We start from the raw sequence: 72,089 nt of genomic DNA on the forward strand, positions 1-72,089 counted from the left end.
CAAAAGTATATCACACCTGAAGCCATCTTGCTTGGATTAAAGTGGTAACTCTTAAAACATTTAATTTAAAAAGGAACAAAATGAGGGGGTTCATTTTTCCATAAAAAGTATGATTAGTGCTGCAGAAAGAAAAATTAGGGCACATTTTGAGTGACTTCTCAAATCCTCTTCTATTTCATTAAAAAATTCTGACATGCAGACTGAAACATGCACTTTCAATACCAGCAGCAGTTTTCCCTGGTGAGCAGTAGCTTTACTACAGTGATCTAATGAGCAAAAAGAGTGCTAACATTCTGAATTTATGGCAAATGTGTGACACATCTGAATGCCTTCTTGATGGAATCAAAGTAAAAAACTGAAAGTATTTCCTACTGAGGAGACTGCAGTAAATGAGGAAATTAGGAAACTTCATAACAAATAAGTCTCCCAAGATGGCCACCAGAGACAACAGAGCCCAAATGTAGCCCAAATATCACCCAAATGTAGCCCAAGTATAGCCCAATGACAGAATGTCCCAGAGTGTTCTTAAAAACAACTAGAGCGCTTACTGTCTTCATTATGACAAAAGTATGGCACACCTGAAGCCATCTTGATTGGAATAAACTGGTAACACTTAAAACATTTAATTTAAAAAGGAACACAATGAGGGGGTTCATTTTGCCATAGAAATTATGATTAATGCTGAAGAAAGAAAATGAGGGCACATTTTGAGTGACTTCTCAAATCCTCTTCTATTTCATTAAAAAATTCTGACATGCAGACTGAAACATGCACTTTTAATACCAGGAGCAGACTTCCATGGTGAACAGTAGTTTTACTACAGTGATCTAATGAGCAACTAGAGTGCTAACATTCAGAATTTATGGCAAATGTGTGACATATCTGAATACCTTCATGATGGAATCAAAGTAAAAAACTGAAAGCATTTCCTACTGAGGTGAATGCAGTACATGAGGAAATTAGGAAACTTCATAACAAATAAATCTCCCAAGATGGCCACCGGAGACAAAAGAGCCCAAATGTAGCCCAAAATCACCCAGATATAGCCCAAATATAGCCCAATGACAGAAGTGTGCAAAACACTTATTATTTTGTGTTTTTGCAGGGTTAGATAGTGCAGACTTGTCAGGTATTGGAGTGCTTTACATGAGCATTGGTTACATCACACAAGAACAAATTAATTTTGGTTGTAGACATGGGGAGACTAAGTGATTTGACCAGAATCACAGAATGTCGAGCTGAAGCAGAAACTCCAACCTGGTTCCCCAGTTGCAAAGTCTGCAGTTCTGGAAGTAACACCACATCCTCTCCCCTAAGTGCAACATTTAATCAAGTGGTCAACTGGATAAAAAAACATAAAGATAACAAATAATTTAAAAGTGCTTTGTCGCTATTTGAAAACTCAGAAAATATGTCCTTATTTTAGTCTTTTAGAGCACTAACCATAATTTTGATGCCAATAAGAACCTCTCATATATGTAATTTCTATAGGAAATGCTCTAGGTATTACAGTTTTGATTACATCAAGATGACGTCAGGCGTTCCACACTTTTGTAATAAATATAGAATGTTAGCAATCTAGTTGTTCATTAGGATACTGTTGAGAGGCAGAGGCCAGGGGCACGAACTCTGAAAATTGAAGGCAGGTAGGAGGGTGCAAAGGCAACAATTTAACCACACTGAGCAGACAGGAAGGGCCGTGGCAGCACAACAGACTATGGAGGGCAGTGGAAAGGGGGGCAGGGGCAACAAACCATCAATACAGGACTTGCAAGAGAGGCTGTGGCAATGTAATAGACCATTGTGGACAGAAGGAAGAGGCAATGGTAGTACAACCATACATGCCAACATACCCGTTTCAGCCAGGAAACGTCCAATGTTTTTAAGCTTAAATGGGCTTTATTTGATCTGTCTCCTGTCTACAATCTCCTCTTTTTCAATGTAACTCAAAGGGGGAATCAATACCCCAGTTTGTTTTCAAAATCTCCCTCTTACCAAGTTCAAAATGTTCGCAAGTATGGTACATTGGATCATGGTCGGCAGGAGGAATTGGGGGAGGGACATCGACTAGGATAACAGAGGACAGGAGGGACATGGAGAGGTGCACCAAACTGACCCTACAGGGCAGGCATCAGGGTTTGCAGCAGCACAATACACCACACAGGGCATGCGGGACGGGAGTGCAGCACAAAAATCCATAGAAAGCAATAGGGAGGGGACAGGACCATGCACATGGACAACAGAGAACAGAGGGGAAAGAGGCAATGGTAGCTAGCTGACCATAATGGACAGACAGGAGAGAAAGCTGCAGCATAACAGACCATAAAGGGCAGGAGGGACGGATCAGGGACATTGCAATGGAACAGACAAGCCAGGAGGGAGGGAATAGGGGTCTGCACATGGAAACAGAGGGCTGGGGGCAAGGGGGCAGGGCAGGAGCAGCAAGATGACCATGGAGGTCCGGCAGGATGGGCACTAGAAACAAGACACACCATGGAGAGCAACAGTGAGACTATGATGGCATACACACAGACCATGGAGGGAAGGTGGGAGGGGGTCAGGGGCAGCTAGCTGACCACACAGGGAAGGTGGGAGGGGCCATGGCAGCACATAAGACCATGCATGGCAAGCAGGAGTGTTAGTGGCAGCACAATGGCTATGATGGGCAAGAAGGAGGGTGCAGGGGCATGCACAAAGGACCATGGAGGATAGAAGGGAAGGTCAGGACCTGGGCACAGACAAGAGAGTTCAGGGGAAGGGGCCTCACAACAGACTGTGCAGGGTAGGCAGGAGGAGCAGTTACATCACAACAGACCAGGGAGGGCAGAAGGGTGTGGCAGTAAAATGGACCATGGAGGACAGGAGGAAGGGGAGAGGGGCATGGCATGTGGACAGGCAGGGTGGAGGTGGCAGGGACAGGTTACAGTCATCTGACAATGCTAGGCAGGTGGGAGGGGAGTGGCAGGTCAACAGAAAACTCAGAGTAGATAGGAGTGGCAGGTTAATGGAACATGGTGGGCAAAAAGGATTGTAGCAGGGGCATGCACAAAGACATCGGAAGGCAGGGGGAAGGAGAATAGGGGCAGCAAGCTAAGCACAGAGGCTAAGCAGGAGGTCAATGATGGGCCATAGAATTGGGCAATGGAGGGCAGAAGGAGTGGACTGGTACATCATGCTAAATTGAGGGCAGTGGCAGCACATCAGACCATGCATGGCAGGAGGGAGGAGGCTAGTCCATGGATTCAGACAACAGAGGATAGGGAGGAAGTGGATGGGGAAGCAAGGTAACTGTTCAGAGAAGGTGGGTATTAGGAACTTTATTGTTTTTAAAATGTGTGTCTGTGCAAACTACTTAAAATATGAACAAGTATGCAACATAATCTCACTTTTATTCAGGAAGAAGAGGACGTTTGTGACTGTGACTCCGGGCTCACTTGGCAGAAACACCCCCTGACCCTCCACCCCCCAACGCAAAATGTAATGCCCGTGAAAAGGGTAGGTGGACGCAGTGTTATATAGAACTTAGTCCTGAGAGCACGATTGAAAATGAAAACTTGATATAGTATATTCTTTAAACTATGCACCAAAAAGTGTGATATAAGATGAACCGGGGCGTGAAATATAATATGCAATACATTGTGCGCAATGACAGATTCATTGGAGAGCGCGAGATAGCACATGCACTAGCGCGTGCTATGCGATATACGCCTTGGAGTGTAATATGCACAGGGCAGTGTTGTGTAACCTAACTAGTCTCTAAAGTTGTAATATGAAATATGTGCTGGGGAGTGTAACGTTGCATATGCACTGTGACAAAGATATGGATCCCAGATTGTAATGGCATAGCGCTGTGCGTTATAACATAGGCATCGAGGAAGGCACGTTAGATGGGGCAATATAACCGGTACGAAGGCAAGTGTGGCATGACGTATTCACGGGGTGGTGGTACAGTGCACATGGGCTAGAGAATGTCATAGCGTATGCACTAGCTGGTGGAATACAACACAGAGGTGTGAGGCACTCGGCCGGCACTGGTGGGTGTAACACAGCATTGGGATCAGCCAGGAGCACGCTGTGACTCTCAAGTGAGGTTCGTCTCCTTTCCAGAGAGTAAAATAAAAAGTATTACACATCCGGCGGTGGATGTGTGTTTTATTAACCATGAGGGGGGGTTCTTGCATAGTTTGGTCAAATTTTTGTCGAATCCCCTTTGAATGGCTTTGTGTGCATGTATATTAAATGTGCCCGTCAATACCTACCCATATTTGTATAAATAAACAACAAGGGTGTCTACTTGGAGAGCACCCACCGGCGGGGGCGCCGGGATTAGGCACGGTAGGGCGTCAGACACGTCAGAGCTTCACTAGCGGTGTAAATACATTCCATGTGGATTAATTCTATGCATAGCCGCCTTTTAATGAATATCACGCAAATCGTCATGGTGATAGGTACATAAGGTTTGTCCAGCATGTCCTAGGTTTTTTTATAAATATATATTTTTTTAAAATAATAAAAAGCAAAGGCCGGCCCCGGGGGATGGGGTCCCCAGGGCCATAAGTGGCCTGAGGAGAGGGGCAACACAGCCCCCTCCTAAAGAATAAAAAAAAAAGCAAAAGGCCATGACCCAGGGGTTGGGGTCCCCGGGGCCGATTAAGGCCTTGGGAGGGCCAAATTTATTTAAAAAAAAAAAAAAATTAGGGTACAGGCCCAGGGGAATGGGGTCCCCAGGGCCAGTAAATTAGAAAAAGAAGGGGGGCCACACAGCCCTCCTTCTTCTAAAAAAGAAAATAAATAAAAGACCGTCATCGCGCCGGAGGCCACACCCCCTCCTTGCAGCACTCTGCAAACGCGCCCCCTGGCCAGTTGTAAGTTGGGGAATTAATTCCCCTTCAATACTGAGGGTCCCCGAGGACCAACTAGCCCAAAAGGTATCTCCAGTATGCGCCAGGGAGCTGCGTTGCAGACAGGTGTTCTGAGGCCACGTCCCTTTTTACACCTCTATGCAACGCAGCTCTGTGGCACTTACTGGAGGTACCTAGTGGGCTGGTTTGACCCTAGGGACCCTTAGGATTCAAGGGGACTTAATCTCTAAACTTAGAACGCGTTTACACAGTGGTGAAGGGAGGGGACGGGGCCTGAGGTGACGTGTGCAAACACGCCCTGTGGCACGTTTTAAGTTGGGGAAATAATTCCATTTCAATCCTGAGGGACCCTGGGGGCCAACTAGCCCACCAGATGCTTCCAGTAAGCGCCACTGCTCTGCATTGCAGAGAGGTGGTGCAGGCCGTGCCCCTTTTTACATCTCTCTGCAATGGCGCTTACTGGACGTACCTAGTGGGCTATTTTGCCCCTAGGGATCCTCAGGATTCAAGGGGACTTCATCTCCCAACTTTAAAAACGGCCACAGGGCATGTTTACATAGTGGGGAAGGGAGGGGACGGGGCCTGAGGTGAAGTGTGCAAACACGCCCTATGGCGCGTATTAAGTTGGGGAAATAATTCCCCTTCAATCCTGAGGGCCCGTGGGGGCTAACTAGCCCACCAGGTGCTTCCAGTAAGCGCCACTGAGCTGCGTTGCAGAGAGGTGGTCCAAGCCGTGCCACTTTTTACACCTCTCTGCAACGCAGCTCTGTGGCGCTTACTGGAGGTACCTAGTGGGCTAGTTGGACCCTAGGGACCCTCAGGATTCAAATGAACTTAATCTCCCAACCAAAAACGGCCACAGGGCGTGTTTACACAGTGATGAAGGGAGGGGACGGGGCCTGAGTTAACGTGTGCAAACAAGCCCTGTGGCGCGTTTTAAGTTGGGGAAATAATTTCCCTTCATTCCTGAGGGACCCTGGGGGCCAACTAGCCCACCAGGTGCTTCCAGTAAGCGCCACTGCGCTGCGTTGCAGAGAGGTGGTCTAGGTCGTGCCCCTTTTTACATCTCTCTGCAAAGCAGATCTGTGGCGCTTACTGGAGGTACCTAGTGGTCTAGTTGGACCCTCAGGATTCAAGGGGACTTAATCTCCCAACTTAAAACGGCCACAGGGCGTGTTTACACAGTGGGGAAGTGAGGGGACGGGGCCTGAGGTGACGTGTGCAAACACGCCCTGTGGTGCGTTTTAAGAGCTAGTTTTAATCCCCTATCCTATTATATACTAGGGGCTTACAGAGGAGGTCATGCTGATCACAGGGTGACCCCAACGCATAGTGTTCCCTAGTGTATGTAGGTGTTTTCACTGTATTCTGAGTGTCTTTTAACATAGCACTGGCTCTAGGACTGGTTAGTCAGACTCAGTTACCACCAGAATCCGTCTGAAAAAGTTGAGGGTACAGAATGATTTTGCAACAAGGCTTCTTTCTGCTCTTCTGTTTGTTCTTCCTGCAAGTTATCCTTCTTCCTGCACTTTTCTTCGTCTTTGAGGACTTCTGTTGCTTCTTTCTGCATTTCTTTTTTTTCTTTCTGTGCGTTTTTTCTTCTTTCTTCACATGTCCTATCTCTGTAGGCATAGATAGAAAATAGCATTTAAAAAACCTTTGAAATTCACTGAAAAAACCATAGGTTTCAGGCACGTTATAGTTAGGAATTAGCATTTAAAAAACCTTAGAAATTCACTGAAAAAACCATAGGTTTCAGGGGCGTTATAGTTAGCTGGACTTTTCACTCGTATAAAACCATTGAAATTCCCCCGTTATAGTTTGTTCAGCTAACTATAACTTGCGCGCCCGCAATGCACTGCTGATGACATCACATATTACATCACTCATGACATGGTCAGCGACATCACTCATGACATCACTGATGACATCTCAAATGACATCACTGATGACATCATCCTTGTGATAGAGTGGCAGACCTCCTCTCCCCCTAATATAACCTTTGATACACAAATTAAAAAATAGAAACTAAAATTTTCAAAACAATGGACATACCAATACCAGTTACAACAACCTATTCAGTAATTCTAAGATCCACATACACATCCATTCATTCACCAACAGTCCTATACAGTCACTCATACATGTACTCACTCATCATATGTACTCATGCACCTATACATCCTGTTACACAATGCCACTCATTCATAGAGTTACTCACACACATAGTCACTCATGCTAATAAAGAATCAAACATCCTTTTACTTGCATATACAGTTATACACACACCACCACACTTACTTCTACAGACACTTACACATACTTAGTTTTTAAACAATCACTCATAGAAACACATACTTATTCATACAGGAACTCTTTCAATCTCTAAATCTCACATATACTCACTTATATACACCAATAGTCACATATACTAGTTTAAAACATATGTAGTTACTCATAAATACACTATTGAGACAGTCATTCACTCACTAACACACCCATGCACACACTCATCCACCCATACAGTCCTGCACACATGCTGTCTTCAACACATACAAACAGTGAGTCACTCATTCATGCACCTATGCACTACGTAATACCCCCACCAAACCATACAGACACTCAGACACTCATACTGATACTCAAAAAACCAACAAATAACCTATATAGACACTCGTGTAGCTACTCACCAACCCATGCAGCCACTTATACACAAAGTGAGAGACTGATACAGATATTTACATATTTAAACATTACTCACTAAGCCATGTATTCACTAAGATACACTTAATCAGTCAGTTATACAATCAATTTTTAAAAAACAAATCATCCATTTAGGCACTTATATACCCATTTATTCTTCCATCGACCTTGAGATATATATATATATAAAACATATGTAATTTTCAGAAAAACACACATTCACTGGATGATGTCATCAGTGATGTCATTTGAGATGTCATGAGTGATGTCATGAGTGATGTCACTAACCATGTTATGAGTGATGTAATATGTGATGTCATCAGCAGTGCATTGAGGGCGCGCGAGTTATAGTTAGCTGAACTAACTATAACGGGGTAATTTCAATGGTTTTGTACGAGTGAAAAGTCCAGCTAACTATAACTCCCCTGAAACCTATGGTTTTTTCAGTGAAATTCTAAGGTTTTTTAAATGCTAATTCCTAACTATAACATGCCTGAAACCTATGGTTTTTTCAGTGAATATATATATATTTACACCCACCCACATATATATATACACACCCACACATATTATCTACTGGCGGTCGCCAGTAGATAGTTATAGTTACAACCTAGTTTCCATAGGAAATCTCAAAATTCTATTTTGAATAACTTTGGCGCCGGTTGACGAATCCTCGCGAAATTTTCAAAACTAATGGGGCGCTCCGTTCATCTCCTACCCTGAAAGTCTCGGGGTGATTCGTCAAGCGGGGGCCGAGAAAAAGGGGGGGTCCCAAAACGCATTGTCCCCATGCATTTTTCCTTAGGACCTTTAGTCGCAGCTACAGCCCGAACGGCTGAACAGAATTCCGTGAAATTTGGCAGAGAGGTAGCCATAAGGTCAAGGAAATGCCTTTTGCAGGTCTGGTGCAAATCTGTTCAGTATTTCCTGAGAAAATAGCATTTAAAAGCATATCAATATCTATACGCGTGCACCGTGCGTGCACTGTGCGCGCACCCTGCCGTGCGCGAGCGCAATTCTGATTGGTTGTTAGATGTCGGTAAACATTCGAATCAGTCGAAACCAGGAAGTGTCAGCCGCCATTTTGTCTCTCCCAGTCTGAGGGGGTGGAAAAAAAAGGTGGAGAACGTGAAAAGGGGGCAGAGTGGACAGTTCCTGACCCCCTAGCCTTGGTCAGGGGGTCACAGAGGGACCCCCAAGGGCGAAAAAAACAATTTTTGTTTCTTTTAAAAATCACAAGGTGCGCGCACGTTGCGATGACGGCGAACCGTGGGTGCTCGGTGTGCGAAGCGGACCGAGCACCCACAGTGCGCGCACGGTGAAAAACCTGAACAAAAAAATAATTAATAAATACATAACTTAGCATTTAAAAAAACGTACAATTTCACTGACAAAAACCATAGGTTTCACACACGTTATTGTTACGAATTAGCATTTAAAAAACCTTGCAAATTCACTTAAAAATCCATAAGTTTCACACATGTTATAGTTAGCTGGACATTTCACTCGTAAAAAACCAATGAAATTCCCCCGTTATAGTTAGTGCAGGCATCTATAACTCACGCGACCGCAATCCTCTGCTGATGACGTCAGATATTACATCACTGATGACATATGTGTCTTTATGAAAAATAAATATTTGTAATATATGTATAGATAAAGATTAATGGAAGAAGACATGGGTAAATAAGTGTCTAAATACAGTGATGTAATATCTGACGTCATCAGCAGCGGATTGCGGTCGCGTGAGTTATAGTTGCCTGCACTAACTATAACGGGGGAATTTCATTGTTTTTTTACGAGTGAAATGTCCAGCTAACTATAACATGTGTGAAACCTATGGTTTTTTAAGTGAATATATATATATATATACACCCACACACACATATGTATATATACACACCCACACATATATATATATATAAACACACCCACATACATTACCTACTGGCGGTCGCCAGTAGGTAGTTATAGTTAGGACCCTGTTTCCATAGGAAATCCGCAACATTCTATTTGGAATAACTTTGGCGCCGGTCGACGAATCCTCGCGAATTTCTCAAAATAGGTGGGGCGCTATGCTCCGCTCCTACCCTGAAAGTCTCGGGGGGATTCGTCAAGCGGGGGCTGAGATAAAAGGGGGGTCCCAAAACGCGTTTTTCCCATGCATTTTTCCATAGGACCTTTAGACAGGGCTACAGCCCGAACGGCTGAACAGAATTACTAGAAATTTGGCAGAGAGGTAGTCCTCAGGTCAAGGAAGTGCCTTTTGTAGGTTTGGTGTAAATCTGTTCAGTAGATTCTGAGAAAATAGCCTTTAAATCAATATATATATCTGAGCCAGCTTACGGTACGCTTACCGTAAGCTTACCGTACGCGTACGGTGGCGTGCGCGAGCGCGATTCTGATTGGCTGTTAGATTTTAGTAAACATTCGAATCGGCCGAAACCAGGAAGCGGCGGCCGCCATTTTGTGTATTTCACTCCGGTAAAAAAGAGTGATATCTTGAAAAGGGGGCAAGGGAGAGAGTTACAGACCCCCTAACATTTGTAAGGGGGTCAAAGAAGGACAGAAAAGTACAAAGGAAACATTTATTGATTTTAAAAAAAATCACGGGGTACGCGTACGGTAAGCTTACGGTAAGCGTACGGTAAAAAAAAAAACCAAAAAAAAAATGAAATTCAGATTTAAGTGTTTAGATATTAGGGGGCTCTAAAAAGAGCCGTTGTGTTTATTAAGTGATTTTTTTGTGGTACCTACAAGTAAGTACCGATGCAGAGTCTAAGGTTCAAGAGGAAGACTCTGTTCCCTTCATCATTGAAGTGCACACCATCTCCTCTATAAATGTCTTGCATGTCGTAACGCAAGTTGTTGTGGTAAATGGAACCCATACCATAGTCACGGAGGAAAGCAGAAACAGATTTGTTGACGTGCTTTCTTGCTTTGTCAATCTGCGGACAGAAATGATTGGACCAGTTCCATTTTTGCCTTTAGCATATGTTAGAAAACACAAAGGCAGTTTTAGGGAAAAGTGAAAACAGTTGTGCAAAGGTGTCCTTCATAAGCATTTCCAGACCTACCCCAGTCAAAGTGCCTAGGTCATTGCCACCACAGTGCACTATTATGAGGTCAGGGTGTTGGATTTGCATGAAGGATTTCACCAATGGCATCAATTGGTGCCACTTTAACCCTCTCTGACCAATCCATTTAATGTCTACATTTGGCAAAGCAAGGTCTCTCACCATACCTGTTTTCTCTGCAAACTTTTCACTCCAGAAGACATAGCTGTGCCCTACAATCCTCACTGTGAACATCTTCAAAGGAGAACTGGATGCACTCAGGAGGTGTCTTTCAGTAGAATGGCAATATGAAAAGAAAGACAGTTTGGAAATGGAGGCATACATATTTTTTTCAAAACAAAAAGAACTGATTGGCTGTTTCATACCATTCTAGAATAAAAACTAGGCTGTATGTGTAAATTAATAGAAGCATGTTTTGTATTGGTACAAAAAAATGTGTTACCAAAGAACAGTACTATGGATTTGCTGTTAGGTTTGAAAAGTCAAGCACTCTTGCTCTGTGGAATTGAAACATTGTGTTGCGAACTTCTGACCTAACTCCACACAGCAGTGTTCCATGAGCTGTTGCTATGGTAGCAGGCAGAAGTCAAGTTGGGGGAAGGGTACTAGGCAGAAGTCAAGTTGGGGGCAGGGTACTTTTGGAAAAGGGTTGGTTTTCAACCAATAGAAATGTGTGATTACATTTGAAAAAAAGGGGGAAGCACTGAGATTTGAAACTTACATGTATATGTGTGGAAAAATAGAGGGAAAGTTTGCCATTATCTGGTTCTGCTGAGAGGAGAGAGGTGTAGAGAACAGAGATCCTGGCTCTGATACTCTGCTGTTTGAGTGCCACATTTCTTTCACAACTAACTAATTTAAAAGGTGAGGTTAGAGTTTGAGAGGGGATGTATATGGTAAATTAAGAAATGAAAAATAGAAATGTAATTCTTTTTGTTGAAGTTGTGTTTATTATTTTCTGTTTTGGGAGAAATTTAAATGTGAGGAACATGTAAAATAATATGGACTATGTTTTCACGATAAATTAAGGTGTATTGGTATAAAAAATGAATAGTTTAAGGGTTTGAGGTTGGACTCAGTAATGCAAATACATTCAGCATCACTAAGGCTGGTTGCCCTTGGTGGAATGTAGGCAGTCACCCAGGTTACACATGTTGGGAAATATAGGCAGAGATTTATTGTGTACAACTCTGGTAATTTTATATTTGCATTAGTAGGAAAAAGGGGGAGCGATTTTTTGGTGCACAAGCAGACTCTTAGCACACACCCAGCTCCTTTCCATGTATAATCATGCACAGTATTTACAAGCGAGTGGGTTTTGAGGTTTCAGTCTGTAATGCAAATACATTCAGCATCACTAAGGCTGGTTGCCCTTGCTGGTATGTAGGCAGTCACCCAGGATACACATGGTGGTGGTCTGAAAAAGCAGTCTGGACATGGGCTTTTTAAAAAAATCTGAAAAGTGGATTCATAATGTGTCAGTCTGTAAAAGTGATTATCACTTGCCAAAAAAAAAGAGCAGTAAGTGTGCATTCAAATTGGCAAAGAAATTTCGTTTTGTGACTAATGTGAAAACATGACTCTGTGTGCAAATAGGAATTACAGGCAGAGATTTATTGCGTTTTGCTCTGGTGATTTCACAGTTGCATTAGTAGGAAAAAGGGGGAGCGATTTTTTGGTGCAGAAGCAGACTCTTAGCACACACCCAGTTCCTTTCCATGTATAATCATGCACAGTATTTACAAGCGAGTGGGTTTTGAGGTTTCAGTCTGTAATGCAAATACATTCAGCATCACTAAGGCTGGTTGCCCTTGCTGGAGTGTAGGCAGTCACCCAGGATACACATGGTGGTGGTCTGAAAAAGCAGTCTGGACATGGGCTTTTTAAAAAAATCTGAAAAGTGGATTCATAATGTGTCAGTCTGTAAAAGTGATTATCACTTGCCAAAAAAAAGAGCAGTAAGTGTGCATTCAAATTGGCAAAGAAATTTCGTTTTGTGACTAATGTGAAAACATGACTCTGTGTGCAAATAGGAATTACAGGCAGAGATTTATTGCGTTTTGCTCTGGTGATTTCACAGTTGCATTAGTAGGAAAAAGGGGGAGCGATTTTTTGGTGCAGAAGCAGACTCTTAGCACACACCCAGCTCCTTTCCATGTATAATCATGCACAGTATTTACAAGCGAGTGGGTGTTGAGGTTTCAGTCTGTAATGCAAAGACATTCAGCATCACTAAGGCTGGTTGCCCTTGCTGGAGTGTAGGCAGTCACCCAGGATACACATGGTGGTGGTCTGAAAAAGCAGTCTGGACATGGGCTTTTTTAAAAATCTGAAAAGTGGATTCATAATGTGTCAGTCTGTAAAAGTGATTATCACTTGCCAAAAAAAAAGAGCAGTAAGTGTGCATTCAAATTGGCAAAGAAATTTCGTTTTGTGACTAATGTGAAAACATGACTCTGTGTGCAAATAGGAATTACAGGCAGAGATTTATTGCGTTTTGCTCTGGTGATTTCACAGTTGCATTAGTAGGAAAAAGGGGGAGCGATTTTTTGGTGCAGAAGCAGACTCTTAGCACACACCCAGCTCCTTTCCATGTATAATCATGCACAGTATTTACAAGCGAGTGGGTTTTGAGGTTTCAGTCTGTAATGCAAAGACATTCAGCATCACTAAGGCTGGTTGCCCTTGCTGGAGTGTAGGCAGTCACCCAGGATACACATGGTGGTGGTCTGAAAAAGCAGTCTGGACATGGGCTTTTTTAAAAATCTGAAAAGTGGATTCATAATGTGTCAGTCTGTAAAAGTGATTATCACTTGCCAAAAAAAAAGAGCAGTAAGTGTGCATTCAAATTGGCAAAAAAATTTCGTTTTGTGACTAATGTGAAAACATGACTCTGTGTGCAAATAGGAATTACAGGCAGAGATTTATTGCGTTTTGCTCTGGTGATTTCACAGTTGCATTAGTAGGAAAAAGGGGAAGCGATTTTTTGGTGCAGAAGCAGACTCTTAGCACACACCCAGCTCCTTTCCATGTATAATCATGCACAGTATTTACAAGCGAGTGGGTTTTGAGGTTTCAGTCTGTAATGCAAAGACATTCAGCATCACTAAGGCTGTTTGCCCTTGCTGGAGTGTAGGCAGTCACCCAGGATACTCATGGTGGTGGTCTGAAAAAGCAGTCTGGACATGGGCTTTTTAAAAAATCTGAAAAGTGGATTCATAATGTGTCAGTCTGTAAAAGTGATTATCACTTGCCAAAAAAAAAGAGCAGTAAGTGTGCATTCAAATTGGCAAAGAAATTTCGTTTTGTGACTAATGTGAAAACATGACTCTGTGTGCAAATAGGAATTACAGGCAGAGATTTATTGCGTTTTGCTCTGGTGATTTCACAGTTGCATTAGTAGGAAAAAGGGGGAGCGATTTTTTGGTGCAGAAGCAGACTCTTAGCACACACCCAGCTCCTTTCCATGTATAATCATGCACAGTATTTACAAGCGAGTGGGTTTTGAGGTTTCAGTCTGTAATGCAAAGACATTCAGCATCACTAAGGCTGGTTGCCCTTGCTGGAGTGTAGGCAGTCACCCAGGATACACATGGTGGTGGTCTGAAAAAGCAGTCTGGACATGGGCTTTTTAAAAAAATCTGAAAAGTGGATTCATAATGTGTCAGTCTGTAAAAGTGATTATCACTTGCCAAAAAAAAAGAGCAGTAAGTGTGCATTCAAATTGGCAAAGAAATTTCGTTTTGTGACTAATGTGAAAACATGACTCTGTGTGCAAATAGGAATTACAGGCAGAGATTTATTGCGTTTTGCTCTGGTGATTTCACAGTTGCATTAGTAGGAAAAAGGGGGAGCGATTTTTTGGTGCAGAAGCAGACTCTTAGCACACACCCAGCTCCTTTCCATGTATAATCATGCACAGTATTTACAAGCGAGTGGGTTTTGAGGTTTCAGTCTGTAATGCAAAGACATTCAGCATCACTAAGGCTGGTTGCCCTTGCTGGAGTGTAGGCAGTCACCCAGGATACACATGGTGGTGGTCTGAAAAAGCAGTCTGGACATGTGCATTTAAAAAGATCTGAAAAGTGGATTCATAATGTGTCAGTCTGTAAAAGTGATTATCACTTGCCAAAAAAAAAAGAGCAGTAAGTGCGCATTCAAATTGGCAAAGAAATTTCGTTTTGTGACTAATGTGAAAACATGACTCTGTGTGCAAATAGGAATTACAGGCAGAGATTTATTGCGTTTTGCTCTGGTGATTTCACAGTTGCATTAGTAGGAAAAAGGGGGAGCGATTTTTTGGTGCAGAAGCAGACTCTTAGCACACACCCAGCTCCTTTCCATGTATAATCATGCACAGTATTTACAAGCGAGTGGGTTTTGAGGTTTCAGTCTGTAATGCAAAGACATTCAGCATCACTAAGGCTGGTTGCCCTTGCTGGAGTGTAGGCAGTCACCCAGGATACACATGGTGGTGGTCTGAAAAAGCAGTTTGGACATGTGCATTTAAAAAAATCTGACAAGTGGATTCATAATGTGTCAGTCTGTAAAAGTGATTATCACTTGCCAAAAAAAAAGAGCAGTAAGTGTGCATTCAAATCGGCAAAGAAATTTCGTTTTGTGACTAATGTGAAAACATGACTCTGTGTGCAAATAGGAATTACAGGCAGAGATTTATTGCGTTTTGCTCTGGTGATTTCACAGTTGCATTAGTAGGAAAAAGGAGGAGCGATTTTTTGGTGCAGAAGCAGACTCTTAGCACACACCCAGCTCCTTTCCATGTATAATCATGCACAGTATTTACAAGCGAGTGGGTTTTGAGGTTTCAGTCTGTAATGCAAAGACATTCAGCATCACTAAGGCTGGTTGCCCTTGCTGGAGTGTAGGCAGTCACCCAGGATACACATGGTGGTGGTCTGAAAAAGCAGTTTGGACATGTGCATTTAAAAAAATCTGACAAGTGGATTCATAATGTGTCAGTCTGTAAAAGTGATTATCACTTGCCAGAAAAAAAGAGCAGTAAGTGTGCATTCAAATTGGCAAAGAAATTTCGTTTTGTGACTATTGTGAAAAGAAATGTAGTAATATATTTAAATAAAATAAAGGAATTTTTTTTTAGTTTTTTTCAGGTATTGCTGAAGAGCAGTGAACAAAATTTAAGATGCCTACAAAATCCAGAGTTCAAAAAACTCACAAAAAAAACCTATATTTGAAGACAACTGGAGGACCAAAGTTAGTAGAAGATGCTCATGTTGGGAAAAAGAAAAAATCTTCTGGTAAGCAGAAAAAACAATTTCTAAAAAATATATTCAAAAAAAGGAAAAATGTACAAAATGTCTGTACTGGAAAGAATGATTTCAATCGAAAAGGACAGGAAAAAATTGAGAATTTAGTTAATGCAAATATACCTTCTGCAACTGAAAAGATTTACATAAATAGAAAAACAGCGTTTAAAGAGATACGTAGAAAAATGTTTCAGAGAAGAGTTATGTCCAATTTGATAAAGGATGTGAAGAAATATAAGCAAAAGAGTAAGTTTTATAAAAGAAAAAAAGAAATTGAAGGCATTGCAGCAAAGGCATTAGAATTAAAAAGGAAACTATTCATTTTAATTTTGAATAGGATGCGTACATTAGACAAAATGGTTAATGTACTGAAATCACATAGCAAAAGGAAAAGAGTAGTGAACAGAACAAACTTTTGTAAAGTGTTTTTAGGAAAGTGGATGCATAGTTCAAGTAGTGAACCTTTTTTTAATGAAGAGAGCTATTTTCAAAGTAATAGTTTGCTGCATGCAGTTGACACCAGAGGTCGTGCTTACGAAGTAAAAAATGGTTGCATAATGGAGAAGGAGATAATGGTTCCAAGAGATGAGGTACAAGTGATGGCGGATGAGGCTATGGGGAGACGTCCTAAAGCCCCAGTGTACACTTGGAATTGTAGTAGTATTTGTACTGTGCGTCAGGAATCTATTGACAAATTTCGTGAGTTTCTAAGAGAATTTAGTAAAAAAAGTATAAAACAGAAGATTAAGGTGCTTCAAAGTCTAGATCCGTGCAGAGTGAGAGAGAATACTGGTTTGCAGGGTCATTCTCTGGCTTGTCTATCTAGGAAAGTGTGTAATAGTGTTTTCCATCATTTTAGGATGTTGGCTGTTCATCATACTGAAATGAGAAAGTTTGTGAGACGGTTGTATTTTGCTAAAAGTCCAGCAATAAAGTTAGATGAATTGAATAGGGCTCTGTTCCGTGGAACGGTATCAGATGTAGAGAAGGTTGTTGATGAAATTCAGTTTTGTTACTTTGGTCCTGAACAAAACAGTGCAGAGAAGGACACAGTAAATGAGGAAGAAGTGGAAGAGAATGTAGAACCCTCTGTAAGTAAGACATTTAATGATCACATAACAAAATTTGCAATAATCTCTAATGAAAGACCAAATATTACTTGTATTTGTTGCCGCAGAACTCATTATAGAAAACAAACCAGGTATGTGGATCTCTACAGAAAGAGTGAAAATGAAGATAATTATAAGTGGAAGGATTTTGCCACATATATATTTCTTGAAAATTGTTTTGAATTGGGTGAAGTACAGCGTATTTGTAAATACTGTTACAACAAGTTAGAGGAAAATAGAATGCCGACCAGAGCAGTACATAATAATTTAGAATTGGATGCTATTCCTGCTGAACTTTCTGAATTAAATACATATGAGTCTATACTCATTCAATGTGTTCATCCGTTCCAGACCATAGTACGTATGGAGCCCAAAACTGGTAAATTACCTCCTTCTGATTTACTGAGAGGTTTAAAAGGTAGAGTGGTGTATTTGCCCTTGGATTTGAAAAAAAATATGGAAACTATTGATGCGGATACTTTGGAAACTGAACCATTAATTATTCTGGTTAATGGTGTACCTACAAAGAATAAGAAGATTTGGCAGGAGCTGGTAGATGTACGGAAAGTACAAAGAGCAAATTTGTATTTGAAAAGGAATAACAAATGGTATGAATCAATTTATATAGAAGAAGAAGAAGAAGAAGATTTACAAGAAGACACAGAAACACCAACTGGACAAATTGAAAAAGTGGACAAGTCAAAGGAAGAAGAAATTTATGAACATTTTAGCATACATCCTCTTCATTCAAAAGAAGTTATGGGAGACAATATTGATCTCTTTCAGATGAAGAAAGCAAAAGGAAGTCCCGTGAGTGTATGGGAGGAGAGCTTGGAAGCTCGATGTTTTCCCCAGCTGTTTCCTAAAGGAAAAGGAGGACGATACGATGAACGTCCGGAACAGATTCCAGCTTCTGAGTATCGGACTACAAGACTATATGCTGAAGATCCCAGATTTCGACAAAGTATTCCTTATTTGTTCCATCTTTTATTTGAAAGCGACTTGTCTGCACTGTCTTATGCAGTAAATCACATTTTAAAAAGTGGAGTACATTTACAAAATGTGTCTGCTAAGGATTTTATGGAGAAAGTGCAGCACCGAGATGATCATTTGGAAACACAACTGATCAATCTGATGGCTTGTCAGCGTGGGACAAATGAATATTGGTACCGACGCCATGGTGAATTAAAATGCATGTTACGGAATTTAGGAACACCAACATGGTTCGTTACCCTAAGCTGTGCGGAGTACGCTTGGGATGATTTACTGGATTTTCTACGAGAGGCAAATTCAAACATTAAAAACATCGAATACAAGACAGCAGGAGAACTATGCTCATTGGATCCGGTTAATGTTTGCAGATATTTCAATCATAGATTTGAGGCTATGATGTCCTTCATCTGCAATAAAAAAAATCCACCTCTTGGAGAAGTAGTAGATTTCTTTTGGAGAAAAGAGTACCAGGCAAGAGGTGCTCCTCATATTCATATGCTGTTGTGGATCAAGGATGCCCCAAAGTTTGGAACAGATACTGATGAAGCAGTGTTATCTTACATTGAAGAATATGCAACATGTGCTATACCAAAAAGCACAGAAGAGAAAAAGTTAAAGGAGCAAGTTTTACGTTTCCAAAGTCATCGGTGTGGAAAATACTGTCGACGGAAATACAAGAGCAAAGATAAATACTACACTAAATGTCGATTTGGATTTCCTAGACCTGTTCTTTCAAATGGAAGAGTAAACAGTTTTATGTCAGCTGTGAGACATACTATCACAAGAAAATCACCTAAGAATACCTACAACCTTAAAAGAAAAGAAGAATCAAAAAATATAAATGATTCCGACCCAGTCATTTTATCCATGTGGAACGCTAACATGGATATACAGTATGTAGCTGACAATTCCATTGCTGTTGCTCGATATGTAACATCTTACATTACAAAATCAGAAAAAACAGAATTGATGGAAATGTGGGAAGAGATTTCTCACGAGAAGACTGTCAGTAAGAAGCTGTACAGTTTCAGTTTGAAGATGTTATCGCATCGAGAAATTGGATCCTACGAATGTTCAGATAGGTTATCTTCTGCAAGTCTCTACTCGAAGTCAAGAAGAATAATTTGGGCAAGTTTAGGCCTTGCAGCAATGAGAAATCGGGTACTAAAATCTGTTGGAGAAATTGAATATTTGGCCGAGAATGACCCAGAAAGTACAGATATTTTGAAATCAAACATGTTGGACACATATTATCCCAAGAGAAATCAACATCTGGAGAACATGTGTCTCTATGAAGTGCTGCAGAACTACATTTATTCACGGAAAGCCGCAGAAGACATCAACAATGGAAAATATAAAGTCATTGGTGAGGAAGGATGTTTGGTGAAGCAAACAAAAGGAAGTTTGATAAATCACAGGAAGCTGAGTTGCGACACTACTGACAAGAAGGAATTTTACTACTTGGCTCTTTTACAGTTGTTTAAACCATGGCGTACAGAGGATGAACTACTGGGAGAATTTCAAAGCTATGAAGATTCTTTTAATGCTTGCAAAGACAGCATACAATGCAGTACATTCTCAAGTTATCTGCAAATGTTAAATGAAGAAATTGAACAGGAAACTACAATTGCAGCAGAAATAGCTAGAGACAGTTCTCAGGACAGCCAAAGTTCAGAAACACTCAGTCAAGATCCCCTAGGACAACCAATCGTTGAAAATGAAGCATCAATAGCCATGAATGAAGTGGAAACGCCTATGAATCAAGCTCAAGAAGAATTTATAGACTTACAAAATTTGGAAAGACAACTGAACGAAGAGCAGCAACAAATTTATGAAGAGATCAGAAACAAAATTGATCACGGATTTCTACATGAAAAAAAAGAGTGCTCATGCACATCATTTCATCCAATCAGGATGTATGTAAGCGGACAAGCTGGAACTGGAAAAAGTTTCCTAATTAAAGTCATCAGAAGCTACCTACAGCAAAAAACGGATTCTACTTTGTCTTGTGTGGTTACTGCTCCAACTGGGTTAGCAGCATATAACATAAAAGGAATCACTTTACATCGTTTGCTAATGTTACCAGTGGAGCATGAGAACAAAATACAATACAACAAGCTAACTGGAGAAGCATCCTTGGAAGTTTCAAGAGTCTTGAAGAAGATGCAAGTTCTCATTATTGATGATATGAGCATGGTTTCAAACTTAATGCTTGCCTTTGTGCATTTAAGAATGCAGCAAATTCTGAAGACAGACTATGACATGTTATTTGGTGGAAAACACGTCATAGTTTTTGGAGATCTTTTGCAACTTACTCCAGTTAAAGGACAACCAGTGTTTAATACTGTGACACATGAAGACACAAAGAAGTCATTGGGAAGCATCGGAAATACAAATATTTGGTCCTTCTTTGAGTACAAGGAACTTACTACTAACATGAGGCAAGCAAGCGATGAAGAATATGGAAGTATTCTGAAAGATATCAGAATTGGACTACTCACAGAAGTTGGCAAAAAAGCATTACAGAGTCGGCTGCTACATAATTTATTTCCAAAGGAAGAAATAGTTGCAGAGAAGATATACAAGAACATTGCAGAAAAGAAAAGTATCATCTGCTTAATGCCAACTCTACGTGAATGCTCAATATTCAATGAGGAGCTTTTGAAATTGGAAAAGGAAGAGATCAGGAAATTAGAAGCAGTGGACAAAATAGAGGATGGAAGAATTACTGTCACAGTAACAGGCACACTGAAAAATAAATTGGATTCACTAGAGAAGAACATTTCCAAAACAGCTGGATTAGAAAAAAATCTATATGTTTGCATGAACTGTAGCGTATTTTTAAGGAGAAATTTGGATGTTGAAAAAGGTTTAGTTAATGGAGCTATGGGAAGAGTTGTGGGTTTTATTAATTATCAGAAAAAAGATGGAATTGAATGTTTAAAAATAAAATTTGATCAGATAGAAGAAGTTAAAGACATTTGTCGTTGTTCAGTTCGTTTCATGCTTGTGAAAGACTTATATGTACGTAGGAAGCAGTTTCCGTTTTCGCTAGCATATGCTGTAACTATACACAAGTCTCAAGGATTGACTGTAGATTGTGCATTTGTGAACATTGGTTCAACTGTGTTCAAAGAAGGTATGGCATATGTTGCTTTGTCACGAGTGAAAACATTATCAGGTTTATTCATGATAGACTTTGATGACTCAAAAGTTAGTGCTGATACAAATTGTGTAAAGGAGTATAATAGATTAAGAAGAAGCTATGCTCCTCATTTAGGTCAGTATCCTGTGTTGGAGAAACGTGTAGTTTCTCGTAAAAGGAGAAATGAGAATATCTGTGATGAAGATGTACAGAGGAGGAAAAAAAAGAGGAGTGATGTAATTGCAAGCAAAAAGAGTAAGGAAAAAGAAGAACAGGTTGTAGGATGTCATTTTGAAAATAGCTCTGGTGTCAACTGCTACGCAAATGTAGTGCTGAATGTTGCATTTTATCTGGAAAGTTTGCAAGAGCAGATAATAGTAAATCAGGGAAAAAGATTCTGTTCAGAGCTGAGTCTCCTTTTTCAAAAGCTGAGTAATGATAAAACTCAAATAGAAAGTGCTACTGAAATTAGTTTTCTCAAAATGAACAGCAAGATGCACACGAATTTTTGATGTTTTTTCTTCAGGTACTGGAAGAAGAAGAAGTTGCAATTGATAATTTATTTGGTCTCTCTTATAAATGGGAACATAGTTGTGAAAACTGTTATAATATATGTGGCTCTAATGTTGATAATGAAAGGTTTATTTTTTTGACATTGCCAGAGACTAAAACAGTCACTTTTGCTAAATTAGTTAAAGATGCTAATCATAGCATGCAATGCAGTGAGTGTCAATCTGACATGTTTTCAACATTAATTTTAAAGGAATACGGACAGTATGTAATTTTAATGATGCAACGATGTAGAGCTGATGGTTCAAAATTGGATACTTTAATAAAGAAGTTTACAGGACAGCAATTATCAATTTCAGGAAAAACTTTTGTAACTGTTGCAATAATTTTCCATGAAGGACCTACTGTTACTTCTGGACATTACACAGTTTATCTTAAATGTGAAAAAGGCTGGACACTGTGTAATGATTCCCAATTGGTTTTTAAGCAACGTTTGCCTTTTGATTTAGCAAATTCCTATCTAATCTTCCTGAAACCTAAATTTTAGAGAGACTTGGCAAGATCTGGACAAAACAATTTTACCATTTGATTGGATTACCATTGGAATTTTCAAAAATAAAGATTTTATAAATTATCATTTGGCCTAATGGAAAGATAACCAATTGTAATGTGGACTTTTTAAATTTTTAATGAAACTTTGGAAAACCAAAAATTTAGAGAAAATCGGTGACATCTGCACAATTTAAATTTTGGAATGTTATTGGAGTGCCATTGGAAATTTATTCAAAAAAGATTTTTTAAATTACTATTTGGCCATGTGGAAAGGTAACCAATTCTATTGTGGACTTAATAAATTATTAATAAATCTTTCGGGAACCAATATGTTACAGAGAATCGGTGAGATCTGTACAAATAAAACTTTAGAATTTTATTGGATTACCATTGGAAATTTAATCAAAAAAGAATTTTAAAATTACTATTTGGCCTAAAGGAAATGGAACCAGATGTAATGTGGAGTTATTTGAGATATAATATTGTGATTATACTTCTGAAACAAACATATCAGACGGTATTTTAAAGAAATAAGTATTGGTATTAGATGATATTTTTTTAGAATATTATGCATTTCTATAATGTTAAGTTTAAGTAAAAAGAGATTCTGGGCTTTTTTAATACAATCTTTGAGATTGTTATTTTTTTTTGCCCGCTGTAAAATGATGAATGCAATTGCTTTCACAATTTATAGTGAAATGCAATATATTCTGAAAACAGCAAAAATAAGGCAAAAATATTTTTTGATAAATATGTAAATATGTGTACTGTATTATAAAATGTTTTAAAAATATTAATACTTTTTTCTTTTTTTTCAGATTGATATAGAACATTTTCGAAAACTAGAACCATTTTTAAAGCAATTTTTTTTAAAAACAAATGAATAAATATTTTTTTGAGTGGGTATGGTAAGTCAATAATAATAATTGTAGTCTCTCAAGGACCTTGTAATGTGATAATTGATTTTTAGTGTTTTAAAAAAAAAAAAATTACGCGCACCGTTTTTAAAAACATATATAAAAAAAAGATGAAAGATAAGGTTGGCTCTTAAAAGAGCCGTTGTGTTCATGCAGGGACAGAGGAAAGAAAGAGTGGGAATATTAGTCTCTGCGACAAGTGTGCTGATCTATTTTGTGGTTCACTAGGGAAACACTGGTCTCCCTATGACAAATTAGATCATGACAAGAGGCGCATCGAATATCAACCCTCAGAAATCGAGGGTTAATTTCCTGAGGGTCAGCAAAAGGAGATGCTCCCCCCACAGATGAAGGGCTCACCTGACCTGCAGAAGAAGGACTCAGCCCTGCAGATGATGGTCCAGGCTGAGCTGCTGTGGATGTGCTTGGTTGACTTAATGAAGGGTTACCTCCAAAAAGTCGAGCATGTGTCCTTTTGTGTACATCCTTGAGGTGCCTCATCATGGTATGATTCCCAAAGGAATACTTCCTGTCAGGATTACCTCTTGAAAGTACACGCTGACACAGCTTGCAAGTCACTAAGGGTGCATTTACCTTTAGCTGGCCTTCAGGAAAAGTAAAATAATACCATACATAAGAGGTCTTTTGTTTCCTCGCTCTCTGCCTCAAGGTAGTGCTGCTAGTGCTAGCCTCACTCTCAGAAGAGCTCTGCTGTTCTGCCATCGTATCACAAAGACAACCCAGCTCCTTCTCCTAAGGGATCACAAGCAGAAATGAGGGGAATGGGTGTGGTGTAGGAGAGTTCTAGAACTGAAAGTAGTTTCATCCAATCAAAAGTTGTGTTTCATGATCACATGACCTACCGTACGCTTACGGTACGCTTACGGTGCGCTTACGGCAAAAGTACGCATGCGCGTAAAAAAGACACGCGCTTGCGCGCATGCGCATAACAGTCACTACCCGACACTTCCGCGTAACGTGCGCGTGTAGCGTACACGCGTACGCGTCCCACGCGGAGTACGCGCGGCTACGCAAATTGCGTAACTATACGCAAACAGCGTAGAAAAATTACAGACGTTGCGTAAACCGTACGCTTACCGTAAGCTTACGGTACGCGTACTAAAAAAAAATTTAAAAAAAAGGAAAAAATGTATTGCTAATAAATTTTACATGTTTAATTTATAAAATATATACAAAAAAACAGATTATAGAATTTTAAAAATTTAACCATAGTCTTTAAAAAAGGATAGAAAATTAAAATAAAAATATGTAAAAAAAAAAAAAAAGAAAGAAAAAAAAATTAGCATTTAAAAAGCTTGCAAATTCACTGAAAAAACCATGGGTTAAACACACGTTATAGTTAGGAATTAGCATTTAAAAAACCTTGCAAATTCACTGAAAAAACCATGGGTTTCACACACGTTATAGTTAGGAATTAGCATTTAAAAAACCTTAGAAATTCAATGAAAAAACCAAAGGTTTCACACAGTTATAGTTAGCTGAACTAACTATAACGGGGGAATTTCATTGGTTTTTTACGAGTGAAATGTCCAGCTAACTATAACATGTGTGAAACCTTTGGTTTTTTCATTGAATATATATATATATACACATCCACACATATATATATATATATATACACACCCACACATATATAAATATATACAACCACACACACATATATATATATACACCCACACACATATATATATATATATACACACCCACATACATATATATATACACCCACAAAAAAAAAAAATATATATAAATATGTAAACATGAAGCATTCATCGACATCCAGTGCATAGCGTGTGGCCGAAATGAATGCACAAACTCCTCTTTGTCGGTAAATAAATTAATATTTTATTTACTCCCTTCTGTCTGCCATGACGCGTTTCGGCCGGTAAAACGGCCTTGATCACATGAGGCTGGCTTTACAAGAAGTGATTTTTAAAGTGATAGCGTGCATGTCACATGTTAAATATATATAGAAAACATACTTCACTGATACTGGTTGCTTTCCTGTAAAAAAGAAAGACCAAATCACATGTGCAGAGATCAAACTATAAAATAACATGATGTTTTGCAAGTCAATGTATAAATACAGTGTTAAACACATATCCTATAAATTGTTTTAGACATAATATCAAAGAATCAAAAGTGCCGTTAATCCAGTGCCTTGTTTAAAATAAAGCATGATAGAGGACCGGGTTGATGAGAAGATAGCTGCATAAATGCCATTTGTCTTGGAAAGACCGATCAACTATCAAATGCATAAATGTGTTGTTGATGTTAATAGCTGAATAAACGGCTGATTCATTCCCAAATATAAATATAGGATAGATAAAAGTTGCAGGTAAAAGCATTATTTGTTATTCCATATTGAACCATTTAGTAGACATTGTCACACAGGATTGGTCCCAAATGAGAGAAAGTGCGTATGTTTAAGAGTGCAAATTTGGCTGTAAATTGCTGAGTGCGAAAAATGTGCAAAATATTATTAGAATTATATATATATATAATCCAAATATCTCCTTCTGAAGTTCAAGCCCTACGAGGGGTGGCGCGAAACCGGTGGAGAGAACCGGCAAAAAATATACAATAGAAATGGAGTCCCAGTCGCGCACTCGGACCGAAGACACACCAGGAAGTCACAGGAGTATAACAACAAAAGGGGGTTTATTCACATCATAAACCCGCCGTGGCGCGTTTCACCCAGAAACGGGCTTGTTCACACAGCGATACTGCAAACAATAAAGCATTACATACTCTTCCGTGTTTTAGCCATAAACAGTGTAAAAGGACTAACACATCGTATTATAATTGAATATCCATTTTCTTGGGAGCCATTTTGTAGTGTGGTACTGTGTCTGATAATCACATAGTATTACTCATAGTTCATCACATGCAACTCCTGCCATTAGTCCATTCCATGTTGACACATCAAATCAATTCACATTAATTAACAGTCTGTATCATCGCATTATAATTGCCAAAATGTGTGTAACTTAGTAACCCCTTGTGGGATACTGCAACAAAACAGACTTACATTAACAAATGTGTTTGTTAATAAGAGATGTGAGCATAAATGGAATGTATCCAATCTTTCCCAAATAGTTATCGTATATTTTGTTTTTGCCCGCAAAGTATCCTGGTACGGGTAGTACATCATAATAATAACAACACTTTCGTATGTGTGATTAAGTTTCACTCAACCCAAATAGTGGGAAGGTTTTTTATGTGCCCAACCCGGAGATACCAATTAGAGTATATGTGAATGTGAATAGAATTCCTGGATAGTGGGATGTCTCACTAAGATGCCTGGTATGTAGTACCTGATAAGACACAGTATGGCTCCATAAAATGAAAGTTACTGTAACTTTAAAACTAGGGACATATCCTTCAAATTATGGAAGAGACCTCTTAACTAGCTTAATGTCTTGCTCACCCCCTGTGTATCATCCTAAATACTCCTTCAAATACAACAACCAAAGTGAAGAAAAAAATCATGAAATCAAAGTGAAAAAGTCTTATATGTATCTTGAAAAGTAGCTGGAAAATGTGCGAAGAAAAGGGTAGGGATCCCGTTGCCACTGGCTTGAGACATGATCCCTTCCTTTCCTCCTGTGAGAGAGAGATATAAAAAGTATAAGTTATTGAATGTAACTTAACAGTAAAAAGAAAGAAACCAGATGTTATAGATGGTATTCTAAAAACAGCATTCTAAAATCATGTAGTTAAGAAATAGAATATAGCAATTAATGTGATTGCAGGTGGATTGCCATTTCCTCATCCAGATTATGTCCATTGGGGAATCTAGTACACATACCAATAATATGCCCAGATTCTCGTTGCCTAAGTCTCAAAATCCGGTTTCCTCCTCTTTTGTTAGGTAAAACCTGTTCTATAACATAGTAGGGGAGTTTGGTACAATCTCAAAAAATTGTATCTCTCAAAATGTCGGGCAATGGGATATTGTTTGTCTAAATTCGTGATTGCCCTCATGTGTTACATAATGCGTTTTTTTGCCATATGTGTTGTGCTGCACACGTATCTTAACTTGCATAGGCATTCTAGCACATAGATGACGAATGTGCTATTACATGTTAAAAACTGCTTTATGCTGACCATGGTGTTGGTACTGGTATTCCAAAATTCTTTGACCATCCGGCTATTGCCACAGGCCTTACAATGGCCGCATGGGAAGAAACCCTGCAGGTCAATGCCCCTGTTACTCACATTTGCTGTCACATCACTGTGTATAAGGAGGTCTCTTAGATTGCATCCTCTCCTGTAGGTTATGCTCGGTCTATCTGGCAAACTCTCTCCTATTACAGGATCAATGTTCAATATATTCCAATTTTGTATGATGGCCTTCCGTATTTGATTGGAATTACGATTCTATGTGAGAATCATGCGTGTTTCATTTAATTCTTCGTCATTAACATTGGGCATCTTTAAAGTATCTCCCAACATCTTGCCTCTGTCAGTGTTAGTTACTTTCTCGATTGCTCATTTAAGGACCCAGGATGGGTACCCTCTTTCTTTGAGTTCTTTTGATCATCACTTTCTCTTCATTCTGAAAATCATTTGTGGTACTGCATTTCCTTTTGGCTCTGAGCAGCTCCCCGTATGGTATACTCCATTTCAAGTTATCCGGGTGGCTGCTCAGAACATGAAGCAAAGTATTGCCTGCTGTACTTTTACGGTACAGAATGGTCCGAATTTTGTTGTCCACAATTTGTACCCTTGTATCCAAGTATTCTACCTTCCTTCTGCTGATTGTGCTAGTTAATGTGAGGTTTCTCTCATTTTTGTTTAAGGCGTCGATGAAATTACGTAGATTGCCTTCTTCTCCCTGCCAAATGACAAAAATGTCATCAATATACCTAAGCCACAACTTGACCTTGGTAAAGGCATTGTGAAAGTGAATATTGATTCTGTTGTCCTCTTCCCACGCTCCCATGAAAAGATTGGCAAAACTGGGCACTAAGCATGTACCCATTGCAGTCCCGTGTGTTTGTTTGTACATGTCATCATTGAATATAAAAAAATTATTGCAAAGGCAAAATCTGATCATGTCCAAAATCATGTTTGTGTGTCCCAGAAATCTGATATTCCTACGTTTTAAAAAACGTGCACATGCCTGTATTCCCTGTTCATGGTCTATCACCGTGTATAGCGAATTGACGTCTAGGGTCAATAGTATATAATCAACCCTCCACTCAAAACTGTCAATTTTGCTATGGAAGTCCTTGGTATCTCTTACATATGAAGGTAAGGTGGAAACAAAATCTCTCAAGAAATGATCAATGTAGCGGGAGATATTTTCTAGAACGCCACCTCTCGAAGCGATTATGGGTCTTCCCGGTGGGTTCTCTCTGTTCTTGTGTATTTTGGGAAGAAGGTACACAACAGGAAGAATTGGGTAATCTTTATTAAGGAAACAAAACTCTTCCCATTCTATCAGCCCTTTGTCTTTCCATTCATTCAATTTCTCCCAAATGTTTGTAATGCTATTATTGTATTCTATTCGAGTTGAATGTATATATGTGGTGTTGTCATTTAGTTGGCGTATGGCCTCAGCTATATACATTTCTTTCGTTAAAATAACAATATTTCCCCCTTTATCAGCAGGTCTCACCACTATATTTTCATCTGCTGCTAATTCATTCATAGCTATTCTTTGGGCATTTGTCTGGTTATGCTAAAATTTCTCATTTTTTTAACCAATTTTTTTGTCTAAACTTTAGCCAATTTTTTTGTCTAAACTTTAGAAAATCATTGCCAACAAGTTCTTGAAGAGTGTCAATGTTGTCATGGTTAATTTTTGGCAGGATAGTAGACTTAGGTTTAAATTTACTACATGCTGCTTTGTCATGCCTTATCTCCATTTCATCAAGAATGAGAAGGGAGTCTAAGCTCAATAATGTCCCATCTGGATTATTCTGAAGTTCATGGAGAGTGACCATGGCATCAATATCACCAATAGTTAGATCTTCTTTCTAGGTAGAACGTTCCAAATGTTGATATTCTCTACTTTTTACTGGTTTAAATTTATGACATTTCTTCAGTTTTAATTTTGTACAGAACTTAAAGACATCAATCTTACTGTCCACGTGGTTCATTGGAACTGCTGGACAGAAAGAGTGTCCCAGGCATAAAGTTTGTTTATCTTTATTGCTCAAATTTTTAGTTGTCAAATTGACAATTGTTTGGTTTACCATTTCATCTTCCATCAATAGTTCTTCTTGAAGCGTGTCAGTCTTTTTCCCATATACTCCGCAGCGTTCTCTTTCTTGTTTCCTTTGTCTATTCCTCTTCCGCCTCTTCCTCTGGTACCCCTTCCTCTTCCTCTCCCTCTTTCTGCTGCTGCTGCTGTAAAATCTTTATTTCGGCATAATAGCCATAAAACAGAACATATATAAAATAAACCCTAAAACTAGTTATAATATTAAAAACAGTTAAAAATGTGGAAAAGAAACTGTACATCCAGTTTAACGATTTATGCAGTTTTCAGTAGTACTCGTCGCTTAAACCACATAGCAGCCAGGAATTTTGAAACAGCGAATACAGTAGATCTCGTCACATCTGATTTGAGTATTCGGAATGCATACATGCAAGGAGCGAACCCCAGATTTTTACACAAAGGTACGAGCCAATACCTTCTAGGCCGGGCAAAAAAATAAAACATGAAGTTCATTTTCATTATCACAATTGCAACCGGGACAATTAATTGGAGGAGAGGTAGACCACCTAGTCGTAAAGGCTCTAAGCGGTAGGGTTCCATATCTCCATTGCAGATACAGTTTCCTGGTTAAAATGGGCTAGATATCATCTAAAAAAAGTTCAAGATTATAGACATGTTTAATCTTTAAAAAAGATTCTGTGAGAGTGCCCACCTCTTGATTATGGAGGAGAGAATCCAACTTACTATCATAAAGCAATCTAGAGAGATGTTTGCGTGAGATCGCGTTACAACTATTCAAAGGGTCGTCCCATAAAGCAGGTATTACCAACCTACCACATTCGCTCTTGACATACATAAGCCAGGGTATTTTCCATATCTTGGGCATACATAGTATTTCTGCCAATTCCAGCCTGTAATTTAATAACTCAGGAGTTGCCCAGAGCCTACGCCAAAACCTTAGGGGTTTGACGCCAAGCTCATGGGCGATCGGTACCCAGATCTAACCTCAATGGGAGGAGTGGAGTGCTGGATGGTAGGGTCAATAGTTTTCTTAGGAATTTATTTTCAGTCATGCTAATGTCAGACTTACAAACATGACCCCATAGTTCACCCCATACATCACCGCGCCCCTGGCTTGTGTTTTATAAATCTCTAATGGTGGTCCTATTGGCTTTATGGTCGACTTGTTAGCAAGCTTTAGAATGCCCCCTGCCAGCTGTGCCAATTTCAGTTGGGACTTGGTTTGCTGGGGGGGCCACGTCATACTCTCATTGATAGTTACCCCTAAGTAATCAAATATCTGGACCCTCTCCTGTCTTGTAGTACCTATTTTTGGACTGGAGCAACTAGTCGCTGGTGGATTGAAAATCATAAATTTAGTTTTTAGTGCATTGATCTCCAATCCCCGCTCAAGGCAAAAGGACTCAAATCCGTCCAGTATGCGTTGAATCCCCATTGGGGATTTTGAGAGCAGGAGGGTGTCCTCTGCAAACATAATTGCAAACATTTTTGCAGGCACCCAATTTCCCGCCATCTTTGGGGCATCAGTGTTTTGAACCGTATTCAAATGAGTGATCACTCCGTTGACATAGAGGCAGAACAGGGTCGGTGCCAGAACGCACCCCTGCCTGTCAACGGAGAATCGTGTTGTCAAGGCTCCATCCTTCCCGCACCTTACCCGGGCAAAATTTGCTTCATGGAGCCTCATCAAAATGTGCAAAATATGATGCGGTATATCCAACTCATAGAGCACAGACCACAATTTCTGGCGTGGGACCCTCTTTCCCTCGGTATCGGGGAATCCTCTCTCAGATTTGTTCTGGATGTTGACCTCGTTGTCTGTCGGCTCTTTTTCATGAGCCGATATTCGTCTAAAAAAGTCGTTTTGGGATGTGTCCTACCTGTGAAGAGGAAGGGGTACCAGAGGAAGAGGCGGAAGAGGAATAGACAAAGGAAACAAGAAAGAGACCGCTGCGGAGTATATGGGAAAAAGACAGACACGCCCCAAGAAGAACTATTGATGGAAGATGAAATGGTAAACCAAACAATTGTCAATTTGACAACTAAAACTTTGAACAATAAAGATAAACAAACTTTATGCCTGGAACTCTCTTTCTGTCCAGCAGTTCCAATGAACTAAGTGGACAGCAAGATTGATGTCTTTAAGTTCTGCAGAAAATTAAAACTGAAGAAGTGGCATAAATTTAAACCAGTAAAAAGTAGAGAATATCAACATTTGGAACGTTCTACCTATGAAGAAGATCTAACAATTGGTGATATTGATGCCATGGTCACTCTCCATGAACTTCAAAATAATCCATATGGGACATAAATGAGCGTAGACTCCCTTCTCATTCTTGTTGAAATGGAGATAAGGCATGACAAAGCAGCATGTAGTAAATTTTAACCTAAGTCTACTTTCCTGCCAAAAATGAACCATGACAACATTGACACTTTTCAAGAACTTGTTGGCAATGATTTTCTAAAGGTTAGGATAAAAAATTGGCTCAAAAAAATTAGAAATTTTAAGCATAACCTCAAAAATGCCCAAAGAATAGCTATGAATGCATTAGCAGCAGATGAAAATATAGTGGTGAGACCTGCTGATAAAGGGGGAAATATTGTTTTTTTAACAAAAGATATGTATATAGCTGAGGCCATACGCCAACTAAATGACGACACCACATATATACATTCAACTCGAAAAGAATACAATAATAGCATTACAAACATTTGGGAGATATTGAATGAATGGAAAGACAAAGGGCTGATAGAATGGGAAGAGTTTTATTTCCTTAAAAAAGATTACCCAATTCTTCCTGTTATGTACCTTCTTCCCAAAATACACACGAACAGAGAGAACCCACTGGGAAGACCCATAATCTCTTCGAGAGGTGGTGTTCTTGAAAATATCTCCCGCTACGTTGATCATTTCTTGAGAGATTTTGTTTCCACCGTACCAAACTCTCCTACTATGTTATAGAACAGGTTTTACCTAACAAAAGATGGGGAAACCGGATTTTGAGACTTAGGCACGAGAATCTAGGCATATTATTGGTATGTGTACTAGATTCCCCAATGGACATAATCTGGATGAGGAAATGGCAATCCACCTGCAATCACATTAATTGCTATATTCTGTTTCTTAACTGCATGATTCTAGAATACTGTTTTTAGAATACCATCAATAACATCTGGTTTCTTTCTTTTTACTGTTAAGTTACATTCAATAACTTATACTTTTTATATATCTCTCTCACAGGAGGAGAAGAAGGGATAATGTCTCAAGCCAGTGGCAACAGGATCCCTACCCTTTTCTTCGCACATCTTCCAGCTACTTTCCAAGATACAGATAAGACTTTTTCACTTTGATTTTATGATTTTTTTTTCACTTTGGTTGTTGTATTTGAACGAGTATTTAGCATGATAAACACGGGGTGAGCAAGACATTAAGCTAGTTAAGAGGTCTCTTCCATAATTTGAAGATTATGTCTCTAGTTTTAAAGTTACAGTAACTTTCATTTTATGGAGCCATAATACACACCAGGCATCTTAGTGAGACATCACACTATCCGGGAATTCTATTCATATTCACATATACTCTGATTGGTATCTCTGGGTTGGGCACATAAAAAACCTTCCCACTATTTGGGTTAGGTGAAACTTAATCACGCATACGAAAGCGTTGTTATTATTATGATGTACTACCCGTACCAGGATACTTTGTGGGCAAAATCAAAATATACGATAACTATTTGGGAAAGATTGGATACATTCCATTTATGCTTGCATCTCTTATTAACGAACACATTCGTTAATGTAAGTCTGTTTTGTTGCAGTATACCACAACGGGTTACTAAGGTACATACGTTTTGGCAAGTATAACGCGATGATACAGACTGTTCATTAATGTGAATTGATTTTATGTGTCAACATGGAATGGATTAATGTCAGGAGTTGCATGTGATGAACTATGAGTAATACTATGTGATTATCAGACACAGTACCACACTACAAAATGGCTCCCAAGAAAATGGACATTCAATTATAATACGATGTGTTAGTCCTTTTACACTGTTTATGGCTAAAACACGGAAGAGTATGTAATGCTTTATTGTTTGCAGTATCACTGTGTGAACAAGCCCGTTTTCTGGGTGAAACGCGTCACGGCGGGTTTATGATGTGAATAAACACCCTTTTGTTGTTATACTCCTGTGGCTTCCTGGTGTGTCTTCGGTCCGAGTGCGCGACTGGGACTCCATTTCTATTGGATATATATATATGTATACCCCCGCACATATATATACATATATATAAACACCCACACATATATATACATATATATATTCATTGAAAAAAACCATAGGTTTCAGGGGTGTTATAGTTAGCTGGACGTTTCACTTGTACAAAACCTACCTGCAGCTGTGTTGCAGCCTCAAGCGTTGGGGCAATTTTGGTAATACAAATATGCGGCTGCTCCAAGCCGTAGAGGGATCGCGCAACCCGAGAGCAATTGAAGGGTCCAACCGAGGGGAACTCACCCGTCGTGTAGGCGCTGCAGGAGCTCGCATTGTAAGCAGGAAAAGTCCCATCCGGGGCTCAATGGAGGGCCGAGAACTGTCCTGAAAAGATGCCGATACCGGAACCCATTGGAGGGCTTCAAAGACATCATAATTAACTGCATCTCCCAGCATGCACGTAAAATGAAAAAATACCGGAGCACACCGGAGGCCAATCAAGGCGATTTGTTTAAAACATGCAGGGGAGTGGCAGCGGATGAAATGAACTGGTTTTCGACACACTGCCTCTGACGAAGGAGATAGACTCTCTGAAATGCATTAGGCCATGGACATACAAAGGGATGCGAAGTTACCTGTTTAATGGCTTAAATAAAGGTTTTGTTGACCTACCTGCAGCTGTGTTGCGGCCTCAAGCGTTGGGGCAATTTTGGTAATAAATATATATATATATATATATATATATATATATATATATATATATATATATATATATATATATATATATATATATATATATATTCACAGAAAAAAACATAGGTTTCAGGCACGTTATAGTTAGGAATTAGCATTAAAAAAAACGCAGAAATTCACTGAAAAAACCATAGGTTTCAGGGGTGTTGTAGTTAGCTGGACTTTTCACTTGTACAAAACCATTGAAATTCCCCCGTTATAGTTAGTTCAGCTAACTATAACTCGCGCGCCCGCAATGCACTGCTGATGACGTCACATATTACATCACTCATGACATGGTCAGTGACATCACTCATGACATCACTGATGACATCTCCAATGACATCACTTATGACATCACTGATGACATCATCCTTGTGATAGAGTGGCAGACCTCCTCTCACCCTAATATAACCTTTGATACACACATTCAAAAATAGAGACTAAAATTTTCAAAACAATGGACATACCAATACCAGTTACAAAAACATCTTCAGTAATTCTAAGACACCCCTGAAACCTATGGTTTTTTCAATGAATTTCTGAGGATTTTTAAATGCTAATTCCTAACTATAACGTGCCTGAAACCTATGGTTTTTTCTGTGAATTTCAAAGGTTTTTTAAATGCTAATTTCTAACTATGCCTACAGAGATAGGACATGTGAAGAAAGAAGAAAAAATGCACAGAAAGAAAAAAAAGAAGTGCAGAAAGAAGCAACAGAAGTCCTCAAAGACGAAGAAAAGTGCAGGAAGAAGGATAACGTGCAGAAAGAACAAAAAGAAAAGCAGAAAGAAGCCTTGTTGCAAAATCATCCTGTACCCTCAACTTTTTAAGACGGATACTGGTGGTAACTGAGTCTGACTAACCAGTCCTAGAGCCAGTGCTATGTTAAAAGACACTTAGAATACAGTGAAAACACCTACATACACTAGGGAACATTATGCGTTGGGGTCCCCCTGTGATTAGCATGACCTCCTCTGTAAGCCCCTAGTATATAATAGGGCAGGGGGATTAAAACTACCTCTTAAAAAAGGCCACAGGGCGTTTTTGCACACGTTAACTCAGGCCCCGTCCCCTCCCTTCACCACTGTGTAAACACGCCCTGAGTCCGTTTTTAGTTGGGAGATTAAGTTCATTTGAATCTTGAGGGTCCCTAGGGTCCAACTAGCCCACTAGGTACCTCCAGTAAGTGCCACAGAGCTGCGTTGCAGAGAGGTGTAAAAAGTGGCACGGCCTGGACCACCTCTCTGCAATGCAGCTCAGTGGCGCTTACTGGAAGCACTTGGTGGGCTAGTTAGCCCCCAGGGGCCCTCAGTATTGAAGTGAAATGATATCCCCAATTTAAAACGTGCCATAGTGCGTGTTTGCACACGTCACCTCAGGCCCCGTCCCCTCCCTTCACCACTTTGTAAACGCGCCCTGTGGCTGTTCTAAGTTGAGAGATTAAGTCCCCTTGAATCCTAAGGGTCCCTAGGCTCAAACTAGACCACTAGGTACCTCCAGTAAGCACCACAGAGTTGCGTTGCAGAGAGGTGTAAAAAGGGGCTTGGCCTCAGAACACCTGTCTGCAGCGCAGCTCCCTGGCGCATACTGGAGATGCCTGTTGGGCTAGTTGGCCCTCAGGGACCCTCAGTATTGAAGAGGAATTAATTCTCCAACTTACAATTCGCCAGGGGGCGTGTTTGCAGAGTGCTGCAAGGAGGGGGCGCGGCCTCCGGCACGATGCCAGTCTTTTATTTATTTTAATTTTTTAAGAAGGGGGGCTGTGTGGTTTCTCTTCTTATTCTAATTTATTGGCCCTGATGACCCCATCCCCCAGGGCCTGTCTCCTAATTATATTTTATTGACCCCAATCCCCAGGGCCGGCCACTGTTTTTTATTATTTTTTAAAAATATATATTTATAGACACACCTAGGACATGCTGGACAAACCGTACGTACCTATCACCATGACGATTTGCGTGATATTCATTAAAAGGCGACTATGCATACAATGAATCCACGTGGAATGTATTTACACCACTAGTGAAGCTATGACATGTCTGATGCCCTACCGTGCCTAATCCCGGTAGACACCCTTGTCGTTTATTTATACAAACATGGGTAGTTATTGATGGGCACATTTAATACACATGCACACCAAGCCATTCAAAGGGGATTCGACAAAAATTCGACCAAAACTATGCAAGAAACCCCCCTCACGGTTAATAAAACACACATCCACTGCCGGATGTGTAATACTTTTTATTTTACTCTCTGGAAAGGGGACGAACATCACTTGAGAGTCACAGCGCGCTCCTTGCATAGCCCAATGCTGTGTTACACCCACCATTGCCTGCTGAGTGTCACACACCTCTGTGTTGTATTCCACTAGCTAGTGCATATGCTATGACACTCTCTAGCCCATGTGCACTGTAACACCACCCCGTGAATATGTCATGCCACACTTGTCTTCGCACGGGTTATATTGCCCCATCTAACGTGCCTTTCTCGATGCCTATGTTATAACGCACAGTGCTATGCCATACATATTACAATCTGGGATCCATATCTTTGTCACAGTGCATATGCAACGTTACACTTCACAGCACATATTTTATATTACAACTTTAGAGACTAGTTATTTTACACAACACTGCCCTGTGCATATTACACTCCAAGGCGCATATCGCATAGCACGCGCTAGGGCCTGTGCTATATCGCGCTCTCCAATGAATCTGTAATTGCGCACAATGTATTGCATATTATATTTCACGCCGGTTTATCTTATATCACACTTTTTGGTGCATAGTTTATATCCATACACTATATCTAGTTTTCATGTTCAATCGTGCTCTCAGGACTATGTTCTATATAACACTGTGTTCACCTACCCTTTTCACGGGCATTACATTTTGCGATAGGGGGTGGAGGGTCAGGGGGTGTTTCTGCCAAGTGAACCCGGAGTCACAGTCACAAACGTCCTCTGCTTCCTGAATAAAAGTGAGATTATGCTGCATACTTGTTCATATTTTAAGTAGTTCGCACAGACACACGTTTTAAAAACCATAAAGTTCCTAATACCCGAATTCTCTGAACAGTTAGCTTGCTGCCCCATCCCCCTCCTCCCTATCCTCTGTTGTGTGAATCCATGGACTAGCCTCCTCCCTCCTGCCATGCATGGTCTGATGTGCCGCCACTGCCCTCAATTTAGTATGATGTACCAGTCCACTCCTCCTGCCCTCCATTGCCCAATTCTATGCCCCATAATTGACCCCCTGCTTAAACTCTGTGCTCAGCTTGCTGCCCCTATTCTCCTTCCCCCTGCCCTCCGATGTCTTTGTGCATGCCCCTGCTCCATCCTTTTTGCCCACCATGTTCCATGGACCTGCCACTCCTATCTACTCTGAGTGTTCTGTTGAGCTGCCACTCCCCTCCCACCTGCCTAGCATTGTCAGATGACTGTAACCTGTACCTGCCACCTCCACCCTGCCCGTCCACATGCCATGCCCCTATCCTCTTCCTCCAGTCCTACATGGTCCATTGTACTGCCACACCCTTCTGCACTCCCTGGTCTGTTGTGCTGCAACTGCTCCTCCTGCCTGCCCCGTGCAGTCTGTTAGGAGGCCCCTTCCCCTGAACTTTCTTGTCTGTGCACAGGTCCTGACCCTCCCTTCTATCCTCCATCGTCCTTTGTGCATGCCCCTGCACCCTCCTTCTTGCCCATCATAGCCATTGTGCTGCCACTAACCCTCCCACTTGCCATGCATGGTCTTCTGTGCTGCCATGGCCCCTCCCACCTTCCCTGTGTGGTCAGTTAGCTGCCCCTGACCCCCTCCCACCTTCCCTCCATGGTCTGTGTGTATGCCATCACAGTTTCAGTGTTGCTCTTCATGGTGTGTCTTGCTTCTAGTGCCCATCCTGCCTGGCCTCCATGGCTATCTTGCTGCTCCTGCCCTGCCCCCTTGCCCCCAGCCATCTGTTTACATGTGCAGACCCCTATTCCCTCCCTCCTGGCTTGTCTGTTCCATTGTAATGCCCCTGATCCGTCCCTCCTGCCCTTTATGGTCTGTTATGCTGCAGCTTTCTCTCCTGTCTGTCCATTATAGTCAGCTAGCTACCATTGCATCTTGCCCCTCTGTTCTCTGTTGTCCATGTGCATGGTCCTGTCCCCTCCCTCTTGCTTTCTATGGATTGTTGTGCTGCACTCCCGTCCCGCATGCCCTGTGTGGTGTATTGTGCTGCTGCAAACCCTGATGCCTGCCCTGCAGGGTCAGTTTGGTGCACCTCTCCACGTCCCTCCTGTCCTCTGTTATCCAAGTCCATGTCCCTACCCCATTTCCTTCCATGATCCAATGTACCATACTTGCGAACATTTTGAACTTGGTAAGAGGGAGATTTTGAAAAAAAACTGGGGTATTGATTTTCCCCTTTGAGTTACAATGAAAAAGAGGAGATTGTAGACAGGACACAGATCAAATAAAGCCCATTTGAGCTTAAAAACATTGGACGTTTCCTGGCTGAATCGGGTCTGTTGGCATGTATGGTTGTACTACCATTGCCTCTTCCTTCTGCCCACAATGGTCTATTACATTGCCACAGCCTCTCTTGCAAGTCCTGTATTGTTGGTTTGTTGCCCCTGCCCCCCTTTCCACTGCCCTCCATAGTCTGTTGTGCTGCCACGGCCCTTCCTGCCTGCACAGTGTGGGTAAATTGTTGCCTTTGCACCCTCCTACCTGCCTTCAATTTTCAGAGTCCGTGCCCCTGGCCTCTGCCTCTCAACAGTATCCTAATGAACAACTAGATTGCTAACATTCTATATTTATTACAAAAGTGTGGAACGCCTGACGTCATCTTGATGTAATCAAAACTGTAATACCTAGAGCATTTCCTTTAGAAATTACATATATGAGAGTGTCTTATTGGCATCAAAATTATGGTTAGTGCTCTAAAAGACTAAAATAAGGACATATTTTCTGAGTTTTCAAATAGCGACAAAGCACTTTTAAATTATTTGTTATCTTTATGTTTTTTAATCCAGTTGACCACTTGATTAAATGTGCACTTAGGGGAGAGGATATGGGGTTACTTCCAGAACTGCAGACTTTGCAACTGGGGAATGAGGTTGGAGTTTCTGCTTCAGCTCGACATTCTGTGATTCTGGTCAAATCACTTAGTCTCCCCATGTCTACAACCAAAATGAATTTGTTCTTGTGTGATGTAACCAATGCTCATGTAAAGCACTCCAATACCTGACAAGTCTGCACTATATAACACTGCAAAAACACAAAATAATAAGTGTTTTGCACACTTGTGTCATTGGGCTATATTTGGGCTACATCTGGGTGATTTTGGGCTACATTTGGGCTCCTTTGTCTCCGGTGGGCATCTTGGGAGATTTATTTGTTTTGAAGTTTCTTAATTTCCTCATGTACTGCAGTCTCCTCAGTAGGAAATGCTTTCAGTTTTTTACTTTGATTCCATCATGAAGGTATTCAGATATGTCACACATTTGCCATAAATTCTGAATGTTAGCACTGTAGTTGCTCATTAGATCACTGTAGTAAAACTACTGTTCACCATGGAAGTCTGCTCCTGGTATTAAAAGTGCATGTTTCAGTCTGCATATCAGAATTTTTTAATGAAATAGAAGAGGATTTGAGAAGTCACTCAAAATGTGCCCTCATTTTCTTTCTTCAGCATTAATCATAATTTATATGGCAAAATGAACCCCCTCATTGTGTTCCTTTTTAAATTAAATGTTTTAAGTGTTACCAGTTTATTCCAATCAAGATGGCTTCAGGTGTGCCATACTTTTGTCATAATGAAGACAGTAAGCGCTCTAGTTGTTTTTAAGAACGCTCTGGGACATTCTGTCATTGGGCTATACTTGGGCTACATCTGGGTGATATTTGGGCTACATTTGGGCTCTTTTGTCTCTGGTGGCCATCTTGGCAGACTTATTTGTTATGAAGTTTCCTAATTTCCTCATTTACTGCAGTCTCCTCAGTAGGAAATACTTTCAGTTTTTTACTTTGATTCCATCAAGAAGGCATTCAGATATGTCACACATTTGCCATAAATTCGGAATGTTAGCACTATTTTTGCTCATTAGATCACTGTAGTAAAGCTACTGCTCACCAGGGAAAACTGCTGCTGGTATTGAAAGTGCATGTTTCAGTCTGCATGTCAGAATTTTTTAATGAAATAGAAGAGGATTTGAGAAGTCACTCAAAATGTGCCCTAATTTTTCTTTCTGCAGCACTAATCATACTTTTTATAGAAAAATGAACCCCCTCATTTTGTTCCTTTTTAAATTAAATGTTTTAAGAGTTACCACTTTAATCCAAGCAAGATGGCTTCAGGTGTGCCATATGTTTATCATAAGTAGGACTGTTAGCGCTCTAGTTGTTCTTTGGAACACTCTGGGAAGCTGCAGTAGAACACAAAGGAATCAACTGACAGTCTCTGCCCTTGTTGGATGTACATGTTTTACTGAGAATGTCAGACTTCATTCTCACATGACTGAGAAAGATAATGTGAATTTACAGAAAATAATCTCTCAGTTTAGCTCATAGATCACCTTCCAAACCTCTATGGGAAAAGCATGAGAAAATATTTTTCTCTCAATCATGATATCCCAGCAGAAGGCTTTTTCACATGGTGAAATCACCTTAGAACATACCACAATTCCTAAAATGAGTATGGTACCATCAACAAATGATTTATAATGTAACTAAAGTCTTAAAACCTTCTATTAACTGCAATGCTTTTTAATGAGGTGCTATCATGTATATTGGTCCCAAGATGGCTGCCAACACTTCTTGGATGAAGTGCTGACAGCCAATCAGATCTCAGGAGGAGATGTGTGGTTAGGCTCCGCCCACATATATATATGATTTTACTTTTGATTTTCTCAGGAACTACTGAACAGATTGACACCAGACCTGCAAAAGGCACTTCCCTGACCTGAGGACTTCCTCTATGCCACATTTCAAGTAATTCTGTTCAGCCGTTCGGGCTGTACCTTGGACTAAAGGTCCCTATGGAAAATTGCATGGGGAAAATGCATTTTGGGAGCCCCCTTTTTTCTCAGCCCCCGCTTCACGAATCCCCCTGAGACTTTCAGGGTAGGAGCGGAGCGGAGCGCCCCACCTATTTTGAAAATTTCGTGAGGATTCGTCAACCGGCGCCAAAGTTATTCCAATTAGAATGTTGCGGATTTCCTATGGAAACACGGTCCTAACTATAACTATCTACTGGTGACCGCCAGTAGATAATATATATACACCCACACACATATATATACACACCCACCACAGATATATATATTCACTGAAAAAACCATAGGTTTCACACACGTTATAGTTAGGAATTAGCATTTAAAAAACCTTAGAAATTTAGTGAAAAAACCATAGGTTTCACACATGTTATAGTTAGCTGGACATTTTACTCGTAAAAAACCAATGAAATTGCCCCGTTATAGTTAGTTCAGCTAACTATAACTCGCGCGCCCGCAATGCACTGCTGATGACGTCACATATTACATCACTCATGACATGGTCAGTGACATCACTCATGACATCACTGATGACATCTCAAATGACATCACTGATGACCTCACTGATGACATCATCCAGTGAATGTGTGTTTTTCTGAAAATTAAATATGTTTTATATATGTATATCTCAAGGTTGATGGAAGAATAAATGGGTATATTACTGTCTAAATGGATGATTTGTTTTTGAAAAATTGATTGTGTAACTGACTGATTAAGTGTATCATAGTGAATACATGGCTTAGTGAGTAATGTTTAAATATGTAAATATCTGTATCAGTCTCTCACTTTGTGTATAAGTGGCTGCATGGGTTGGTGAGTAGCTACATGGGTGTCTATATAGGTTATTAGTTGTTTTTTTGAGTATCAGTCTGAGTGTCTGCATGGTTCGGTGGGGGGTATTACGTAGTGCATCGGTGCATGAATGAGTGACTCACTGTTTGTATGTGTTGAACAGAGCATGTGTGCAGGACTGCATGGGTGGATGAGTGTGTGTATGGGTGTGTTAGTGAGTGAATGACTGTCTCAATAGTGTCTTTATGAGTGACTACATATGTTTTAAACTAGTATATGTGACTATTGGTGTATATATGTGAGTATATGTGAGAGTGAGAGATTGAAAGAGTTCCTGTATGAATAAGTATGTGTTTCTATAAGTGATTGTTTAAAAGACTAAGTATGTGTAAGTTTCCGTAGAAGTAAGTGTGGTGGTGTGTGTATAACTGTATATGCAAGTAAATGTATGTTTGATTCTTTATTAGCATGAGTGACTATGTGTGTGAGTAACTCTATGGATGAGTGGCATTGTGTAACAGGATGTATAGATGTATGAGTACATATGATGAGTGAGTACATGTATGAGTGACTGTATAGGACTGTTGGTGAATGAGTGGATGTGTATGTGGATCTTAGAATTACTGAAGAGGTTGTTGTAACTGGTATTGGTATGTCCATTGTTTTGAAATTTTTAGTCTCTATTTTTGAATGTGTGTATCAAAGCTTATATTAAGGTGAGAGGAGGTCTGCCACTCTATCACAAGGATGATGTCATCAGTGAGGTCATCAGTGATGTCATTTGAGATGTCATCAGTGATGTCATGAGTGATGTCACTGACCATGTCATGAGTGATGTAATATGTGACGTCATCAGCAGTGCATTGCGGGCGCGCGAGTTATAGTTAGCTGAACTAACTATAACGGGGCAATTTCATTGGTTTTTTACGAGTAAAATGTCCAGCTAACTATAACATGTGTGAAACCTATGGTTTTTTCACTAAATTTCTAAGGTTTTTTAAATGCTAATTCCTAACTATAACGTGTGTGAAACCTATGGTTTTTTCAGTGAATTTCTAAGGTTTTTTAAATGCTAATTCCTAACTATAACGTGTGTGAAACCCATGGTTTTTTCAGTGAATTTGCAAGGTTTTTTAAATGCTAATTCCTAACTATAACGTGTGTGAAACCCATGGTTTTTTCAGTGAATTTGCAAGGTTTTTTAAATGCTTTTTTTTTTTTATATTCTTCATTTTTTTCAAACATATTTTTATTTTAATTTTCTTATCTTTTATAAAGACTATGCTTTAATTTTTAAAATCCTTAAATATTTTTTTTATATATATTTTTTAAAATAAACATGTAAAATTTATTTCCAGATTTTTTTTTTTTTTTTTTTTTTTTTTTTTATAGTACGCGTACCGTAAGCTCACGGTAAGCGTACGGTTTACGCAACGTCCGTAATCTATCTACGCTGCTTGCGTATAGTTACGCACTTTGCGTAGCCGCGCGTACTGCGCGTGGGACGCGTGCGCGCTTACGCAACACGCGCACGTTACGCGGAAGTGCCGGGAAATGACTGTTATGCGCATGTGCGCAAGCGCGTGTCTTTTTTACGCGCACGCGTACTTTTTGCCGTAAGCGCACCGTAAGCGTACCGTAAGCGTACGGTAGGTCATGTGATCTTGAAACACAACTTTTGATTGGTTGAAACTACTTTCAGTTCTAGAACTCTCCTACACCACACCCATTCCCCTCATTTCTGCTTGTGATCCCTTAGGAGAAGGAGCTGGTTTGTCTTTGGGATACGATGGCAGAACAGCAGAGCCCTTCTGAGAGTGAGGCTAGCACCAGCAGCACTGTCTTGAGGCAGAGAGCGAGGAAAGTAAAGCCTTCTTATGTTTGGGATTTTTTTACTTTTCCAGAAGGCCAGCAAAAGGTGAATGCACCCTTAGTTACTTGCATTCTGTGTAAGCGTGTACTTTCTAGAGGTAATCCTGACAGGAAGTATTCCTTTGGGAATCACACCATGATGAGGCACCTCAAAGAAGTACACAGAAGGACACATGGTCATCTTTTTGGAGGTAACTCTTCAGAAAGACGAGCCAGTACATCCACAGCAGCTCAGCCTGGACCATCATCTGCAGGGCAGACTCCTTCTTCTGCAGGTCAGGTGAGCCCTTCATCTGTGGGGGGAGAATCTCCTTTTGCTGGCCCTCTGGAAATTAACCCTCGGTTTGCGAGGGTTGAAGTACGGTGCGCCACTTGTCACGATCTAATTACTTATAGGGAGACCAGTGTTTCCCTGGTGAACAGTAAAATAGATCAGCACACTTGTCGTACCGTCTAATATTCCCAATCTTTCTTTCCTCTGTCCCTGCATGAACACAACGGTTCTTTTAAGAGCCAACCTTATCTTTCATCTTTTTTTTTCTTTTTTTTTAAAAACTTTTTTTTTTTTTTTTTACCGTACGCGTACGGTAAGCGTACCTTTTTTTTTATTTTTTAAAAAAAACACTAAAAATCATTTTTCACATTACAAGGTCCTTGAAAGACTACAATTATTACTATTGACTTACCATACTCACTGAAAAAAATATTTATTCATTTGTTTTTTTAAAAAATAGTTTTTAAAATGGTTGTAGTTTACGAAAATTTTCTATATCGATCTGAAAAAAAAGAAAAAAGTATTAATATTTTTAAAACATTTTATAATACAGTACACATATTTACATTTTTTTCCAAAAAATATTTTTGCCTTATTTTTGCTGTTTTCAGAATATATTGCATTTCACTATAAATTGTGAAAGCAATTGCATTCATCATTTTACAGCGGGCAAAAAAAAATAACAATCTCAAAGATTGTATTAAAAAAGCCCAGAATCTCTTCTCACTTAAACTTATCATTACAGAAATGCATATTATTCTTAAAAAATGTCATCTAAAAACAATACTTTTTTCTTTAAAATACCGTCTGATATTTTTGTTTCAGAAGTACATTCACAATAATATATCTCAAATAACTCCAAAATACATCTGATTTTATTTCCTTTAGGCCAAATAGTATTTTTTATTCTTTCCCTGGAATAAATTTCCAAGGGAAAACCATTAAAATTCTAAAGTTTAATCTGTCCAGATCTCACCGATTCTCTGTAACATTTTGGTTCACGAAAATTTTTCGAATAATTTATTTAGTCCACAATAGAATTGCTTACTTTTCCACATGGCCAAATAGTAATTTTTGAAATCATTTTTGAAAAAATTTCCAGTGGCAGTCCAATAACATTCCAAAATTTAAAATGTGCAGAAGTTACCGATAATCTCTAAATTATTGGTTTTTCAAAATTGCATTAAAAATTTAAAAAGTCCACATTACAATTGGTTATCTTTCCTTTAGGCCAAATGATAATTTTAAAAATCTTTTTTCTACAAAATTGCAATGGTAATCCTGTAAAATGGTAAAATTATTTTGTCCAGATCTTGCCAAGTCTCTCTAAAATTTAGGTTTCAGGAAGATTAGATAGGAATTTGCTAAATCAAAAGGCAAACGTTGTTTGAAAATCAATTGGGAATCATTACACAGTGTCCATCCTTTTTCACATTTTAGATAAACTGTGTAATGTCCAGAAGTAACAGTAGGTCCATCATGGAAAATTATTGCAACAGTTACAAAAGTTTTTCCTGAAATTGATAATTGCTGTCCTGTAAACTTCTTTATTAAAGTATCCAATTTTGATCCATCAGCTCTACATCGTTGCATCATTAAAATTACATACTGTCCGTATTCCCTTAAAATTAATGTTGATAACATGTCAGAATTACACTCACCACATTTCATGCTATGATTAGCATCTTTAACTAAGTTTGCAAAAGTGACTGTTTTACTCTCTGGCAATGTCAAATAAATAAACCTTTCATTATCAACAATAGAACCACTTATATTATAACAATTATCACAACTATGTTCCCATTTATAAGAGAGACCAAAAAAAATGTCAATGGGAACTCCTTCTTCTTCCACTACCTGAAGAAAATACATCAAAAATTCGTGAGCATCTTGCTGTTCATTTTGAGAAAACTGTGTTCGTCCTGAACATACATCTAAAAGTTTTCTAATATCAGTAGCACTTTCTATTTGAGTTTTATCTTTACTCAGCTTTTGAAAAAGGAGACTGAGCTCTGAACAGAATCTTTTTCCCTGATTTATTATTATCTGCTCTTGCAAACTTTCCAGATAAAAAGCAACATTCAGCACTACATTTGCGTAGCAGTTGACACCAGAGCTATTTTCAAAATGACATCCTACAACCTGTTCTTCATTTTCCTTATTCTTTTTGCTTGCAATTACATCACTCCTCTTTTTTTTCCTCTTCTCTACATCTTCATTACAGATATTCTCATTTCTCCTTTTACGAGAAACTACACGTTTCTCCAACACAGGATACTGACCTAAATGAGGAGCATAGCTTCTTCTTAATCTATTATACTCCTTTACACAGTTTGTATCAGCACTAACTTTTGAGTCATCGAAGTCTATCATGAATAAACCTGATAATGTTTTGACTCGTGACAAAGCAACATATGCCATACCTTCTTTGAACACACTAGATCCAATGTTCACAAATGCACAATCTACAGTCAATCCTTGAGACTTGTGAATAGTTACAGCATATGCTAGAGAAAACGGAAACTGCTTCCTACGTACATATAAGTCTTTCACAAGCATGAAACGAACTGAACAACGACAAATGTCTTTAACTTCCTCTATCTGATCAAATTTTATTTTTAACCATTCAATTCCATCTTTTTTCTGATAATTAATAAAACCCACAACTCTTCCCATCGCTCCATTTACTAAGCCTTTTTCAACATCCAAATTTCTCCTTAAAAACACTCTACAGTTCATGCAAACATATAGATTTTTTTCTAATCCTCCTGTTTTGGAGATGTTCTTCTCTAGTGAGTCCAATTTATTTTTCAGTTTGCCTGTTACTGTGACAGTAATTCTTCCATCCTCAATTTTGTCCACTGCTTCCAATTTCCTGATCTCTTCCTTTTCCAATTTCAAAAGCTCCTCATTGAATATTGAGCATTCACGTAGAGTTGGCATTAAGCAGATGACACTTTTGTTTTCTGCAATGTTCTTGTATATCTTCTCTGCAACTATTTCTTCCTTTGGAAATAAATTATGTAGCAGCCGAGTCTGTAATGCTTTTTTGCCAGCTTCTGTGAGTAGTCCAATCCTGATATCTTTCAGAATACTTCCATATTCTTCATCGTTTGCTTGCCTCATATTAGTTGTAAGTTCCTTGTACTCAAAGAAGGACCAAATATTTGTATTACCGATGCTTCCCAATGACTTCTTCGTGTCTTCATGTGTCACAGTATTAAACACTGGTTGTCCTTTAACCGGAGTAAGTTGCAAAAGATCCCCAAAAACTATGACGTGTTTTCCACCAAATAACACGTCATAGTCTGTCTTCAAAATTTGCTGCATTCTTAAATGCACAAAGGCAAGCATTAAGTTTGATACCATGCTCACCTCATCAATAATGAGAACTTGCATCTTCTTCAATACTCTTGAAACTTCCAAGCATGCTTCTCCAGTTAGCTTGTTGAATTGTATTTTGTTCTCATGCTCCACTGGTAACATTAGCAAACGATGTAAGGTGATTCCTTTTATGTTATATGCTGCTAACCCAGTTGGAGCAGTAACCACACAAGACAAAGTAGAATCTGTTTTTTGCTTTAGGTAGCTTCTGATGACTTTAATTAGGAAACTTTTTCCAGTGCCAGCTTGTCCGCTTACATACATCCTGATTGGATGAAATGATGTGCATGAGCACTCTTTTTTTTCATGTAGAAATCCGTGATCAATTTTGTTTTTGATCTCTTCATAAATTTGTTGCTGCTCTTGATTCAGTTGTCTTTCCAAATTTTCTAAGTCTATAAATTCTTCTTGAGCTTGATTCATAGCCGTTTCCACTTCATTCATGGCTATTGATGCTTCATTTTCAACGATTGGTTGTCCTAGGGGATCTTGACTGTATGTTCCTGAACTTTGGCTGTCCTGAGAACTGTCTCTAGCAATTTCTGCTGCAATTGTAGTTTCCTGTTCAATTTCTTCATTTAACATTTGCAGATAAGTTGAGAATGTACTGCATTGTATGCTGTCTTTGCAAGCATTAAAAGAATCTTCATAGCTCTGGAATTCTCCCAGTAGTTCATCCTCTGAACGCCATGGTTTAAACAACTGTAAAAGAGCCAAGTAGTAAAATTCTTTCTTGTCGGTAGTGTCGCAACTCAGCTTCCGGTGATTTATCAAACTTCCTTTGGTTTGCTTCACCAAACATCCTTCTTCACCAACGACTTTATATTTTCCATTATTGATGTCTTCTGCAGCTTTCCGTGAATAAATGTAGTTCTGCAGCACTTCATAGAGACACATGTTCTCCAGATGATGACTTCTCTTGGGATAATATGTGTCCAACATGTTTGTTTTCAATATATCTGTACTTTCAGGTTCGAACTGTGCCAAATATTCAATTTTTCCAACAGATTTCAGTACCCGATTTCTCATTGCTGCAAGGCCTAAACTTGCCCAAATTATTCTTCTTGACTTCGAGTAGAGACTTGCAGAAGATAATCTATCTGAACATTCGTAGGATCCAATTTCTCGATGCGATAACATCTTCAAACTGAAACTGTACAGCTTCTTACTGACAGTCTTCTCGTGAGAAATCTCTTCCCACATTTCCTTCAATTCTGTTTTTTCTGATTTCGTAATGTAAGACGTTACATATCGAGCAACAGCAATGGAATTGTCAGCAACATACTGTATATCCATGTTAGCGTTCCACATGGATAAAATGACTGGGTTGTAGTCATTTATATTTTTTGATTCTTCTTTTCTTTTAAGGTTGTAGGTATTCTTAGGTGATTTTCTTGTGATAGTATGTCTCACAGCTGACATAAAACTGTTGACTCTTCCATTTGTAAGAACAGGTCTAGGAAATCCAAATCGACATTTAGTGTAGTATTTTTCTTTGCTCTTGTATTTCCGTCGACAGTATTTTCCACACCGATGACTTTGGAAACGTAGAACTTGCTCCTTTAACTTGTACTCTTCTGTGCTTTTAGGTATAGCACATGTTGCATATTCTTCAATGTAAGATAACACTGCTTCATCAGTATCTGTTCCAAACTTTGGGGCATCCTTGATCCACAGCAGCATATGAATATGAGGAGCACCTCTTGCCTGGTACTCTTTTCTCCAAAAGAAATCCACTACTTCTCCAAGGGGTGGATTTTTTTTATTGCAGATGAAGGACATCATAGCCTCAAATCTATGATTGAAATATCTGCAAACATTAACCGGATCCAATGAGCACAGTTCTCCTGCTGTCTTGTATTCGATGTTTTCAATGTTTGAATTGGCCTCTCGTAGAAAATCCAGTAAATCATCCCAAGCGTACTCGGCGCAGCTTAGGGTAAGGAACCATGTTGGTGTTCCTAAATTGCGTAACATGCATTTTAGTTCACCATGGCGTCGGTACCAATATTCATTTGTCCCACGCTGACAAGCCATCAGATTGATCAGTTGTGTTTCCAAATGATCATCTCGGTGCTGCACTTTCTCCATAAAATCCTTAGCAGACACATTTTGTAAATGTACTCCACTTTTTAAAATGTGATTTACTGCATAAGACAGTGCAGACAAGTCGCTTTCAAATAAAAGATGGAACAAATAAGGGATACTTTGTCGAAATCTGGGATCTTCAGCATATAGTCTTGTAGTCCGATACTCAGAAGCTGGAATCTGTTCCGGACGTTCATCGTATCGTCCTCCTTTTCCTTTAGGAAACAGCTGAGGAAAACATCGAGCTTCCAAGCTCTCCTCCCATACACTCACGGGATTTCCTTTTGCTTTCTTCATCTGAAAGAGATCAATATTGTCTCCCATAACTTCTTTCGAATGGAGAGGATGTATGCTAAAATGTTCATAAATTTCTTCTTCCTTTGACTTGTCCACTTTTTCAATTTGTCCACTTGGTGTTTCTGTATCTCCTTGTAAATCTTCTTCTTCTTCTTCTTCTACTATATAAATTGATTCATACCATTTGTTATTTTTTTTCAAATACAAATTTGCTCTTTGTACTTTCCGCACATCTACCAGCTCCTGCCAAATCTTCTTATTCTTTGTAGGTACACCATTAACCAGAATAATTAATGGTTCAGTTTCCAAAGTATCCGCATCAATAGTTTCCATATTTTTTTTCAAATCCAAGGGCAAATACACCACTCTACCTTTTAAACCTCTCAGTAAATCTGAAGGAGGTAATTTACCAGTTTTGGGCTCCATACGTACTATGGTCTGGAACGGATGAACACATTGAATGAGTATAGACTCATATGTATTTAATTCAGAAAGTTCAGCAGGAATAGCATCCAATTCTAAATTATTATGTACAGCTCTGGTCGGCATTCTATTTTCCTCTAACTTGTTGTAGCAGTATTTACAAATACGCTGATCTTCACCCAATTCAAAACAATTTTCAAGAAATATATATGTTGCAAAATCCATCCACTTATAATTATCTTCATTTTCACTCTTTCTGTAGAGATCAACATTCCTAGTTTGTTTTCTATAATGAGTTCTGCGGCAACAAATACAAGTAACATTTGGTCTTTCATTAGAGACTATTGCAAATTTTGTTATGTGATCATTAAATGTCTTACTTACACAAGGTTCTACATTCTCTTCCACTTCTGCCTCATTTACTGTGTCCTTCTCTGCACTGTTTTGTTCAGGACCAAAGTAACAAAACTGAATTTCATCAACAACCTTCTCTACATCTGATACCGTTCCTCGGAACAGAGCCCTATTCAATTCATTTAACTTTATTGCTGGACTTTTGGCAAAATACAACCGTCTCACAAACTTTCTCATTTCAGTATGATGAACAGCCAGCATCCTAAAATGATGGAAAACACTATTGCACACTTTTCTAGATAGACAAGCAAGAGAATGACCCTGCAAACCAGTATTCTCTCTCACTCTGCATGGATCCAGACTTTGAAGCACCTTAATCTTTTGTTTTACACTTTTTTTACTATATTCTCTTAGAAACTCTCGAAATCTGTCAATAGATTCCTGACGCACAGTGCAAATACTACTACAATTCCAAGTGTACACTGGGGCTTTAGGACGTCTCCCCATTGCCTCATCTGCCATCACTTGTACCTCATCTCTTGGAACCATTATCTCCTTCTCCATTATGCAACCATTTTTTACTTCGTATGAACGACCTCTGGTGTCAACTGCATGCAGCAAACTATTACTTTGAAAATAGCTCTCTTCATTAAAAAAAGGTTCACTACTTGAGCTATGCATCCACTTTCCTAAAAACACTTTACAAAAATTTGTTCTGTTCACTACTCTTTTGCTTTTGCTTTGTGATTTCAGTACATTAACCATTTTATCTAATGTACGCATCCTATTCAAAATTAATATGAATAGTTTCCTTTTTAATTCTAATGCCTTTGCTGCAATGGCTTCAATTTCTTTTTTTCTCTTATAATATTTAGCCTTTTGCTTATATTTCTTTATATCCTTTATCAAATTGGACATAACTCTTCTCTGAAACATTTTTCTACGTATCTCTTTAAATGCTGTTTTTCTGTTTATGTTAAACTTTTCAATTGCAGAAGGTATATTTGCATTAACTAAATCCTCAATTTTTTGCTGTTCTGTAGGTTTTGTTACATTTTTCCGAGAACAGACATTTTGTACATTTTTGTTTGTTTTCAATATTTTGTTTAGGAATTGTCTTTTTTGCTTACCAGAAGATTTTTTCTTTTTCCCAACATCAGCATCTTCTACTAACTTTGGTCCTCCAGTTGTCCTCAAATATAGTTTTTTTTTTAGCGTTTTTTGAACTCGAGATGTTGTAGGCATCTTAAATTTTGTTCACTGTTCTTCAGCAATACCTGCAAAAAAACTAAAAAAAAAATTCTTTATTGTATTTAAATATATTACTACATTTCTTTTCACAATAGTCACAAAACGAAATTTCTTTGCCAATTTGAATGCACACAAACTCCTCTTTTTTTTTGGGCAAGTGAAAATCTGTATAACAAACTGTCACATTATGAAACCAAGCTGTTTTTTTTTCAGACCACCACCGTGTGTATTCTCTGTGACTGCCTACACTCCAGCAGGGGCAACCAGCCTTAGTGATGCTGAATGTATTTGCATTACAGACTTAAACCTGAAAACCCCACTCGCTTCTAATTACTGTGCATGACTATACATGGCAAGCACATGGGTGTGTGCTAAACCTCTGCTTCTTCCCCCAAAAATTCGCTCCTCTTTTCCATCTACTGCAACTGTGAAATCACCAGAGCAAGACGCAATACATTTCTGCCTATAATTCTTCTATGCACACAGAGTCATGTTTTCACATTAGTGCCAAAACGAAATTTCTTTGCCAATTTGAAAGCACACTTACTGCTCTTTTTTTTTCGGGGGCAAGTGTATATCTCTTTTTTCAATTTGAAATCACTTTTACAGACTGACACATTCTGAAACCTTTTTTTTAAATTTATTTAAATGCACATGTCCAAGCAGTTTTTTTTTCAGACCACCACCGTGTGTATTCTCTGTGACTGCCTACACTCCAGCAGGGGCAACCAGCCTTAGTGATGCTGAATGTATTTGCATTACAGACTTAAACCTGAAAACCCCACTCGCTTCTAATTACTGTGCATGACTATACATGGCAAGCACATGGGTGTGTGCTAAACCTCTGCTTCTTCCCCCAAAAATTCGCTCCTCTTTTCCATCTACTGCAACTGTGAAATCACCAGAGCAAGACGCAATACATTTCTGCCTATAATTCTTCTATGCACACAGAGTCATGTTTTCACATTAGTGCCAAAACGAAATTTCTTTGCCAATTTGAAAGCACACTTACTGCTCTTTTTTTTTCGGGCCAAGTGAAAATCTCTTTTTACACTTTGAAATCACTTTTACAGACTGACACATTCTGAAACCTTTTTTTTTAAATTTATTTAAATGCACATGTCCAAGCTGTTTTTTTTTCAGACCACCACCGTGTGTATTCTCTGTGACTGCCTACACTCCAGCAGGGGCAACCAGCCTTAGTGATGCTGAATGTTTTTGCATTACAGACTTAAACCTGAAAACCCCACTCGCTTCTAATTACTGTGCATGACTATACATGGCAAGCACATGGGTGTGTGCTAAACCTCTGCTTCTTCCCCCAAAAATTCGCTCCTCTTTTCCATCTACTGCAACTGTGAAATCACCAGAGCAAGACGCAATACATTTCTGCCTATAATTCTTCTATGCACACAGAGTCATGTTTTCACATTAGTGCCAAAACGAAATTTCTTTGCCAATTTGAAAGCACACTTACTGCTCTTTTTTTTTCGGGCCAAGTGAAAATCTCTTTTTACACTTTGAAATCACTTTTACAGACTGACACATTCTGAAACCTTTTTTTTAAAATTTATTTAAATGCACATGTCCAAGCTGTTTTTTTTTCAGACCACCACCGTGTGTATTCTCTGTGACTGCCTACACTCCAGCAGGGGCAACCAGCCTTAGTGATGCTGAATGTATTTGCATTACAGACTTAAACCTGAAAACCCCACTCGCTTCTAATTACTGTGCATGACTATACATGGCAAGCACATGGGTGTGTGCTAAACCTCTGCTTCTTCCCCCAAAAATTCGCTCCTCTTTTCCATCTACTGCAACTGTGAAATCACCAGAGCAAGACGCAATACATTTCTGCCTATAATTCTTCTATGCACACAGAGTCATGTTTTCACATTAGTGCCAAAACGAAATTTCTTTGCCAATTTGAAAGCACACTTACTGCTCTTTTTTTTTCGGGCCAAGTGAAAATCTCTTTTTACACTTTGAAATCACTTTTACAGACTGACACATTCTGAAACCTTTTTTTTTAAATTTATTTAAATGCACATGTCCAAGCTGTTTTTTTTTCAGACCACCACCGTGTGTATTCTCTGTGACTGCCTACACTCCAGCAGGGGCAACCAGCCTTAGTGATGCTGAATGTATTTGCATTACAGACTTAAACCTGAAAACCCCACTCGCTTCTAATTACTGTGCATGACTATACATGGCAAGCACATGGGTGTGTGCTAAACCTCTGCTTCTTCCCCCAAAAATTCGCTCCTCTTTTCCATCTACTGCAACTGTGAAATCACCAGAGCAAGACGCAATACATTTCTGCCTATAATTCTTCTATGCACACAGAGTCATGTTTTCACATTAGTGCCAAAACGAAATTTCTTTGCCAATTTGAAAGCACACTTACTGCTCTTTTTTTTTCGGGGCCAAGTGAAAATCTCTTTTTACACTTTGAAATCACTTTTACAGACTGACACATTCTGAAACCTTTTTTTTTAAATTTATTTAAATGCACATGTCCAAGCTGTTTTTTTTTCAGACCACCACCGTGTGTATTCTCTGTGACTGCCTACACTCCAGCAGGGGCAACCAGCCTTAGTGATGCTGAATGTTTTTGCATTACAGACTTAAACCTGAAAACCCCACTCGCTTCTAATTACTGTGCATGACTATACATGGCAAGCACATGGGTGTGTGCTAAACCTCTGCTTCTTCCCCCAAAAATTCGCTCCTCTTTTCCATCTACTGCAACTGTGAAATCACCAGAGCAAGACGCAATACATTTCTGCCTATAATTCTTCTATGCACACAGAGTCATGTTTTCACATTAGTGCCAAAACGAAATTTCTTTGCCAATTTGAAAGCACACTTACTGCTCTTTTTTTTTCGGGCCAAGTGAAAATCTCTTTTTACACTTTGAAATCACTTTTACAGACTGACACATTCTGAAACCTTTTTTTTTTAATTTATTTAAATGCACATGTCCAAGCTGTTTTTTTTTCAGACCACCACCGTGTGTATTCTCTGTGACTGCCTACACTCCAGCAGGGGCAACCAGCCTTAGTGATGCTGAATGTTTTTGCATTACAGACTTAAACCTGAAAACCCCACTCGCTTCTAATTACTGTGCATGACTATACATGGCAAGCACATGGGTGTGTGCTAAACCTCTGCTTCTTCCCCCAAAAATTCGCTCCTCTTTTCCATCTACTGCAACTGTGAAATCACCAGAGCAAGACGCAATACATTTCTGCCTATAATTCTTCTATGCACACACAGTCATGTTTTCACATTAGTGCCAAAACGAAATTTCTTTGCCAATTTGAAAGCACACTTACTGCTCTTTTTTTTTCGGGCCAAGTGAAAATCTCTTTTTACACTTTGAAATCACTTTTACAGACTGACACATTCTGAAACCTTTTTTTTTAAATTTATTTAAATGCACATGTCCAAGCTGTTTTTTTTTCAGACCACCACCGTGTGTATTCTCTGTGACTGCCTACACTCCAGCAGGGGCAACCAGCCTTAGTGATGCTGAATGTTTTTGCATTACAGACTTAAACCTGAAAACCCCACTCGCTTCTAATTACTGTGCATGACTATACATGGCAAGCACATGGGTGTGTGCTAAACCTCTGCTTCATCCCCCAAAAATTCGCTCCTCTTTTCCATCTACTGCAACTGTGAAATCCCCAGAGCAAGACGCAATACATTTCTGCCTATAATTCTTCTATGCACACAGAGTCATGTTTTCACATTAGTGCCAAAACGAAATTTCTTTGCCAATTTGAAAGCACACTTACTGCTCTTTTTTTTTCGGGGGCAAGTGTATATCTCTTTTTTCAATTTGAAATCACTTTTACAGACTGACACATTCTGAAACCTTTTTTTTAAATTTATTTAAATGCACATGTCCAAGCAGTTTTTTTTTCAGACCACCACCGTGTGTATTCTCTGTGACTGCCTACACTCCAGCAGGGGCAACCAGCCTTAGTGATGCTGAATGTATTTGCATTACAGACTTAAACCTGAAAACCCCACTCGCTTCTAATTACTGTGCATGACTATACATGGCAAGCACATGGGTGTGTGCTAAACCTCTGCTTCTTCCCCCAAAAATTTGCTCCTCTTTTCCATCTACTGCAACTGTGAAATCACCAGAGCAAGACGCAATACATTTCTGCCTATAATTCTTCTATGCACACACAGTCATGTTTTCACATTAGTGCCAAAACGAAATTTCTTTGCCAATTTGAAAGCACACTTACTGCTCTTTTTTTTTCGGGCCAAGTGAAAATCTCTTTTACAGACTGACACATTATGAATCCACCATGTGTAACTACAACAAAAACAATTCCCATTTCTATTATTCATTTCTTAAGTTACCACATACATCCCCTCTCAAACTGTAAACTCACCTTTAGAATTAGTTAGTTGTGAAAGAAATGTGTCACTCAAACAGCAGATTATCAGAGCCAGGATCTCTGTTCTGTACACCTCTCTCCTCTCAGCAGAACCAGATAATGGCAAACTTTCCCTCTATTTTTCCACACATATACATGTAAGTTTCAAATCTCAGTGCTTCCCCCTTTTTTTCAAATGTAATGACACATTTCTATTGGTTGAAAACCAACCCTTTTCCAAAAGTACCCTGCCCCCAACTTGACTTCTGCCTAGTACCCTTCCCCCAACTTGACTTCTGCCTGCTACCATAGCAACAGCTCATGGAACACTGCTGTGTGCAGTTAGGTCAGAAGTTCGACACACAATGTTTCAATTCCACAGAGCAAGAGTGCTTGACTTTTCAAACCTAACTGCAAATCCATAGTACTGTTCTTTGGTTACACATTTTTTTGTACCAATACAAAACATGCTTCTATTAATTTTCACATACAGCCTAGTTTTTTTTCTAGAATGGTATGAAACAGCCAATCAGTTCTTTTTGTTTTGTAAAAAATATGTATGCCTCCATTTCCAAACTGTCTTTCTTTTCATATTGCCATTCTACTGAAAGACACCTCCTGAGTGCATCCAGTTCTCCTTTGAAGATGTTCACAGTGTGGATTGTAGGGCACAGCTATGTCTTCTGGAGTGAAAAGTTTGCAGAGAAAACAGATATGGTGAGAGACCTTGCTTTGCCAAATGTAGACATTAAATGGATTGGTCAGAGAGGGTTAAAGTGGCACCAATTGATGCCATTGGTGAAATCCTTCATGCAAATCCAACACCCTGACCTCATAATAGTGCACTGTGGTGGCAATGACCTAGGCACTTTGACTGGGGTAGGTCTGGAAATGCTTATGAAGGACACCTTTGCACAACTGTTTACACTTTTCCCTAAAACTGCCTTTGTGTTTTCCAACATATGCCAAAGGCAAAAATGGAACTGGTCCAATCATTTCTGTCCACAGATTGACAAAGCAAGAAAGCACGTCAACAAATCTGTTTCTGCTTTCCTCCGTGACTATGGTATGGGTGCCATTTACCACAACAACTTGCGTTACGACATGCAAGACATTTATAGAGGAGATGGTGTGCACTTCAATGATGAAGGGAACAGAGTCTTCCTCTTGAACCTTAGACTCTGCATCGGTACTTACTTGTAGGTACCACTAAAAAAATGACTCCATAAACACAACAGCTCTTTTTAGAGCTCCCTAATTTCTAAACTCTTAAATCTGATTTTCATTTATTTATTTTTTTTTTTTTTACCGTACGCTTACCGTGAGCTTACCGTACGCGTACCCCGTGATTTTTTTTAAAATCAATAAATGTTTTTTTTGTACTTTTCTGTCCTTCTTTGACCCCCTTACAATTGTTAGGGGGTCTGTAACTCTCCTCATTGCCCCCTTTCCTTGTTTTCACTCTTTTTTTTCAGAGTGAAATACACAAAATGGCGGCCGCCGCTTCCTGGTTTCGGCCGATTCGAATGTTTACTAAGATCTAAGAGCCAATCAGAATCGCGCTCGCGCACGCCACCGTACGCTTACCGTAAGCGTACGGTAAGCGTACCGTAAGCTGGCTCAGATATATATATTGATTTAAAGGCTATTTTCTCAAAATCTACTGAACTGATTTACACCAAACCTACAAAAGGCACTTCCTTGACCTACGGACTACCTCTCTGCCAAATTTCTAGTAATTCTGTTCAGCCGTTCGGGCTGTAGGTCGTTCTAAAGGTCCTATGGAAAAATGCATGGGAAAAACGCGTTTTGGGACCCCCCTTTTATCTCAGCCCCCGCTTGACGGATCCCCCCGAGACTTTCAGGGTAGGAGCGGAGCGTAGCGCCCCACCTATTTTGAGAAATTCGCGAGGATTCGTCGACCGGCGCCAAAGTTATTCAAAATAGAATGTTGAGGTTTTCCTATGGAAACGTGGTCCTAACTATAACTACCTACTGGCGACCGCCAGTAGGTAATATATATATATATATGTATACAACCACACATATATATATATATATATATATATATATATACATATACACCCACACACATATATATACACACCCACCACAGATATATATTACCTACTGGCGGTCGCCAGTAGGTAGTTATAGTTAGGACCCTGTTTCCATAGGAAAACCGCAACATTCTATTTTGAATAACTTTGGCGCCGGTCGACGAATCCTCGCAAAATTTTCAAAATAGGTGGGGCGCTGCCCTCCGCTCCTACCCTGAAAGTTTCGGGGTGATTCGTCAAGCGGGGGCTGAGATAAAAGGGGGGTCCCAAAACGCGTTTTTCCCATGCATTTTTCCATAGGACCTTTAGACACAGCTACAGCCCGAACGGCTGAACAGAATTCCTTGAAATTTGACAGAGAGGTAGCCATAAGGTCAAGGAAGTGCCTTTTGCAGGTCTGGTGTAAATCTGTTCAGTATTTCCTGAGAAAATAGCATTTAAAAGCATATATATATGTGGGCGGAGCCTAACCACACATCTCGTCCTGAGATCTGATTGGCTGTCAGCACTTCATCCAAGAAGTGTTGGCAGCCATCTTGGGACCAATATACATGATAGCACCTCATTAAAAAGCATTGCAGTTAATAGAAGGTTTTAAGACTTTAGTTACATTATAAATCATTTGTTGATGGTACCATACTCATTTTAGGAATTGTGGTATGTTGTAAGGTGATTTCACCATGTGAAAAAGCCTTCTGCTGGGATATCATGATTGAGAGAAAAATATTTACTCATGCTTTTACCACAGAGGTTTGGAAGGTGATCTATAAGCTAAACTGAGAGCTTATTTTCTGTAAATTCACATTATCTTTCTCAGCCATGTGAGAATGAAGTCTGACATTCTCAGTAAAACATGTACATCCAACAAGGGCAGAGACTGTCAGTTGATTCCTTTGTGTTCTACTGCAGCTTCCCAGAGTGTTCCAAAGAACTACTAGAGCGCTAACAGCCCTACTTATGATAAACGTATGGCACACCTGAAGCCATCTTGCTTGGATTAAAGTGGTAACTCTTAAAACATTTAATTTAAAAAGGAACAAAATGAGGGGGTTCATTTTTCCATAAAAAGTATGATTAGTGCTGCAGAAAGAAAAATTAGGGCACATTTTGAGTGACTTCTCAAATCCTCTTCTATTTCATTAAAAAATTCTGACATGCAGACTGAAACATGCATTTTCAATACCAGCAGCAGTTTTCCCTGGTGAGCAGTAGCTTTACTACAGTGATCTAATGAGCAAAAAGAGTGCTAACATTCTGAATTTATGGCAAATGTGTGACACATCTGAATGCCTTCTTGATGGAATCAAAGTAAAAAACTGAAAGTATTTCCTACTGAGGAGACTGCAGTAAATGAGGAAATTAGGAAACTTCATAACAAAGAAGTCTCCCAAGATGGCCACCAGAGACAAAAGAGCCCAAATGTAGCCCAAATATCACCCAGATGTAGCCCAAGTATAGCCCAATGACAGAATGTCCCAGAATGTTCTTAAAAACAACTAGAGCGCTTACTGTCTTCATTATGACAAAAGTATGGCACACCTGAAGCCATCTTGATTGGAATAAACTGGTAACACTTAAAACATTTAATTTAAAAAGGAACACAATGAGGAGGTTCATTTTGCCATAGAAATTATGATTAATGCTGAAGAAAGAAAATGAGGGCACATTTTGAGTGACTTCTCAAATCCTCTTCTATTTCATTAAAAAATTCTGACATGCAGACTGAAACATGCACATTTAATACCAGGAGCAGTCTTCCATGGTGAACAGTAGTTTTACTACAGTGATCTAATGAGCAACTAGAGTGCTAACATTCAGAATGTATGGCAAATGTGTGACATATCTGAATACCTTCATGATGGAATCAAAGTAAAAAACTGAAAGCATTTCCTACTGAGGAGACTGCAGTACATGAGGAAATTAGGAAACTTCATAACAAATAAATCTCCCAAGATGGCCACCGGAGACAAAAGAGCCCAAATGTAGCCCAAAATCACCCAGATGTAGCCCAAATATAGCCCAATGACAGAAGTGTGCAAAACACTTATTATTTTGTGTTTTTGCAGTGTTATATAGTGCAGACTTGTCAGGTATTGGAGTGCTTTACATGAGCATTGGTTACATCACACAAGAACAAATTCATTTTGGTTGTAGACATGGGGAAACTAAGTGATTTGACCAGAATCACAGAATGTCGAGCTGAAGCAGAAACATCAACCTGGTTCCCCAGTTGCAAAGTCTGCAGTTCTGGAAGTAACACCACATCCTCTCCCCTAAGTGCAACATTTAATCAAGTGGTCAACTGGATAAAAAAACATAAAGATAACAAATAATTTAAAAGTGCTTTGTCGCTATTTGAAAACTCAGAAAATATGTCCTTATTTTAGTCTTTTAGAGCACTAACCATAATTTTGATGCCAATAAGACCTTCTCATATATGTAATTTCTAAAGGAAATGCTCTAGGTATTACAGTTTTGATTACATCAAGATGATGTCAGGCGTTCCACACTTTTGTAATAAATATAGAATGTTAGCAATCCAGTTGTGCATTGGGATACTGTTGAGAGGCAGAGGCCAGGGGCACGGACTCTGAAAATTGAAGGCAGGTAGGAGGGTGCAAAGGCAACAATTTAACCACACTGAGCAGGCAGGAAGGGCCGTGGAAGCACAACAGACTATGGAGGGCAGTGGAAAGGGGGGCAGGGGCAACAAACCAACAATACAGGACTTGCAAGAGAGGCTGTTGGAGGGAAGATCTATTACGGGTCAAGGAAGCTAGGGGCGGTCCCCAGAGCCCCGGGAGCCACCACAGAACTGAGCAGGAGAGTGAGTCAGGGACAAAAGGGGCACCTTAATTTGAGCCGGGGTGCCTAGGAACGCTTGCTCCAAAAATGAAGAAAACAGACATATGAGACATGGAATTGGAGGCAGAATACAATGGCAGTTTAATGAGAAGATGCAACTTCAAAGAAACCGCAGAATAGAGACATAAAGTACAAAATACAGAATCCAGATAATCATACAGCTGTCATGATATTCTCTGTATCTCAATGAATGTACTGACAGAGAGAGAGAGAAAACACATCTATAAATGCATCATGAGAAACAAGTTACACCAAGGAAAATGTTACCTAGGAACACTCACGTTTACTCTTAGAGCAAGCATTCCTGCAATTACAATACAAAATCTTTTAAATGCAAAAGTAAAGAGAACAATGGTTAAACATAACATGACATTTCATATAGGTAAAATAGAATAAGATACTTCAAGCAAAGCAGAGCAAGACATTTTAAGCAGAGGAAGACAAGAGCTCCCAGCTCTTGGGGAAAACCTGCACAGCCTGTTAACCTACATACAGACGGCGAGGTAGTCCCTCGATATCTGTGGGTGCTCCCTTTTTATATCATTTTGTGGGCTCCTTTGCACGCTACATCTACCTACGTATGCTACCCAAAAGCTTCGTCTGCAGATTTTACCAGACATTTCGTCATTTACCCACTTAATGCTGACAATGGACTGGGTGAAAAGGTCAGTCTCTCAGGCCAATCGCTTATCGTAAGTTCCATAGAGCAAGCAGAAAATAATGGGTATTGTACGGGAATTCAATATATTCATGTATAAAATCTTCTCAGTTCTCCTAACTTGACGCTCTGCGGTTGCCACTTCCTTAAAAGCGGGAAACCTGCCCAGGAAGCAAGTACCAGTCCAGGATGCAGCCTACTGTATATCGACAGCTTCAGGGGGATGTTGAACTTTGATACCGAGCACGGAGCACTCGGGTAGGGTGGGGGCTACTAGTTTGGAGCAGAAGGCCTCGCAGACCTGCCTTCAGACTGCTATACACTAAAATTGCAGAGCTATGGTCAATTTAACAAAGAGGCCTACATATTGAACAAAAGGGCCTACACAGGGGTTTTATGCTGGCTGAGTGGTAAGGATGTCTCAGGATAATTATATAGCAACACAGGACCCGCTGGTCAATTTAATACGGCCTACAAATGCGGCTGGCAGGGCAAGGACAAGGGTCTCATACTTCAGGTGTGGACAGAACGGGCCAGGGGCCCCCTGTGATACAAAATCTACCCTCCTTCAAGGCTGTGGCAATGTAATAGACCATTGTGGGCAGAAGGAAGAGGCAATGGTAGTACAACCATACATGCCAACAGACCCGATTCAGCCAGGAAACGTCCAATGTTTTTAAGCTCAAATGGGCTTTATTTGACTGTCTCCTGTCTACAATATCCTCTTTTTCAATGTAACTCAAAGGGGAAAATCAATACCCCAGTTTTTTTTCAAAATCTCCCTCTTACCAAGTTCAAAATGTTTGCAAGTATGGTACATTGGATCATGGAAGGAAATGGGATAGGGACATGGACTTGGATAACAGAGGACAGGAGGGACATGGAGAGGTGCACCAAACTGATCCTGCAGGGCAGGCATCAGGGTTTGCAGCAGCACAATACACCACACAGGGCATGCAGGACGGGAGTGCAGCACAACAATCCATAGAAAGCAAGAGGGAGGGGACAGGACCATGCACATGGACAACAGAGAACAGAGGGGCAAGAGGCAATGGTAGCTAGCTGACCATAATGGACAGACAGGAGAGAAAGCTGCAGCATAACAGAACACAAAGGGCAGGAGGGACGGATCAGGAGCATTACAATGGAACAGACAAGCCAGGAGGGAGGGAGTAGGGGTCTGCACATGTAAACAGAGGGCTGGGGGCAAGGGGGCAGGGCAGGAGCAGCAAGATAGCCATGGAGGTCAGGCAGGATGGGCACTAGAAGCAAGACACACCATGAAGAGCAACAGTGAGACTGTGATGGCATTCACACAGACCATAGAGGGAAGGTGGGAGGGGGTCAGGGGCAGCTAACTGACCACACAGGGAAGGTGGGAGGGGCCATGGCAGCACAGAAGACCATGCATGGCAAGTGGGAGGGTTAGTGGCAGCACAATGGCTATGATGGGCAAGAAGGAGGGTGCAGGGGCATGCACAAAGGACGATGGAGGATAGAAGGGAGGGTCAGGACCTGTGCACAGACAAGAAAGTTCAGGGGAAGGGACCTCACAACAGACCACACGGGGCAGGCAGGAGGAGCAGTTGCAGCACAACAGACCAGGGAGGGCAGAAGGGTGTGGCAGTGCAATGGACCATGTAGGACAGGAGGAAGAGGATAGGGGCATGGCATGTGGACAGGCAGGGTGGAGGTGGCAGGGACAGGTTACAGTCATCTGACAATGCTAGGCAGGTGGGAGGGGAGTGGCAGCTCAACAGAAGACTCAGAGTAGATAGGAGTGGCAGGTCCATGGAACATGGTGGGCAAAAAGGATGGAGCAGGGGCATGCACAAAGACATCGGAGGGCAGGGGAAAGGAGAATAGGGGCAGCAAGCTAAGCACAGAGTTTAAGCAGGAGGTCAATGATGGGGCATAGAATTGGGCAATGGAGGGCAGGAGGAGTGGACTGGTACATCATACTAAATTGAGGGCAGTGGCAGCACATTAGACCATGCATGGCAGGAGGGAGGAGGCTAGTTCATGGATTCACACAACAGAGGATAGGGAGGAGGGGGATGGGGCAGCAAGCTAACTGTTCAGAGAAGGCAGGTATTAGGAACTTTATTGGTTTTAAAACATTGTGTCTGTGCGAACTACTTAAAATATGAACAAGTATGCAGCATAATCTCACTTTTATTCAGGAAGAAGAGGACGTTTGTGACTGTGACTCCGGGCTCACGTGGCAGAAACACCCCCTGACCCTCCACCCCCTATCGCAAAATGTAATGCCCGTGAAAAGGGTAGGTGAACACAGTGTTATATAGAACATTGTCCTGAGAGCACGATTGAAAATGAAAACTAGATATAGTGTATGGTATAAACTATGCACCAAAAAGTGTGATATAAGATGAACCGGGCGTGAAATATAATATGCAATACATTGTGCGCAATGACAGATTCATTGGAGAGCGCGAGATAGCACAGGCACTAGCGCGTGCTATGAGATATGCGCCTTGGAGTGTAATATGCACAGGGCAGTGTTGTGTAACCTAACTAGTCTCTAAAGTTGTAATATAAAATATGTGCTGGGGAGTGTAACGTTGCATATGCACTGTGACAAAGATATGGATCCCAGATTGTAATATGTATGACATAGCACTGTGCGTTATAACATAGGCATCGAGGAAGGCACGTTAGATGGGGCAATATAACCCGTGCGAAGACAAGTGTGGCATGACATATTCACGGGGTGGTGTTACAGTGCACATGGGCTAGAGAGTGTCATAGCATATGCACTAGCTAGTGGAATACAACACAGAGGTGTGTGGCACTCGGCAGGCAATGGTGGGTGTAACACAGCATTGGGCTCTGTCAGGAGCGCGCTGTGACTCTCAAGTGATGTTCATCCCCTTTCCAGAGAGTAAAATAAAAAGTATTACACATCCGGCAGTGGATGTGTGTTTTATTAACCGTGAGGGGGGTTTCTTACATAGTTTTGGTCGAATTTTTGTCGAATCCTCTTTGAATGGCTTGGTGTGCATGTGTATTAAATGTGCCCGTCAATAGCTACCCATGTTTGTATAAATAAACGACAAGGGTGTCTACCGGCATTAGGCACGGTAGGGCATCAGACATGTCAGAGCTTTACTAGTGGTGTAAATACATTCCACGTGGATTCATTGCATGCATAGTCGCCTTTTAATGAATATCACGCAAATCGTCATGGTGATAGGTACGTACGGTTTGTCCAGCATGTCCTAGGTGTGTCTATAAATATATATTTTTTAAAAATAATAAAAAACAGTGGCCGGCCCTGGGGATTGGGGTCAAAAAAATATAATTAGGAGACAGGCCCTGGGGGATGGGGTCATCAGGGCCTATAAATTAGAAAAAGAAGGGGAACCACACAGCCCCCTTCTTAAAAAATTAAAATAAATAAAAGACTGGCGTCGTGCCGGAGGCCATACCCCCTCCGTGCAGCACTCTGCAAACGCGCCCCCAATAGGCATCTCCAGTATGCGCCAGGGAGCTGCGCTGCAGACAGGTGTTCTGAAGCCAAGCCCCTATTTACACCTCTCTGCAACGCAGCTCTGTGGCGCTTACTGGAGGTACCTAGTGGTCTAGTTTGACCCTAGGGACCCTTAGGATTCAAGGGGACTTAATCTCTCAACTTAGAACAGCCACAGGGCGCGTTTACACAGTGGTGAAGGGAGGGGACGGGGCCTGAGGTGACGTGTGCAAACACGCACTATGGCACGTTTTTAATTGGGGATATAATTTCCCTTCAATACTGAGGGCCCCTGGGGGCTAACTAGCCCACCAAGTGCTTCCAGTAAGCGCCACTGAGCTGCATTGCAGAGAGGTGGTCCAGGCCGTGCCACTTTTTACACCTCTCTGCAACGCAGCTCTGTGGCGCTTACTGGAGGTACCTAGTGGTCTAGTTTGACCCTAGGGACCCTTAGGATTCAAGGGGACTTAATCTCTCAACTTAGAACAGCCACAGGGCGCGTTTACACAGTGGTGAAGGGAGGGGACGGGGCCTGAGGTGACGTGTGCAAACACGCACTATGGCACGTTTTTAATTGGGGATATAATTTCCCTTCAATACTGAGGGCCCCTGGGGGCTAACTAGCCCACCAAGTGCTTCCAGTAAGCGCCACTGAGCTGCATTGCAGAGAGGTGGTCCAGGCCGTGCCACTTTTTACACCTCTCTGCAACGCAGCTCTGTGGCACTTACTGGAGGTACCTAGTGGGCTAGTTGGACCCTAGGGACCCTCAGGATTCAAATGAACTTAATCTCCCAACTAAAATTGGACACAGGGCGTGTTTACACAGTGGTGAAGGGAGGGGACGGGGCCTGAGTTAACGTGTACAAAAACGCCCTGTGGCCTGTTTTAAGAGGTAGTTTTAATCCCCATGCCCTATTATATACTAGGGGCTTACAGAGGAGGTCATGCTAATCACAGGGGGACCCCAACGCATAATGTTCCCTAGTGTATGTAGGTGTTTTCACTGTATTCTAAGTGTCTTTTAACATAGTACTGGCTCTAGGACTGGTTAGTCAGACTCAGTTACCACCAGTATCCGTCTGAAAAAGTTGAGGGTACAGGATGATTTTGCAACAAGGCTTCTTTCTGCTCTTCTTTTTGTTCTTTCTGCACGTTATCCTTCTTCCTGCACTTATCTTCGTATTTGAGGACTTCTGTTGCTTCTTTCTGCACTTCTTTTGTTTCTTTCTGTGCATTTTTTCTTCTTTCTTCACATGTCCTATCTCTGTAGGCATAGTTAGAAATTAGCATTTAAAAAACCTTTGAAATTCACAGAAAAAACCATAGGTTTCAGGCACGTTATAGTTAGGAATTAGCATTTAAAAAACCTCAGAAATTCACTGAAAAAACCATAGGTTTCAGGGGTGTTATAGTTAGCTGGACTTTTCACTTGTACAAAACCATTGAAATTCCCCCGTTATAGTTAGTTCAGCTAACTATAACTCGCGCGCCCGCAATGCACTGCTGATGACGTCACATATTACATCACTCATGACATGGTCAGTGACATCACTCATGACATCACTGATGACATCTCAAATGACATCACTGATGACATCACTGATGACATCATCCTTGTGATAGAGTGGCAGACCTCCTCTCACCCTAATATAACCTTTGATACACACATTCAAAAATAGAGACTAAAATTTTCAAAACAATGGACATACCAATACCAGTTACAACAACCTCTTCAGTAATTCTAAGATCCACATACACATCCACTCATTCACCAACAGTCCTATACAGTCACTCATACATGTACTCACTCATCATATGTACTCATACACCTATACATCCTGTTACACAATGCCACTCATCCATAGAGTTACTCACACACATAGTCACTCATGCTAATAAAGAATCAAACATACATTTACTTGCATATACAGTTATACACACACCACCACACTTACTTCTACGGAAACTTACACATACTTAGTCTTTTAAACAATCACTTATAGAAACACATACTTATTCATACAGGAACTCTTTCAATCTCTCTCTCACATATACTCACATATATACACCAATAGTCACATATACTAGTTTAAAACATATGTAGTTACTCATAAAGACACTATTGAGACAGTCATTCACTCACTAACACACCCATACACACACTCATCCACCCATACAGTCCTGCACACATGCTGTGTTCAACACATACAAACAGTGAGTCACTCATTCATGCACCTATGCACTACGTAATACCCCCCACCGAACCATGCAGACACTCAGACTGATACTCAAAAAACCAACTAATAACCTATATAGACACCCATGTAGCTACTCACCAACCCATGCAGCCACTTATACACAAAGTGAGAGACTGATACAGATATTTACATATTTAAACATTACTCACTAAGCCATGTATTCACTATGATACACTTAATCAGTCAGTTACACAATCCATTTTTCAAAAACAAATCATCCATTTAGACACTTATATACCCATTTATTCTTCCATCGACCTTGAGATATACATATATAAAACATATTTAATTTTCAGAAAAACACACATTCACTGGATGATGTCATCAGTGATGTCATCAGTGATGTCATTTGAGATGTCATCAGTGATGTCATGAGTGATGTCACTGACCATGTCATGAGTGATGTAATATGTGACGTCATCAGCAGTGCATTGCGGGCGCGCAAGTTATAGTTAGCTGAACTAACTATAACGGGGGAATTTCAATGGTTTTGTACAAGTGAAAAGTCCAGCTAACTATAACACCCCTGAAACCTATGGTTTTTTCAGTGAATTTCTGAGGTTTTTTAAATGCTAATTCCTAACTATAACGTGCCTGAAACCTATGGTTTTTTCTGTGAATATATATATGTATACAACCACACATATATATATTACCTACTGGCGGTCGCCAGTAGGTAGTTATAGTTAGGACCCTGTTTCCATAGGAAATCCGCAACATTCTATTTGGAATAACTTTGGCGCCGGTCGACGAATCCTCGCGAAATTTTCAAAATAGGTGGGGCGCTACGCTCCGCTCCTACCCTGAAAGTCTCGGGGGGATTCGTCAAGCAGGGGCCGAGAAAAAAGGGGGGTCCCAAAACGCGTTTTCCCTATGCATTTTTCCATAGGACCTTTAGACACAGCTACAGCCCGAACGGCTGAACAGAATTACTTGAAATTTGGCAGAGAGGTAGCCATAAGGTCAAGGAAGTGCCTTTTGCAGGTCTGGTGTAAATCTGTTCAGTATTTCCTGAGAAAATAGCATTTAAAAGCATATATATATGTGGGCGGAGCCTAACCACACATCTCATCCTGAGATCTGATTGGCTGTCAGCACTTCATCCAAGAAGTGTTGGCAGCCATCTTGGGACCAATATACATGATAGCACCTCATTAAAAAGCATTGCAGTTAATAGAAGGTTTTAAGACTTTAGTTACATTATAAATCATTTGTTGATGGTACCATACTCATTTTAGGAATTGTGGTATGTTCTAAGGTGATTTCACCATGTGAAAAAGCCTTCTGCTGGGATATCATGATTGAGAGAAAAATATTTTCTCATGCTTTTACCACAGAGGTTTGGAAGGTGATCTATAGGCTAAACTGAGAGCTTATTTTCTGTAAATTCACATTATCTTTCTCAGTCATGTGAGAATGAAGTCTGACATTCTCAGTAAAACATGTACATCCAACAAGGGCAGAGACTGTCAGTTGATTCCTTTGTGTTCTACTGCAGCTTCCCAGAGTGTTCCAAAGAACTACTAGAGCGCTAACAGTCCTACTTATGATAAACGTATGGCACACCTGAAGCCATCTTGCTTGGATTAAAGTGGTAACTCTTAAAACATTTAATTTAAAAAGGAACAAAATGAGGGGGTTCATTTTTCCATAAAAAGTATGATTAGTGCTGCAGAAAGAAAAACTAGGGCACATTTTGAGTGACTTCTCAAATCCTCTTCTATTTCATTAAAAAATTCTGACATGCAGACTGAAACATGCACTTTCAATACCAGCAGCAGTTTTCCCTGGTGAGCAGTAGCTTTACTACAGTGATCTAATGAGCAAAAAGAGTGCTAACATTCTGAATTTATGGCAAATGTGTGACACATCTGAATGCCTTCTTGATGGAATCAAAGTAAAAAACTGAAAGTATTTCCTACTGAGGAGACTGCAGTAAATGAGGAAATTAGGAAACTTCATAACAAATAAGTCTCCCAAGATGGCCACCAGAGACAAAAGAGCCCAAATGTAGCCCAAATATCACCCAGATGTAGCCCAAGTATAGCCCAATGACAGAATGTCCCAGAATGTTCTTAAAAACAACTAGAGCGCTTACTGTCTTCATTATGACAAAAGTATGGCACACCTGAAGCCATCTTGATTGGAATAAACTGGTAACACTTAAAACATTTAATTTAAAAAGGAACACAATGAGGAGGTTCATTTTGCCATAGAAATTATGATTAATGCTGAAGAAAGAAAATGAGGGCACATTTTGAGTGACTTCTCAAATCCTCTTCTATTTCATTAAAAAATTCTGACATGCAGACTGAAACATGCACTTTTAATACCAGGAGCAGACTTCCATGGTGCAGTAGTTTTACTACAGTGATCTAATGAGCAACTAGAGTGCTAACATTCAGAATTTATGGCAAATGTGTGACATATCTGAATACCTTCATGATGGAATCAAAGTAAAAAACTGAAAGCATTTCCTACTGAGGAGACTGCAGTACATGAGGAAATTAGGAAACTTCATAACAAATAAATCTCCCAAGATGGCCACCGGAGACAAAAGAGCCCAAATGTAGCCCAAAATCACCCAGATGTAGCCCAAATATAGCCCAATGACAGAAGTGTGCAAAACACTTATTATTTTGTGTTTTTGCAGTGTTATATAGTGCAGACTTGTCAGGTATTGGAGTGCTTTACATGAGCATTGGTTACATCACACAAGAACAAATTCATTTTGGTTGTAGACATGGGGAGACTAAGTGATTTGACCAGAATCACAGAATGTCGAGCTGAAGCAGAAACTTCAACCTGGTTCCCCAGTTGCAAAGTCTGCAGTTCTGGAAGTAACACCACATCCTCTCCCCTAAGTGCAACATTTAATCAAGTGGTCAACTGGATAAAAAAACATAAAGATAACAAATAATTTAAAAGTGCTTTGTCGCTATTTGAAAACTCAGAAAATATGTCCTTATTTTAGTCTTTTAGAGCACTAACCATAATTTTGATGCCAATAAGACCCTCTCATATATGTAATTTCTAAAGGAAATGCTCTAGGTATTACAGTTTTGATTACATCAAGATGATGTCAGGCGTTCCACACTTTTGTAATAAATATAGAATGTTAGCAATCTAGTTGTTCATTAGGATACTGTTGAGAGGCAGAGGCCAGGGGCACGGACTCTGAAAATTGAAGGCAGGTAGGAGGGTGCAAAGGCAACAATTTAACCACACTGAGCAGGCAGGAAGGGCCGTGGAAGCACAACAGACTATGGAGGGCAGTGGAAAGGGGGGCAGGGGCAACAAACCAACAATACAGGACTTGCAAGAGAGGCTGTTGGAGGGAAGATCTATTACGGGTCAAGGAAGCTAGGGGCGGTCCCCAGATCCCCGGGAGCCACCACAGAACTGAGCAGGAGAGTGAGTCAGGGACAAAAGGGGCACCTTAATTTGAGCCGGGGTGCCTAGGAACGCTTGCTCCAAAAATGAAGAAAACAGACATATGAGACATGGAATTGGAGGCAGAATACAATGGCAGTTTAATGAGAAGATGCAACTTCAAAGAAACCGCAGAATAGAGACATAAAGTACAAAATACAGAATCCAGATAATCATACAGCTGTCATAATATTCTCTGTATCTCAATTAATGTACTGACAGAGAGAGAGAGAAAACACATCTATAAATGCATCATGGGAAACAAGTTACACCAAGGAAAATGTTACCTAGGAACACTCACGTTTACTCTTAGAGCAAGCATTCCTGCAATTACAATACAAAATCTTTTAAATGCAAAAGTAAAGAGAACAATGGTTAAACATAACATGACATTTCATATAGGTAAAATAGAATAAGATACTTCAAGCAAAGCAGAGCAAGACATTTTAAGCAAAGGAAGACAAGAGCTCCCAGCTCTTGGGGAAAACCTGCACTGCCTGTTAACCTACATACAGACGGCGAGGTAGTCCGTCGATATCTGTGGGTGCTCCCTTTTTATATCATTTTGTGGGCTCCTTTGCACGCTACATCTACCTACGTATGCTACCCAAAAGCTTCGTCTGCAGATTTTACCAGACATTTCGTCATTTACCCACTTAATGCTGACAATGGACTGGGTGAAAAGGTCAGTCTCTCAGGCCAATCGCTTATCGTAAGTTCCATAGAGCAAGCAGAAAATAATGGGTATTGTACGGGAATTCAATATATTCATGTATAAAATCTCCTCAGTTCTCCTAACTTGACGGTCTGCGGTTGCCACTTCCTTAAAAG

General features: G+C 40.0%; 1 protein-coding gene across 1 annotated transcript; it reads right to left on the reverse strand.

Annotated features, from left to right (window-relative positions):
* Positions 1-27,672: 27,672 nt before the first annotated feature.
* On the reverse strand, positions 27,673-56,619 carry LOC146870990 (uncharacterized). Its single transcript, XM_085646079.1, has 3 exons — positions 56,510-56,619; positions 49,002-52,128; positions 27,673-28,014 (listed from the first exon to the last, which is right to left on the reverse strand). The coding sequence occupies exons 2-3, from the start codon at positions 52,083-52,085 to the stop codon at positions 27,673-27,675; spliced, it is 3,426 nt and encodes a 1,141-aa protein (XP_085502205.1). The 5' UTR covers positions 52,086-52,128; positions 56,510-56,619.
* Between the last annotated feature and the right edge of the window lie 15,470 nt (positions 56,620-72,089).

This window comes from Triturus cristatus, chromosome 1_1 (assembly GCF_964204655.1).
Source record: "Triturus cristatus chromosome 1_1, aTriCri1.1, whole genome shotgun sequence".
Classification (NCBI taxonomy): domain Eukaryota; kingdom Metazoa; phylum Chordata; class Amphibia; order Caudata; family Salamandridae; genus Triturus; species Triturus cristatus.

Excerpts from the sequence above, each read along its gene's own strand:
- LOC146870990 (XM_085646079.1), bottom strand. The coding sequence starts at position 52,085 with ATGCCTACAACATCTCGAGTTCAAAAAACGCTAAAAAAAAAACTATAT. Across the intron at positions 28,015-49,001 it reads ATATAAATGACTACAACCCA|GGAGAAGAAGGCAATCTACG; the intron begins GTCATTTTATCC and ends GTCATTTGGCAG.